This window comes from Ornithodoros turicata, unplaced genomic scaffold (genome assembly GCF_037126465.1).
Source record: "Ornithodoros turicata isolate Travis unplaced genomic scaffold, ASM3712646v1 ctg00001341.1, whole genome shotgun sequence".
In the NCBI taxonomy this organism is placed as follows: domain Eukaryota; kingdom Metazoa; phylum Arthropoda; class Arachnida; order Ixodida; family Argasidae; genus Ornithodoros; species Ornithodoros turicata.
Window position 1 is genome coordinate 1 of NW_026999559.1, and position 66,999 is coordinate 66,999.

Here is a 66,999-nt window from a genome sequence, read left to right on the forward strand (position 1 = left end):
GGAGGACCTTCTCTTGTACATCTGCACCAGTGATGTGGATCAAGACTACTGCTTTCATGCCCTAGAAATCCTTTCTCTCATGCTCCGTGAACAGGTGTGATGGTCAAAATCAGCCAAGGCCCAGTGTAACGTGCTATTTGTCTGTTTCAGTCACCTCAAGTGCTAGCTAGTGCAGGACAAGGTCGAAGCAACACGGAGAAAATGGAGGACGAGCTGTGAGTATATAAATATTTCTGTAACACAATAGGATTGATCGTCCTATGACATTTAGTGCTGTTAACGTAAAGTGACCATGTTCCTCTGACCCCAAGGCAGGACATGCCAGGTAGGGGGTGATTGAAATAAACAAACCATGGTCTTTGTTTTGCCTGCACCCTGTGCCATTATTATTATAGTTTATTGTATTTTTTGCATTTTATGTATTACCTAGTGCACATGTAAGATGGTTTTGACTAGAATGTCCTGAATTCCGAGATTTCCGCGGCGATCTCTGCGGAATCGAACGTCGTGATTCTCTCACATTAAATTGTCATCTGTTGCGTTCGTTGTTCATCACTCTCGTACCAGGAGCTCCTTCTTGTTGACTGCACGATAAGAGTGGCTGTGTTAGCGCGATGCCCTCGTTTCTCACCACCAAATCTTTTAAACCCAGATACCCCGAATGTTTCATTTTCCTGCCCCATTTGTCCTTCTCGCCTTTCATGTGATGGTTGCTTATGTGGTTCTTTGTACTCCTGTCTGCTTTCTTTGTTGACTTGATTCTGGGAACCTGTTTATTGTACCTTTCTTTGGTTTGTTATATGTACCTATATCGTGTTATGACTCAAAGTCAAGTTCCGAGAATTGGCATCGTGGGACGACCTAGTTGAGAAGTCTTTTGGGAGTAGCTACGCCAGGGAAGAAAAGGAACCATCCCGAAAACAGACCGGCGTTCTCCTTCGGACAATACAGCTGGGACGCAGCGAAGAGGTCAAACAAAGCAGGGGATGTATTCCTGGAATGGAGAAAGCGGGACACTCTCGCCTTCGTTGGTTTTAAAAAAATCCGACATCGGGTGCTCATCGCCTTTCTGTACTTTGGACGTATGTCCGTCACCAGTGTGTACAAGTGATGTAAATATATACTGTGTCACCTTTCCCCGTATTCTGCCTTCCAGCGTCTGTCTCCATTTCCCTGCATAGTTTGTTGGAGTCCGTCTTCATGCTACCCAAACGGCGGAGTTACAATAATCGCAAATGTATTGTTTAACCTGAATAAGTGTGTAACTGGTTAGCATTATGTTTCTGATTCCCTCATTGCGGGCTCCATGACGGTGTTCTTTTGTTTGTTTTCCTCTTTTGACGTACCTGAATTCTTTGTTAAACTTGTACCTCCAATTTTGTCATTATTGCGAGCACTGTGCTGATTGATCATTACACCAAGACCACGCTCCAACCAAGGCGACTTGATGAGCCAAACGTGCGCAAGCGAGATTTGCTTTGCTATGGGAATAGCTCATCAGCCAACACATTAAGAATTTCTGTTGGCTAGAACGAGGAAAGGTGGGAGCCGGGACAGGGCCACGTTGGGGCTAGAACAGCTCCACTGTTTAGCCATATCTTTTTTCATTCAGGGTTCATAGCAGGTGAAATGGGAGAAACACTGTCCCATAAGCAGTCTTGTGGGAGAGCGGTACAATGACAAAGAAATCACTAGCTGTCCTGCCTAATTAGGTTGTCTGTGGTCACTTCATGTCAACTATTTGAGGACTTGCTTCATAATGTTTAGTTTTGTGCCTTAATGCCTCAACATTTTTGTTTGCTTGCAGTGAGCTCCTGAAGATGAGGGAAATGGAGTTGAGCCAGAAAAAGAAGCAAATGCAAGCACGTATGGGCAGGTGAGTGTCACCTGTGTTGGTAGCCACGGCTGTGACCGTATATATGAAGGGGGTTTCAGAGTCCAAACCCTGACAGCAACATATGGGATTCATGCAAGAAAAAAGCACTGTAAAAATTACCTAGCATCTTTCTGTGCTTTTTGCACTTCTTCTTTTCCTTTGTGGATTTCCAGCAAAGCTTTCGAAACAGAGGTTGGAGCATTTCCACTCTGAAGTTGGGAAATGATGTGTGCAGCCAATGTGACTTCCACACCCCATCTATCCACAAAGTCACAGCCACAGTTGGTTTGCGCTGCTAAGAAATGATAATATTAAGAATAATACTAGAAAAGACAACAGGCCAACTTATTTTTTACTAATGGCTCTTGCTTCGATGTAAGTTTGTTGCATGGTTTAATAAGACATTTAATATAAAAGGGTCGTTCAAGGTTGCTCAATACTTTTGCTAAAAAAAATCAGTGAGTTAGTGTAATCGAATAAAACGTTTGGAGGGCAAGGTGCTATCCTTCTCAGATCAGCGACACGTGCGGCAGCGGGCAGGGCGGGGAGCAGTGTGTCTGCAGCATAGGTCGGCATTTTGCTAAGAATTCATTCAACATCACATCATGGTCAGTTTTCCGCAAAGCCCATCACATCACATCACCGTCATAAACCATCACATCACGAGCCCGTAACTCAACTTCAACCTCAGAATTCGTCACTTCATAACCCATCATTCAACTTCAAATTCAGAACTCATCACATCATAAGCCATCATTCAACTTCAACTTCAGAACCCATCACATCATAACCCATCATTCAACTTCAGAACCCACCATCAGAATTCAACTTCAGATCCCATCGCGGTTTTGAAGTTGAATTCCTATGATGGGTTCTGAAGTCGATGATGGATTTTGAAGTTGAAGTCTGTGATGGGGTTTTGAAGTTGAATTCCTATGATGGGTTCTGAAGTCGGTGATGGATTTTGAAGTTGAAGTTTGTGATGGGGTTTTGACGTTGAATTCCTATGATGGGTGCTGAAGACGGTGATGGGGTTTTTGAAGTTGAACTCCAAGAAAGGCCTACGTGGGGTGTTGCCCGGCTGCAGGATTACGACGCTAGCGTCCTGCTGGCCTGTGTTTGCGTGGGTTTCCTGGTAGTGGCAGCAAAAGCGTAAGCGAAGGAGGGGTATGCTGCTTGGAGGGTGCGGTCAGCCTGCACTCGGTTGGACTTGGAAGCAGGGTTTACCAATGAAGGAGGAAAGGGAGGGATGCCACGTTTGATCTCCGCTGTCGCATGTGAACTGCGGAAGGTGTATTGATTGCGCGGTAGGGTTGTTGCACAATATTGCGCTCGTTGTTGACAGATAAATGAGCGCATAGCACATTGCGCGTTTATGTGGCTTCGGGTGACCGCTGATGGGGTTTTGAAGTTGAATACCAACGAAGGCCTACGTTGGTGTGCCCGGCTGCTCGCTGCTGGAGGATTACGACGTTGGCGTCTTCCTCGCCCCTGTTAGCGTGGATTTCCTGGTAGTGGCGGCGAAAGCGTAAGCGGAGGAGGGGTATGCTGTTTGGAGGGTGCGGTCGCCTTGCTCTGGGTTGGGCTTGGAAGCAGGGTGCACCAAGAAAGGAGGAAAGGGAGGGATGCAACGTTTGACCTCCGCTGTCGCATGTGAACGGCGGCGGGAGGTATGTTGCTTACACGGTAGGGTTGTTGCACAATGTTGCGCCCGTTGTTGACAGCTAAGTGAGCGCATAGCACATTGCAGGTTCATGTGGCTTCGTACGATATCCTTGCCTGCCAGCACATTGAACGTTCATATGACTTCGTACGATCGCCGTGTCTGCCGGTACATTGCACGATCATGTGGCTTCGTACGTCTGGCTTTTCTGCCATGCCATTTTTCACTCGTGAAGCGGGGGTATTAGCTTCGGCATCGGAATACATCGTGGCCAGCCACTCAGTATTACATGAGTTCTTGTGACATGATGCTTACTGACACTGGAAATAGCCGTCATGAACGAATTCAGCGACCTGTAATCACCTTCGCTGGACATATGTTTTTACTCTAATTCTTTCATGCAATACACCACTGCAGTGGTTCATCTGGAATCCCAAGCAGGGGGTGTGGTCATTATTACCGCTACTTGATAACAGCTTTACACGTATAATTACCGACATGTCATTAGAGCTGAAACGGCAAGCCCCCTTTTTTGCAGGGGGTGTCGCCAAACTTTTTTCTTTGGGATGGGGGGTGTCACAGGGATGTATCATGGTCTGGATAAATCACTGACACCAAAAACTGAGAATCTGTCCTCGGGAAAAGTGTAACCCATTGTATTCTTTTTCCCCCGAGGAGGGTATATACGGACGAACACTAAGTGAATTCTTAACGACCGAGGCGTTTGGACACATGTAATACATACAGAATGTTAGGCGCAAATTGAAGTGAAGACTGCAATTAGCCCGGAAGACCACCAACTTACAGTCCGTGAAACAGTTTCTTTTCCTCTCTCACAATCTCTAAATAAATATGTGTTGACACAGTTTACAACAATTCCCACTCTTAACTATTTTGATTTGATGTTTGAAACAACCTCTCATCATAATCACTTGACTGTATAGTGTTAGTCACTTTTGAAGTAACTTCGCAAAAGTATCATGACCAAAGTTAGAAATTTCTATTTCGCTTCACGTCCAAGCAGGCAGAACGCACAACGCGAGCTCCTTTCTTTTTATTTTGCTGCTGAAAAATCCGACGACAGTGACCCCGCCTCTTGCACGTGCGCGGCGCCAGCAGCCTGTCTGCTCAACTTGTTGCAGCGCGATGTACTGGATGTACGCAAACGCAATTCCGACGTGCTTCTGAGTTAGGCCGCCGCAGAGCGTTCGTTTGGAGTGCGTGGAGTGCATTTTTTTTTACGGGGAAGGTGATAAGGCCACTGGCAAGGTTCTATGAAATGTGCGCGGAAAATTAGAACTCGCAGAACTTGGAATTCCAATTCTCACTTTGTGCGCAATTGACAAGGTATATTCGGAACTCCGCTCCCAACTTAATTTCGGCATGGTAGCAAGAACTTTCATTTCTCACTTAATTTCATTTTGATAACTTGAAGGTTGTAACTTCATTAAATACTTAGCTTAATGATGTAACTCGTAACTAGCAGCTTTTGGGTGGTAATTAACTTCCCCGCCTCTGCTGAAATGTACTTTATTGGCGATGAATATCTAAGAAATAGCAGCTGCGTGCTCTGATGGAACACTTGTGTCCGATGGATGCTACATGCATGCCGAACACATAATTCCCCAAAACATGACCTATGCACCTCAGATAAATAAGAGACCCATAGTGACCTCTGTGTATTACATAAAAGACGTCCACAAAAACAATGCCAGCCCGATCTTGCCCTATTTGGATCCCAATCACACAAAGGAAAAATAAGCAATCTAAGAAGACACAAAATAAGCCTAATAAAGCACACTTCGTCAGCACGACAGCAATCTACTGTCGTCTAGTAAAACGCGCGTACGCAACTGAAGGCGGAGGCTCAAATCCAAACCCATCCAATATACATATATACGTACATTATAGCTGTAGGCGAGCAAATGAGTCAAACTGAACAACCGCAACGTGCAGACCGCGCGACCACAGAACGCCAAATCGCATCTCGATCTAATCTACCGCTCACATTCGCAACATACAGTTGCCTCCGGCTACATGACATTGCCCTCCGCGCCCGACTACGCTAGAGAGTAACGCGTTCCAAACACTTTCCCTCCCTGCGACCTCCGATACACAACAAGGGGGGGGGGGGGGAAGTCCGCCAGGCATCTGCAGTGTCAGGCCCATACGCCCACACCAGACACGAAACGCGAAGCGTTTACGTTCGCTCGGTGCACTCCAATACACATTTGCCATTCACTCCGCACGCGTTCGCACAAGTAATAGTCACGACACGTGAACGTCATACATCGACTAAACATCGTCGGCTTCAAAACCTATTATGATGACTTCGAAACCTATCCGTCATCTTCAAAATCCATCGCGCAGACTTCAGTTTCAAAACCCATCCCGCTGACTTCCCCTTAAAAACCATTGCGCTGACTTCAAAACCCAACACACGGACTTCGACTTCCAAACCCACACACGCTGACTTCAACTTCAAAACCAATCACGCTGACTTCAACTTCAAATCCCACCACACTGACTTCAACTTCAAAACCCATCACGCGGACTTCAACTTCAAATCCCACCACACTGACTTCAACTTCAAAACCCATCACGCGGACTTCAACTTCAAAACCCATCACACAGACTTCAACTTCAAAACCCGACAGAAAATAAATCAGTTCGACCCTGACTCATGAGGTAGTCGTTTTGTGCGCCTCAGACTGCTGTCATGCCAGTGAATATAGCAGGCATTGAGCAGGCCATCCTCAAGAACCGGTGAGTAACAGTTTTTGGACATTGCAGCCAGTGTAATATTAGTGTTGGCTGTGTCGATACAATCATTCACGAGTGTTTACTGTTCGGCAAAGTCTGGGAAAGATTGGTTCCTCGACACCTCACTTGTGTCAAGAAGTGAGCGTGCATGGCAGTCTCTGAGCAGCTGCTGAACCGGTTTCAATCGTAGGGAACGAATTTTTGCAATCACATGTGATGAAACCTGGGGCCCTATTCTCATCAAAGTAATTGACCTTGATTACTTTGCAATCAAGGTAATTTGCAATTTGGTAATTCTTACAAAGTAATCGATTACTTTGAGAAGAATAGGGTCCCTGGATGCATCATTTCACCCGAGAGACGAAAAGAAGCAGCATGCAATGGCGACATAAGGCTTCCCAGGCACTAAAGAAAAGCAAGATGCAGCCGTCTGCTGGGAAGTCCATGGGAACTGTCTTTTGGGACATGTGAGTTGTCGTCCTTGTGGACTTCATGGAGCAAGGGGTCATGAACATGATTAATGCCCAGTACTACTCCACTTTTATAAAGGGAGCTGTGTGAAACACAATTTGCGAGAAAAGGCCTGCGATGTTGTCCAGGAGCAGAAAGAACTGAAGTTCTGAGGCTGGAACAACATAAAAGGGACAAATACATACAAAGCCTCAAATTGCCTAAGAAATTAACGATGAAAGATGAAAGTCACTGAAAAGGTTAGCCAGCTGTAGGGCTCGAACCCACGTCTTCTGGATTGCCGGTCCAGGGCTCTACCAATTGAGCTAAGCTAACACGCCTTCCCAGCGACTTCCGGGGTGCGTCATCTGAAGGGACAAACCAGCCACTCTCTCTCACTCATCCTCCTTTCACTCTTACATTTTTGCTCACGCGCACAAACACACATTCATACGACGGGATCGACGCAGGCGGCAACTGATGAACATGAAAGAACTGAAGCCCTGGTAGAGCCCTGGACCGGCAATCCAGAAGATGTGAGTTCGAGTCCTACAGCTGGCTAACCTTTTCAGTGACTTTCATCTTTCATCGTTTATTTCTTAGGCAAATTGAGGCCTTGTACGTATTTGTCCCTTTTATGTTGTTGCAGCCTCAGAACATCAGTTCTTTCATGTTCATCAGTTGCTGCCTGCATCGATCTCGTCGTATGAATGTGTGTATGAGTAAGCAAAAATGTAAGAGTGAAAGGAGGATGAGTGAGAGAGTGGCTGGTTTGTCCCTTCAGATGACGCACCCTGGAAGTCGCTGGGAAGGCGTGTTAGCTTCGCTCAATTGGTAGAGCCCTGGACCGGCAATCCAGAAGATGTGGGTTCGAGTCCTACAGCTGGCTTACCTTTTCAGTGACTTTAATCTTTCATTGTTCAGGAGGATCATTCTTTATGGCAATACCCGGCCTCACATGGCGAATTTGACAGTAGCAACGCTGGCTGAAATGTGCTGGGAGGTTTTGCCCCATGCCCCGTACAGCCCAGGTTGCCACAGTGATGGCAGCGGTGCCTCGATGCACACAGTGAATATTTTGAAAAACTGACGTAGTTTGGTGCTTTCAGAATTTTTCATTGTATTTAAAGAAATAAAAGTCTCCGTAAACCTTGAACAACCCTTGTAGATATTGCATATCTCCGGATAAATTTGATGCACTTACGTGCAGCACAGTGTGAGAGATGCTGGGCAGAATACAATGATCAACTGAAGTTCGTGCTTGCAGAGCACATTGTTGCGTCGCTTAAGTAACCATTGTTTCTGCATTTATTGTGAAAGTCAATATCCTCCCAGCTATATTGTCATTTTTTTCTAAAGGTGGCTGATCCATTTAGTTGTGCATCACTTGAAGGTTTATTTTTCCATCATGGCATTCAAAACACCCTTCAATATTTTGTGCTCTTCCAGGCATCCTCGGTTTGGTGGAACTTTTACTGTGCAAAATATGCAGGCCATTGGAGACAACAAGCTGATTGCTCACAGTCCTCTGAACAAGCTCTGTGAAATTGACTTTGATCAAACCAAGTCTTTCCATGCTAAACCAAAGAATAAGCGACCTACAGAAGATGGAAAAATAATGCGAAGGTCGACACTAAACATCCGGCTTTTCTTGAAGAGCCTTTGTGAGGACTTCCTAAAGCTTGCTTATAATCCAATGATGAAGACAGTAAAGGTTAGTTCTGCTTTTGTAGCACAGTGGCAGATAGAACAAATAGATGAGGCAGATCCTTTCTTTTGAGTAGTTTTTGTGCAGTGTTATAGAGGGCATTTCACGAAAAATGAGCCAAAGTTTAAAAAAAAAGTTCATTGCACACCAAAAGGGGGGTAGGATCCATTAGAGGTACAGAGTTGCAATCAACAGGTTTTGTGTCGTTGTATCGCCTGCTACAACTTTCTCATTGACATTTTTGCTCTAATCATTATAATTTTAAAAAATTGCAAATCACATGTGTTGAAATGACCAAATTGTCTTCCCATAATAACAGTGAAAACAACTGGTGGCAGTGTCTCATATCATTCATAGCGACCCGGAGAAGTGTTCATACGCTCCCGAAATATAACACATCATTAGGGCCCTTCTTTTTCTGTGCGGGAAGTCCTGAATTCTGCAGCAGGTAACTATGAATTCTGCATTTTTCCACGGTAAAAGGCAAATTGCTCTAATTCAGACAGAAAATACTCTCTATTACCGTAGCTCATAGTGTGAAGGAACACGGTTACAACTCCAAAAACTTTTGCGACTTAGCATAACAAGGAACATTGTACTTACTTCTGAGAGAGAGTGACGTTTTACTGGCTATCAAGTTGTACTTGGTAAGTGACCTCTCTGCATTTACAGAGTTTACTGTCACACAGAGGTACTTGACAGCTATGGACTCCAGAATCCCAATATGTTAGAGGGTTGTTCCAGCACACAGATGGGCCCACATCACTGCCTGGTGGCCTTATCCAGTTGGCGCATCTACGCAACGCATGCCGACCCAATGCGAGCAAAGTCCGTTCATCACGCGCATAAACTGAGTTAAGCGCGCTGTTTCTGCAAAATTCTGCGCAAAACCTCATATTCCGCAGCAGACCCACAATTCCATGAATTTTTGCGGAATCGCGGAATTGCAGAAAAGGAAGGGCCTGTATCATGTATCATAAGTATATTACTATAATTTGCATTTAGAGACTGATCATATGTTTTGCAGTGGATGCATGCAAGAACGTGATTATTCTTTATTCTAGAGGCACTTGCAGCATAACAAAGCACAGTCCAACGATGAAAGCTACTATTTCTGGTCAGTACAGTTTTTTATGGAGTTCTGCCGGCAAAGCCATTCGGATATTTCTCTTGTGAGTGAGACACTCTCCAAAGAGACTTTCCATTACATTCAAACACAAATGGAGCAGTACTATGAAATGATGGTCACAGAGAAGCGAAAGATTAGGCTCTGGGCCAAACGGTGAGTTCACGGCTGGCGATTCTGCCTGATTTTTGTGCTTCTTTTGGTATCATCTTAAGAGGGTGCTTGTAGCTGGAGGGGGGCCTTAGTCTTCCTTCATTGGGGCTGCCCGAGTAATGGTAAGCGTTGCCACATTGAAGTGTTCATATTGACTTTCCTGCCATCAACAGGCTTCACGTAGCACTGAAAGCCTACAGGGAGCTTGTAAAGAGCCTTGCAGCTATGGACAGCAGCCAAGACGAACGAGTTAAGGAAGCTTCAAGAGTTTTGAAAGGTGCGTGTAGCTTGCATATTTTCTCTGTGTGACTAATTCTCTTGCCGATATTATTTGAATGTTCCTCGTTATGTGCTTTTCAGTGCATGGTGTGTAATTATAGCCTGTGAAGGGGTATTACTGTGAAGGAGCTCATTATTTCATTCCCCACATCACAGCAGTGGAGTAGAGTATCGCCCTTGGCGATGAAACTCCCCATTCATCATCTTGAAGTAAAGTAGTAGTTGTTGTTAGCCTTGCATTTTAGAGTTATACTCTGTAACACACGTTATTGTTCCCCATTTGCATTACCGTCACTTCGGGTAAAATCCAGAAAATAACTTCTCAAAGCGCAAAATTCATCCACCAATACGGGCAGTGGAGAACGCTAAGCACTGCACATTCAACACAGCCACTTGTCATGTTATGTCCACCTGAAATATGAGAAACTTCCTTTTTAATTTGTTTGTTTGTTGATTGTTTTACTACATGCATAGCGAGGAAGCTGCAGGCGAAAGGTAACATAGCTACCTGACAGGTAGCTATTTTCCACCAGATATTGCTAAATTTCACCATATTTTACAGCTCCCGAAAATAAGGCCCAGTAGTTCACCTCAAATTTCTAAAAACAAACAGGGGCCTAGACATTAAAGTGACCATATTCCTTGGATCCCAAGGGAGGGACATTCGGGGGAAACGGTGTGGTGTACTGACAGTCAAGAAATCACGATTTTTTTTTTATTTCTCGTACTCTTTATTTATTTATTTATTTATTCAGAGAGCTCTGCAGCGCCATGAGGCAACTCTTTGGAAGGACTCTTTGTACCGTTATCTTTCTTGTTCTGTTTGTGTCTTACGTACTGCCTTATAGGTGGTGCATACCAAATAATTGACTAGACTGTATTTACTTAAGTATGTCTTAATATTTTCTGGATATCAAGCAACACCACTCTCTCTCTCCCTCTCTCTCCACACCTCTCCACAGAACTTGCACCTCGGTTCCGTCATTGTTGTCAGCACCACGATCAGTGATCATTTAAAGCGAGACCACGCTCCCTCCAAAGCAGCTTGATGAACAAAGCGTGCACAAGCGAGCTCACCTTTCAATAAAGTTTGGACTATATATGAATGGCTGATCAGCCAACCATATGTAGTATTATTGTTCTGTCGGCTAGATGAAGGAAAGATGCGATCCAGTAGAGGGCCATGTAAAAGCCGAAAGCGCTTCCGCTTTTTAGCCACATCATTTTACCATTTGGGTTCATGCAGCCAAAGCGGGACAAAATGCTTTCTCACAAGTAGTTTAATGGGACAGGGGGACTACCACCGTAGAAGTGGTACATGCCCCACCTAAATCGGGATTGTTGTATTCCGTTCATGCGGGATTCCAAGGAGCCCGCAGGAAGGCAGACGTGACGCTCATACTGTCGTGCCCAAGGAATGAACCTGAGCCATTTATTTGTCTGGCTCAAAAAGGGCTTCCGGAACAAGATAACAGAGCCTACAGGTTGCCAAAAGACAGGCCGCTATCATGATACAACATTAGGATAGGCTGCTATCACTACGTATATATCACGGATGTGTGCACACAATGCATTTGACAAGTATTTTGTATTTAATGATGAAATCAATCATCTCATATTTTGTATTTGCCTTTCCATTTTCATTAGGTACCATTTTTTATATGCCTGAGTACAGGGAAGTTGTGCTCTACCTGCTGCTGAACTTCAATGACTGTGTCCAGCCTATGTATGTAAAATGTTGTCTTCCACATGCCTTCAGAAAAGTTTTTCAGAAGTGTTTCTGATAATGCAAACTTACAAAATAACTTCTGAAGTCTCTCCTGTAATGCTGAGCTTATGATCCATGTCCTTGCGTTTCAGATCGTATTTGCGAGACCTTGCTGAAACGGTTCATGTCTACCTGAAAATGCTGGAGCAGTTTGCGAAGCAGACCCGTCACGTAATTGTGCAAGAAAAAAAGAAATCGAAAAAGAAGGCAAAGCCAAAAAAATCTCAACGTCCTGGTAAGTACAAGGAATGACCCCATTTGGTGTGGTAATAAACGTCCATATGGCATCTGTCAAACTTCTCCTGCCATCTTGAGCCGCCTTCTTTTACTGAAATGTCCTAGGCTCGCTTGTAAAGGAAAAGCACTGCAAGGATACAAATCTAGACATGTGTGTCTTCTGCATCTTTCTTTGTTTTCCTACAATTGAACTTCTGTATGCAATAAAGGGATAAGTTGACTTACCCCCTTTTTAGTGTTTTTGTTGCAATGACAGCTACATACCAGTATGTACCTGCCAAAGAAAATTTAGGACCGTATTGCAATTTATTGACCCGCAACAGGAGGGTAAGAAATAGGAAATGCATGTGTGTCAATGGGATGGACAATTCGATCCGGCACCTTTTCTACACCCGCGTACAAATGGTGTAGCTTAAGTTTTGCTATGATGCGGAAATGAACTTCAAAACTCAACTCAAAAACGATGCAAACAGGACATGCATAGGGTAGACACATGCATATATGTTACACATTTTGCATTTGTGTTATTCAAGGACACGCAGCTGCAATTACTTTACCAAATATTCACTTGAAGTTTCCTCGGTTTGCAATTTTTCAACTGAGCCCCTTATTGCATAGAGAGCTTCAATTTTGTTTTCTTTGGAGGAAGCGTCTTACCTGCTTTTAGAATCTCTGTACAAGTTGTCTGAATAGGGGAACCACGGGACTTATTCTGTTCGTCGGAAGCGGGGAGCGCATCGTGCCCTCATAGCATTAGTCCATCCAGCATCTAAATCTATCACTCTTCTCTCTGGTTCACTGCATCCCCTTCTATGGTGTTGTCTCATCGTACAGACGGCTTCACTCGAGTGCATTTGAATCTTGCCTTCTAATGTGTCCAGGCAGTGCAAGTCATCAAGATGTTGAGCCTTTTAATGTTTTTTGGATGTGCTTTATATTTATACCTGAAATACTTTTAGAACAAGGCTGTGCCTTCAGTGTCACACCCATATTAATTATCTTAAGGAGATGAACTGCTTGCTTTGTTTATTTGTGTATCCTGCAAAAGGGAATCCATCCCCCATCTAGGCTGTGTGCACTCTGAGGCCTAAGGGTAGTTGAAAGCTAGCTGGTACTCCTGGGGTTTTCTATTTGTTATGATATGTCCATCTGCTCTTCAGGACCAGTAAGTGATAGGGCCTCTTATTTTACAGCCATCCAAAGAGAGGAAGACGAGCAACTGCTCTGGCTTGAGGTTGCCCCTGACCTTTCAAAGACCATACAAAGAAAAGAAGAGCTTCCTAATGATATTGTTGTCTTTGACCCCACACTGGGCACCTCCGAGGAGGAACACATGTGAGCCTCTACTTTGTTGCATGCTCCTAATGTATCAATTGGCCCAGCATCCTTGCAGAATTGATGCCACACACACACACACATACAAGCTGTGCATGTAAACAATACATCAGTTTTGTCCTTCCCTCCCCCCTCTCTTACTGTCACTTAGATGCTAGGTATAGTATTGTACTGCCTACCACCTGTAGATTCATGCATTGCAGTGGCTCATTTCTGATTTCACAGGCTCGATGCAACTCGGCGAATTGAAAGAGCTTTAAAGTCCAAGAAACCAGCAGAAGCCCTCGCTATACTAAGGAGTGCAAGGTAAATCTTTCTGAGCTGTTGTTAATAATGCACAAATCATCTGAACGCTACGTAAATTGCTATGGGTAGTTTCATTTTAAATCGAACAACGTGTGAAAGTCGTATTTTTTAATTCGCCCAGAAAAAATATGTTAGAGGACAGCTCAAACGACCCAAATCACGCCACGTGCGACGCTCGTGCGTGTAGTAGTTTCCGAGCAGGAGAGGGGGAAAGTCTGAGGCTGCTTGAGCACGCTTTCTTCTGGACCGACTTTGACGGGATCTAGCATCGCTAATTTTATGTCTAGAAACTGGAGGTTTTTTGTGATTATAGGCTGCACCATAGACACTGTCGACTGTCACCCACAGAACTCTGAGAGCCACAGATTTTCTGTTAAAAAATGCCAAACTTGGCGTAAACGTTCAAAAAGGCCAAATTTTGTTACCAATTTGCTTCATGACTGAACCTCTGAGAACATCGAGCTTAGTGCCATTCGATAGGACATTGAAAGAGCTTTCGTGCTGTATAGGATTAATTTTTCTCAGCCCAGTTATTTCTGTGTTATTAGCTTGAGAATCACACATAGTAGGCGAAAATTGCCAATGTTGCATCTCAGTTTTCTCAAAAATGCCATCTTCGATTTCCTTGATTATTTTTCAAAAGGTGGCGTCATGTTTCTACTTTAGATGCCAAGTGAGACAACATTTTATTTTTGCCTGAGAGATGCGCAGCGATTTTTTTTATCAGGCAGGGTGCACGAGGCTGCGGCCTTGCGCGCCCCACCCACGAGCACGCGACTTTCAACCACTTCTTTGCTACAGGTGTCCCGCTGACGGATCAATCAATGACCACACTGCGTGAGCTTGTTGTAGTGTCCCCAGAGCATCACTTTACGTTTACCCAGTGGCCTCCCAGTTCCGTCAGGCTCATTCAAACCGTGGGAGAGTACATGAGTTGCCTGTGTGCCCTTGACGAGAAGCCCCAGTTCGACGAACATACCGACAAAGCAGTGAGAAGAAACGAAGCGCTTCGTAGAGATCTTTATCCACTGGTAACATCTTAGCTTTTGTTTCAGGTTGCCACCAGTCCCCCAGGAGGTGTGAAAGTCACATCCTTTTCATTGGTAAAAGAACGAAGAACAGAAGTTTCGAACAACGTGAAATGTGCCCATTGCGAGATCCCTGCAGGTGGTGGCTGCCACCATTGGATTAGCATCATCCGATAGCTTTATACATGTCCTTTCACATGATATAAAGTGAATGGGTTCAAGCGCATGGATGCCAGAAGGACTACTAAAAACCACACCGAGGGTTTAAGGTACCTACGGCTACCGGAAACGAGGGATTTTAGTTGTGCGTTGTTCTGTCGGAAATTTTGATTCCCACGGTGACACTGACACATCTCGGTGAGGGCGAAAGTGTTATACTTGAGAGCAGCAACTGTCATCACAGCGGTCTTACGGGTTTTGTACCACTCGTCGTGGTTCCGAAATAACGCTACGGACCATAAAACTAATTAAAGAGAGCATGCACACCTTCGGAACTATCACTTATTGCGCCCAAGTTAAGAGGCGACTGCAAACACGCGACCACAAATTTGTATTCTCGGGTGTTGTAACTTTCTGTCCCCTGTGGCCGTAGTTCTGCCTTCTTAATATTAACTCGCACGACAGCCTCATAGCGTATGCATATGTGCATTGCCTCAAGCACATGTGCGGGAGAATAGTGAATATGCGCATGTGCGTATACGCACACGTCGTGCGTGCGAGTCCCATGAAAGTGCATAATAACAAGTTCAAGTCTCCCACGAAAGTATTGCCCTGCGTCTCCAAAGGAAAAAATAAACATACGTACCATAAGTGCAAAATAAGTACATAATGCAACATCTGGGCATCAAATTACAAAGGAAAGACTACGAAGCAAAACGCGCTCGTAAACGTACGAAGAGCGCCTTTGTGTGGAAAAATCGCTCCGCGGAAAGGTAGCCCTACGTCTCAATCAAAAAGAGAAAAGGTGCTTTACCAGCAGCGCAAAGTACCGGCATAATTCTGCCCCTGTGGAATAAATCGTGAAAAATATTCCGGCTTTTTAGAAATAATTAAGATCGAACATGCAAAATTTTCGCGTACCACTCGTGGTTTTGCGATACTAGGCGGGCAAAGAATGCGCTTGAATGCAGTCACTTTATATCATGTGAAAGGTCATGTCTAAAGCTATCGGATGAAGCTAATCCAATGGTGGCAGCCACCACCTGCAGGGGTCTCGCAATGGGCACATTTTACGTTCTTCGAAACTTTCGGTTTTCGTTCTTTTACCAATGAAAAGGATGTGCCTTTCACACTGCCTGAGGGACTGGTGGTAACCTGAAACAAAAGCTAAGGTGTTACCAGTGGATAAATATCTCTACGAAGCGCTTCGTTTCTTCTCACTGCTTTGTCGGTATGTTCGTCGAACTGGGGCTTCTCGTCAAGGGCGCACAGGCAACTCATGTACTCTCCCACGGTTTGAATGAGCCTGACGGAACTGAGAGACCATTGGGTAAACGTAAAGTGATGCTCCTGGGACACTACAACAAGCTCACGCAGTGTCCATGACTTGAAAACCCGAGACGAGGTAGGGACGAAAACAGACATACATAAACACAGCTGAGTTTGAGACCGTGTTTGTGTATGTCTGTTTTCGTCCCTACCTCGTCTCGGGTTTTCAAGTCATGGATCGTCACCACCAGCTCGCTTGCTACCTAACTTTCCTTTCGTTATCACGCAGTGTGGTCACTGATTTCTCCGTCAACGGGACACATGTAGCAAAGAAGAGGTTGAAGGTCGCGTGCTCGTGGGTGGGGCGCGCAGGGCCGCAGCCTCGTGCACCCTGCCTGATAAAAAAAATCGTTGCGCGTCTCTCAGGCAAAAATAAAAGATTGTCTCACTTGACGTCTAAAGTAGAGACATGACGCCACCTTTTGAAAAATAATCAAGGAAATCGAAGATGGCGTTTTTGTGAAAATTGAGATGCAACATTGGCAATTTTCGCCTACCATGTGTGATTCTCAAGTTAATAACACAGAAACAACTGGGCTGAGAAAAATGAATCCTATACAGCACGAAAAAGCTCTTTCAACGTCCTATCGAATGGCACTAAGCTTGATGTTCTCAGACGTTCCGTCATGAAGAAAATTGGTAACAAAATTTGGCCTTTTTGAACGTTTACGCCAAGTTTTGCATTTTTTAACAGAAAATCTGTGGCTCTCAGAGTTCTGTGGGTGGCTGTCGACAGTGTCTATGGTGCAGCCTATAATCACAAAAATCCTCCAGTTCCTAGACATAAAGTCAGCGGTGCTAGATCCCGTCAAAGTCGGTCCAGAAGAAAGCGCGCCCAAGCAGCCTCCGACTTTCCCCCTCTCCTACGCGAAAACTACTCCACGCACGAGAGTCGCACGTGGCGCGATTTGCGTTGTTTGAACTGTCCTCTAACATATATTTTTTCTGGGCGAATTAAAAAATACGACTTTCATACGTTGTCCGATTTAAAATGAAACTACCCTATGACATTGCTAAATATGTAAAATTGCTAGAACCTTACATGCGTTTATTGCAAAAGCCTGCTTGAATAGCCCATTGCTTGAAGCTTTCTTGAATAACATAAATGTATGTACATACATGTACATGCATTCCATGAAGCAGTACATAGTACAAATTTAAAGCACTGACCATGGTTCCAACATTACCTTGGTTACATGGTTACAACATTGTTTCTTACACTGTCATTCTCCAGACAACTGTGGCCTGAGAAGCAAGCATTTGGCTCTGATGATATATCACCCGATGATGAATTCATGATGCTACGAGAGATGTTCTTCGCAAAATTGGATAGTGAGTACCATTTACTTTCACCCATTTGAACCGATGAACTGCAAGGTAACAATCCGATTGAAAACATGCTTGAAGTCGTTACGCTGCATTCATGCTGTCATCACACAATGAATTCAATTGGCAGCACTCTCTGGTGGTTTCTTATCATTGTGAATCTTTTTTAATGTATTCGTCATTACTAGGGCCCGGAATTATAGGCACTAAAAAAGTACGAAATAGGCAGGCATCTAGGCCCTAAAAATCACAAAATAGGCAAATATAGGTAAAATAAATTTAAACCGTTTATTTGCACATCTGTTCATTTTTGCTGTACATTTCTGCAGTAACAAGGGACAATAAATGACATCTTTAAATTCTCAAACTTAAAGCTCACCCTGTTCGCCTGCAGGAGTGCCCTGTATCTTGAGAAACTTCGCTCGACGTCACAGGATGTCACAGGCGCGAACTTGAAAGAAGATATTTCCCATGTGCTCAGGTCTTCAGCTTCAAGATCTGCTTCCTCCCCTCTCAGGATCATCCCAACCTGGAACATCACTGAGAGCCCCAAATTCTTTCCAATCAACAATTCCATCTTTGCAGCGGCTGTGGACCCCTTCCCTTCCAGTACGCGAAGCGCCGTTTGCACATGCTGTAGGGTTTTAAATGCTTCGGTTAGGGAAGTCCTATTGTCTCCAACTTCGTCATACTAGCTGTGAGCGAGCTAAAGTGGGCACTAATCTAAGCCAGGTCCATCTCAATTTCTGGGTTGCCGGAGAGTTCTCTCGCTGCACTTACGGATACAGCATCTTCTTGAAGCTCCTGCAGAAGCGCTTTCACAGCGCGAAAGTGCTCAGAATAGTACATGGCTGCACTTAGCCATGTACCCCATCGTATAAGAACCGGTTGCGGTGGCAGTGGAATACTCGGTGCAAACTCTCGGAAAGCTGCAACTCTGGATGGAGCCTTCAAAAAAACCTTCTTCGTGTTGGAAATTAGAGCGTCCACTTCAGGGAAGGAATAGCGAACGACTTCAGGTTGACGAATGACTGCTGGTGCTGCTTTTCCCTTTGGCATGCTCGGTTTGGCGATGGAATTCCGATGACCGCTCATCGTCGCAATGACTATGTCTGGACCACACTACTGTGGACTACCAAAAGACAAGATAGCCTCGCATAGCAGTGAGGTGAACAGTCCAATGGCAGGTCATCTTAGTAGCCTCTCTTTGAGCGACCCGTGCCTTGAGAGAGGCTACCAAAAGGGGGCAATTGTCCTGTACGTGACAATGTAACTGCAGTCCAAAACTAGTAGGTCACTGTTTCGACCTATAAAGGTCGCGTGTTCTGAGTCAGGCGATGAGTCAAGAGGTCACGGAAATCGAGCTAATGCATTCCTTTTGCTTTTGTGATGCGACTGTAGTGTGACTCACGCCTGCAGGTTGCCCACGTGGGCAAAAAAAGGCAGTTACAAAACACAACAAGCGGAAAAAAGGCAGTTATGGGACAAAGCTGGCAAAAAGGCAAGTAAGCCTGAAAATGTCTCATTTAGGCATTTATAGGCGTTTTCAGGCAAATGCCTACAAATCCGGGCCCTAGTCATTACTCTTAATTCTGAGATTAGAATTACTACAGATTTGCACGCAAAAGCTTTTGAGTATGGTATTTTCAAAGTGAAAGAATGCCAGTGGAAGTGGTAGCATTAATACAGTAGTGAGTTCCAAATAGGGACTCGATCGAACTGTTACAAGCTTGTACTTGCAGTACCCTTGATACCACTCCCTACAAAATGTGCACGCAAGCGGCACAGGGGTTTGCATTTCGATTGCGCAACGTTGTGGAACCTCGCAGCTACTTGAATACTCTCGAACACTATGTGTCATGTGATGATTGTGAGCCAATCATAATGCAGAATGCATTTCTTGCGGACACGTGTGCAGTGCCTCCAGCGCGGCTTCTAGACGTTTTGGTTTGGTGTTGGGAGTGTTGTTGGTGTTGGCGGTAGACCCTGCAGATGCAAGTCAGTCTGAGGCTGTGGTACATATCAGATTTAAGCAAAAAGACTGCATAGGGCCGTGGTCGCAAATGGGCTCCTATGGAATGACTCCACAGGCTTCTATGAAGTTGGAGGGGTTTATTTTCTGACGTGCATGGCACAAAGTCTGTTGATCATCGACGAAAATTGTTGATCGTCAAGCACATATCAAGCTTCAAACACTGCATGAACGCAGAAAATGTGAAGCGAAAGCAAGAGGAGCACTCGGGGGTTTTAAAGGCAAATGGCATTGGTGAATTTTAAAAGGGTGTGGTGCCATGCTTTCAAAATTTTGTCCCCCTCTGCCCATCTCTCAAAACACCCATGCTTCTACTGCTATCAAATTGCTAAAGTGTAGGAGCACACTTCACAGCATTCACAGCTCCCCCAATAGCAGTAACATGAAGTCACAAAAACGAGGCAGAGATTCGTGTGAGGTGTGCCGCTTTTCTGGTTGTAACAGTCCCATAAAAGTGACAAATACCAGCATCATGGCCAAGTGGGTTAAGGAGTCCCGCTCGTTGGTGGTAGCCAAGGTTCTGCTGAAGACTGGGAGATGGTGGGTTCGAATCCTACCACCGGCTTTGCTGCCTGAGGTTTTCCCTGGGTTTTCCAAAGACTTTCCAGACGAACGTCGGCGCAGTTCCCCTTGAAGTCTGCCCAGGACGCATAATAACCCCATATCTCCATCTGCCCACATCTGTGTGCTGCTCATAGCAACAGTTGCTTCACGGCGCTAGCACGGAATAATAATAAGTGACAAATGACGGATTTGATAATGCTCCGCTGCGATCGTAGCAAATGTAGTATGACACCTAACGAACAGCACATTCCCCCTTTAAAATGTGCTGTACCAACGTGTGTCCAACTGCTACCAAAGTGTCAAATAGTAGGGGGCACTCTATACAGCATTCACAGCTCCTGCAACAGTGGTAACACAAAATCCGGAAAACGTGGCCCAGGCCTCACCAAGGAGTGCCGTCACAATTGGTCCCATATAGGCGGTGTGCAACGCCTATAGGGGCACTGCTGCTTGTTCCCCTGGCGGAGAAACTGTGCAAATGCTTCAGGAGGCATTCAGCGCTAGCAGACGACGCTGCGCCCATTTGCATTCATGTTTCTTGCAAGCGTTCTCATAGGATTGCTTCATATTAGATATAGTGTGTCCAGTTTTCGAGCAGGCGCTTCTTTGTAAGGGTAAAATGTGTGTAATTTTTACCACATGACTTACATGTTGTAGTTGGCATTTAGGCAAACCGCCTCAGTAGCTTGACAAGCAGTGGGTTGCAGCTCGTCCGATGTTCCTCCATTTGTCGAAACTCCTGAACCCGTGAGAACTTGATTCTTTTTCAACAACAATCCTCTGTTTTCTCGAATATCCTGATTGCTGGGTTCACTTTAATTATTTCCAGGTTGGTGGGCACACTCGCTAAGAGATTCGGTATTATTACAAAAGCTAGAAAGGCTCTTTAGTTTCCCTTCCCATTGATACTGATTGGAAACATTAGTATTAATAAAGTATTTGCGATAACAATACAATTGGATGGTGCTGTTTCGTGGCGCTCGAACTTGATTGGGTCTCTCAGAAAGGAAGATTGCACTTATATCTAGAGGTGGTAGTTTAACTTTTGAGAAAAGTCTCCACCACGCAAGAATGTGAGACCGTTGACTTACAGTCACAAAGCCTTTTTCATATGCTGCGGCAGATTGTGCTAATGTCACGCGTCAAGTGAACTAATGTGATTATCTGAGCTAGAAAAATAGAAAAAAGACACTCTTTTCACAACATGTCACTTTCCTCACTAATTTTTTCCTCACCTCACCACAACTTCTCTTTAGGTTAATTTTTCCTCACCTCATCCTTTTCTGAAAATATTTTCCTCGTCTCACCTCACCTTGACCTCCTTTCCTGGAAATTGTTCCTAACCTCATGCTGTTTTGTAAACATTTTCCTCATCTCACCTCACCGTTTTCTGCAAATGTTTGTCCTCACCTCAACTTTTTCTTCAAATGTTCTCTCTTGCCCTTTTGTTGATCTTAGTCATGTCACACACCTCCACCTTTTTCTAAAATTTTCACCTCAACTTCTCAACCCTTTAAAAGATTTCCTCACCTTGCCCTCGGCTTAAGAAAATTTCTCTCGCCTCATCCTTCTGTTCTTCACGTCTGCCTTCTATAAACATTTCCTCACTTCACCTGACATGTACTGTTTCTCTGAAAGTGTTCCTGCCTAAGAACATATGTTTGCCCCTTTTTTGGGGGGAGAAAAGGGATGTTCTGTCCTAATGGAAGTGGAGGGGAAACAACTCATCCATTCATCATACATGTCGCCGGTGCTGTGTCCTAATGGACATGTCTATCTCGCTAGTTCCGACTTCCGAGTCGTAGCAGAAGGCACAAGTGACCTCTATTAGTACAATGAATGGATACTTGCCACTCAAAGAGGTGACAGAAACTGTGCAGCCCCAGCTGAAAAAAAACAGGAACTGGTTCCACCAACTACGTATAAAAAAAACAACACGACAAATAGTCATGAGATAAGCCGCACCGGGGGATAAGCCACAGAGCGCCTGTGAGAAAAAAAAATTGTGCATAAGCCGCGGCTAATATGCGTGAAATTACGGCATATGCACCCTTCTGGACAGGAACGTTGTCTCTCAGAAACACCACAAAATTTTTGAATAAATGTCAATAAATGACGTAGTGACTTTTTTTTATTCATTTGTTGTTGGAGGAGGGGTCGAGCGATAGGTGGAGCATTTCAGTGGGACGCAACCTGTGTCATGTATACATTTCTCTAAATACCTTGGGGTGGGCAGCGTAACAAAAGTGGTGGTTGCTTAATGGCGCTCACTCCACCCCGACCCGTAAAGAGCGAGTGATGCTCATGATCATCCTCTGCAATGATCCTGCGAAACGACGCCTTTAGAAACCTTGCTCGCAGAGGTCTGACCCACCTGTGTTCATGGTACTAGACCTTATGAGATTTGGAAAATTTCCCCACACGCTGAAGCACCCAACGATTTCTCTTCCTTTACTTTTCATCAGAAGTTGTTGAAGATCGGAGTTGAAACAAATTGAAGCAGAACGTCCTCAGAAGGTTGGATGTCTTGCAGTTGGCTCGCTAAAAGTACAAGCTACCTTGACTTCCAACCTCATACAACAATAGTCCTTCTGGTAGGGCAGAAGAGGCCATGTTGCTGGGAAAAAAAAAAAATTCTTCATTCCCTATTCCACTAACCAAGTTGACAAAAGTAGTTAGCGCTAACCATGGTTTGTATCAGGATGACCTGCAACTGCTGAAACAGAAGGCAATTTGACAGTTCAGTATTCCTTTGGTTGGCATCACCATTCCGCAAGACCTGTCGAGTAGCCCCTTGTGAGACACTGTGGAACCCCTGGGTTCTGCAGAACTCATTTTCATAACCCCTGCGTTAGGACATGTTGTAATACGTAGGTGTGCATGGAAAGCATGTGTCTGGTGTTGTACCATGCAGGATTTTTGCAAAGAATCATCCCACACCCCTACACAGAAGCACCACAGGAAATAGGACTGCGTGAATTTTCAACATTTCGAATAGGAATGGAATATTTTGAGTATTCGTATTTGATCCGACGATTCTATTCGACGATGCTTTTTGAGTCTGACCTGTCACCTTCTTACATCCACCATGGAGCTCAAGATGTTGCGGCTAAGCATTGTGGTACATGACTTAGAGTCAGCTACCTGCGTCAAATACACCGTCTGCCCTTGAGGGACTTCACAATAAGTGGGGTACACCTGAAACTGTAGCAGTGTAAATTATTTTATGAGAGTAGCAACCTTTTCCTCATCCTTTCATAGTTGATGCTTCCCTACACATTTCTGCAATTATCAAAATGTGGTTGCATGCACTGTATGTGCACATTCTAGTAAACAAGGTTGTTTGAAGTGATTAATTGATTCAATATTTGAAGTCAAATATTTTCAATATTGGTATTCAACATTTTTACTATTCACACAGCCCTATCAGGAGCCTGTTAGTTACCATCCCTACTTTTTGTCTCAGGGGTGTCTGGTGTCAATCATCCTCCTGTCTCTCCACCTCACAGAGATAAGTTTTGCTGGGCTTAATGCACATATCAGAGCTTCTTGGTAATACGCTATGACAGTACGTCTCTGCTCATGAGAGAAAGGAAAGGTTGGAGAAAGCACGTGACAATGTGTCTGTCCAGTCAGAAAGCAGCAATAAGGGGGTATTCGCAGATGGGCCACAACACTATGGTGAAAAATATAAAGCACCGTGGACCTCACGTGCAGTTGTAGTGGCACCTTATATGAGAGCGATCCAATGAGACCGTTCTACATGCACGAGGGGAAAGGGAAAAGCTGAGGGACTACGCGAAAGGCTGACCTACTCTCATAGCGTATAGACCTCTCACTGTTCACAAACAAGACGTCAGATGGTACAACAGCGCCTCCAACTTGGTAGACTGGAACTAATAGAGTAAAAAACACAGTATCAAGAAGGACTCAATAAATTACAGCATTTCATATTTTAAGAATTTTGTGTAATCGATAGAAGAATTTTACATATTATTAGTTGGATGGCCTTCGTCTGCTCCAGTCTACCGGTAGCCATATCTTTTCGGATGCTTGTTCTAAAGATTGCTACTGGAACTTCCATGATCATGATCATGAGTTATACATGTGGTGTTTCTCCACAAGGATAGTGCGAACTAGGTCGTGCTCACAAACCACATTCCACACAGAATCACGACAGTGACTTCAGAGATGATGCAACTCTTGGGTGGGAGCAGTGTTTTCTTTCCGTGGTGGGCTAGAAACGTGAAGCGCATGCTCACAAAGACACCAAAGTGACTACAAACATGAACCGATTTGTGTGGACCGTCCACACAAACAAGTGACCCATAATCTATGAGAAGGAATTCGGCTAGTGAGACGGCAATGTTCTCCGTGCGCGTTGTTTCGCTATCACTACGTCTACCAACGTCATGATTGCGTCACAGTGACATTTCTTGGGCGGAGGTCTATTGAACACCCTTTCATAAAGCACTGGATTGTAGTACTCCCACGTGTTCTCACATGTATTGGACTGCATACTGGCTAACTTGTTTGTTTGTTCGTTCGTTCAATACTTGTATTGTCCATTACTTTGACTATCAGCAAAACAATAATTTAGTTAGTGCAAGTGTCAGGAATAATGTGGATATTTTTGAGGATAAAAATATTGTATTTTTTTTCTCTCTTTAACTGGATATTCCTAAGCTGCATCTTTGATACTGTGTTCACTTGCTGGCAACATATACAAATAGAGGTATATTCCAATGGCTGGAGTGCATTGGCTGTGCACATTGCAGTTGCGCAGCTGCAATCTATGAAAGCTCAGTTAGCATCATAGGTACAGTAATGTACCGGAATGGCACACATGCAATCATTCTGTGCACTTGAGAATGAAATTGAACACACGTGCTCCACACTTACTATAACATATAATACCCGTACAAAATGATGTAGTTTTTTAAATTACAGTACAAACATGAATACTCTAAAGATTTCAGCACGTTTTTGGCAGTCATTTTCAAGTGGGAATTCTGGAGATGTTCGGGTGAACAGCTGAGCTAAGTAATTTTTGGTTATAATGCAGGATGCAGTGTTCATGTCCCTGTAGTCCAGCTTGGGACAGAAGTTTACAGAACACCAGGGTATTGCATTTGAGTGAAATTCCATGAGCAAACAGGAGCAGATACACATACTGAGAGATGGATAGAATAGCCGGACACCTGTTTCTTATTCGATCTCTTCCTGATAGCTAGCAGGGGGCTCCGATGAAGTAATACACCAGTGCCGTGTTCTGTGAACTTTTGTCCCAAGCTGTACTTCGCTCAAACGGAGTTGGGGCATACCTTTTGGGTGCGTCAGGATGGCACTTTATTGGTCAAAGTGGTGCATAGTATAATTGCGTTTCTGGTTGGTGTTTGTAGAACAACTTTGCCTTTGACACTATTCATGTACTTTGGAGCAGGAATGACACGTATACTGTTACGTGATGGAGTAGCCTTTATTTCCGTTGTATAAACCCATGAATATATGGAAGCTCAATAAACTGAGTCTGTAATTCTTAAGGTTGGGATTTTTTTTCTCATATAAAAATAATTGTTCTGGCACAAACTGTTCTGTGGCTGTAGTAAGTTTTGTTCACTTGGAAGATCAAAGACAAACCTCTGTGTGATCAGGGCTTGTTTTGTTGATCAGTCGTAAGATTTGCCTGTAACCATTCACCTGAGCAGCGTCACAGTTTCTGTTTTACAACAGCTTAATGATATAGCCAGTCTTATTCAGCGTGATGAATGTGGCCTTTCCCAATCGCAATTTGTTTATGACATGCCACAAGTATTTCCTTTTGTACATGAAGCATTTTTGTCAGTGATGCCTAGCAGACATAAACATTATATGCAGCATGCATGTTAAAGGAGTCGTATGTAAGCATACATTGACCCAGATTCCTTAGAAATCCAGCTACAGAATTGTCCACATTTCTTGTCCATAATTGCCCTGGGGCAGACACTGTACAATGCTGTACACATTTTCATGTTCGTTCACATTGCTCCAGTGCATGCTCAGCTGTATTCAGTTCAGCACTATGCACAGATATAGAAGCAATTCGATGGTCATGTGGTGCATCTTACTCCCTCTTGCACTGTTAATATTAGAGCGTAACATGCGAGATTCACCTTATATTGCCACATGATTACTTCGCCACTGGTTTTCTGTAAGGGGTTGTGGAACAAGTTCTTGAAGGTGTGGTTCAAGCATTGCATCAAGCACGCCATCCCTGTTCTCCATAACATAGTACAGTTTGTTGCCTATTTCTGTATGTGTGCTAGTCCTTACACCAACTGTTCCTTCAGATACAGTGAGGATATTCACCTCGTCCCTCTGAGGTCTGTAAGAAATGCTGCTGCTTCTGCGCATTCGCGAATAATGTTTACGGCACCAGAAACAGCGATGTCGCATCTGAACCGTGATGGTTGCTGCTGCCAGTACACCAATAAGGAGGAAGCAGCAAACTGCTGTAGCGGTTGAAGCCAGTGCTATTGGGCTCACATCAGACACGTGTGCATGTGCTTTGCTGACAAAGAAGCCACTGACCATAGGGACAGCCCCGTTGTTTGTGTGGTTGAATGCCTTTGGGTTTTCGGTCCATAGATGAACAAGAGCTGCACCCTGTCCTGACCAAGTTCGTTGTGTTTCTTCTGTGGTTGCTTGTTCAGTGGTAGACAATGGTGAGGTTGTTGAAGCCATAAGTGGCGCACTGTTCTGTAGTTCTTCTGTTGGTTTCATCTTGCTTACAGATATTGTCTGCACAGATGATGAATGTACTGGATTTTCAGTAGATGAGGAAGCAAAGCTCTCTTGTGGTTTGGTACTCTCAAGTCTTTGTGTTGATGGCAACTGGACTGTCAATGTTGTCATGTCCCCATGTGTCGATGTTTCTTCATGACCAGTCAGTTGGTCAACACCTGCGTTTTCTGAACCAGTTGTGTCACGATCGACAGTGGATGCTGCTGCTATTCTTGCTGTTGTTGCTCTGACTTGAATTGGTTGTGCTGTAGTTTTCACCAAAGATGATGGCTGTGCTTCTTCTGTTGTATTAATTGGGCTCCTGGTACTTGTTTTGGGTTGAGCAGAGGGTGGATGAATAGGAGCAGTTTCTGCTTTGCTGTCACGGAGTGGCTGCGGAATGGGAACCGTAGGAATATTTGCCGCTGCTGTCGCCTCATTCACATTACGTGCAACTTCTGTAGATAAATGAAAGACCACAGTAGGAACGGCGTGTTGAGCTGTAGATGCTTCAGAAAAATCGTTCTCTGTTAATAGCATAACTGGCTTGTATTGCAATGCCGGTGGTGTGGCACAGCGAATGCTGTAACTGCTGTAGAACTGTACACTTGATGTTTGCATCCATCTAGTGAGCCATCGAATCTTTCGGTCGCAGTGAAAACTGTTTCCACTGATCTTAAGAACCTTCAACTTTGGAAGGAAGGAAGGGAAGTCTGACCTCAAATATGACAGCTTGTTATGCACCAGACTCAGCTCTTGTACGTTCCTTAATCCATGCAGTGCCCTGGTCGAATTTACAATTCTTTCAGCGATCACACTACTGTCATACATTTCTAGTATGGTCAAATTCTTCAAGGAGTCGAAAACGAAGTCTTCAAACCGAATTGTTTCGGACAGCCTAGACATCTGCAGTGTGTGCAGCCTTTCAAGGTGGCTGAAGCAGTAGGGCTGTAGAACTTTGATAGGATTTTGAGAGATATCCAACACTTGAAGATTGGTGAGGTTTGTAAACGTTTCATCCTCAATAGACTCTATCAGGTTTGCCTGGAGGTCTAAAGTTCGTAAGTTGATGAGGTCACAGAAGGCACAACTTCCCAAGGTCTTGATCTGATTCCTTTGTAAGAACAGTTGTTCGAGGTGAGTGAGGCCTCGAAAGCTATAGGACGCTATTGCACTTATAGAATTCTCTTCGATATACAAGGCTATTAGTGTTGATGGGAGGTGTAGTGGTATCTTCCGTAGCTTATTTCCATTTAGCCACAAGCGAGCCAAGTACTCCTGCCGTCCCAATGCATCATCCTCAACGTCCTCTATTGCATTGTCATCGAGCACAAGGAGACCAAGATGTGGATAGCTGTCCAAATCTCCGAGGGTAATCTTCGTGATGTTATTACGACTTAGTCGCAGGTCACGAACAAAGCGTGTGAGGCTCTGAGGTACACGTGTTAGCCCTACATGGGAAGCGTCTATGTACTGGAGGCGGGAACCGAAGAAATCGAGTCGTGAAAGCGTTGTAAGCGGATTGTTGCTGAGTATCAGGTGGGCGAGGTTCGTAAGGTCCTGGAAGGCATCCACTTCGATGCTCGATATCAGATTCGAGTCGAGATTGAGGTACTGTGCTCGAAGCAGACCAGTGAAGGTGTAGGTGGACAGTTGAGTGAGGCAGTTCCCACGAAGATTGACCTGTTCTAGGTTTCCTAAGTCCTGGAAGAAGAACAAAATCTGTTAGGAACTAACTTAGTACTAAATGGTTCAAGATAAGGGACATAAGACAGCAACGTTATTGCGAATAGATGTCTAATGGTGACTGATTGATATGCATACAAATAACCTGTGGCGTCACTAGGACGGTGTGAGGGGTACTGTTCGCACCAGGTGACGTGACGGAAGGAGGCTGACGTTTCACACCACTGTCGCCGTTGCCTCCCTCCCTCTGTTGCGCGTTGATGCAAGAACATGAGCCCTCAGCGAGCATGCAATTTTTTATTTCTGCATGTGGTACGATTTGTTATTTATTGTGCCTGGTATACGGAAAGGGACCCATTATTGGAGGGGGGGGGGGGGGGGTGATGCAAAGAGCTCCCAAAATGGGTGATGCATACTCTAGTGACGCCACTGCGAATAATGTGACCTGCGAAGCATGCCCGTGTACCACATGATGGTGCGAGCTAGTTCGGCACGATCCACTGAATTCATGTCGCAATGGGGGGCAAAGGCGACACATACGGTTGTGTTGTATTTGTCGTTCTTGTACCATATCGCGCCATGAATTCTGTGCAGTGATATATCCAGACCTCCGCTACACCCCCCAAATGTTTGATAAAACCCCTCCCAAAATATTCTGGATAAACCACTGATTGCGTGTACCACATTCACTTCTTCTCGAGCTGCTGTGGGAAAAATGGCGATCGGCCAACTGTGTACTCCAACAACACCACAATGTATCCGCTTACGCGCTGCTGATCAGTATCGGCAGCATGCAGATTTGTACAAGTTACCAAAAGAAAGTAACTAAATACCGTTACTCATTACATCGAAAAAATGGAACGAAATACGCTACTCGTTACTGAAATACAAAAAGTAATGCGTTACCGTTACACGTTACTAACGAGTTACTTTTCCATTACATATGAGGTTGCAGAACACCAACTTATCAAATCAACATGCTTTTGTTTTCATTCATACTGAGTTGGCTTTCAGTAGCAGTTGCTGCTCAAAATGCCCATCCGTTATTTTTGTATTTTTCCCTAGAATGCATCAGCGGCAAAACTGAACAGGCGCTCAATGGAAGCACTCGAAGGAACAGGCGTGTCCACCCTCAAAATGTTCACGCACACGAGGGAAGTGGGCCTTTATTGCAGAAAGGGCATAATCCTTCATAATTTGAAGAAATTCCGTCTGCTCCTGGTCATCGCAGACAGCGGTATACTCACGGAGCCCTTGCACGCAAAGGCGAAAAATCTTTGGTGCATGTAGGGTTCACCAATTGTGCTCTGTGCCTGTCCCACTGGTTACATATGAGATCTCCTTTTTCAGCAGGTCTGTCACCTGACGCATGTTTTACAAAGGCATAGAATGTCCCCATAAGCTCATTGTTCTATGTTAGCAGAGGGTCAGGAAGGAAGACCATGAGGTGGTTATTCCAGAAGGCTGTATATCGGTCAGTGAAGTAGATACCAGGAACCTGCTGACTCAACAACCAGGCCAGAGCACCATGTGTGAAGTGGAGGGAGGGCGACCCATTTCAGAATGTCGTCCACACTGAGGCGAAAGGGGGACGGCGGGAAAAAAGTAACGCGTAACTTGAAGTAACGGGTTAACAATTTTTGTAACGAAATATGTTACTAGTTACAGTTTTCTGGAAAGTAACCAAGTCATTACTTCGTTTAAAAAAAAGTAACTCATTATACCAAGTAACGAGTTACAAGTAACGCATTACGTACAACTCCCGCAACATGACCATCGTCTCTTTTCCCCTTAATTCATCAGACTTTTGCTCCCTACGACCTTTTCTTCTTTTCCCGAAATTAAGCATAAAGATAACACATTTCAAATCACATGCTCACACTGATTGAGTAGTCTCGTACTTCACTCACCGAAAATGCTCCGTCTATGTGGACGAGCTGGTTGGATGACAAATCGAGGTACTTCATCTGCTGCAGACCCCTGAATGTGCCAGATGTCAAGTTCTCCAGTAGGTTCTGACTGAGGTCTAATCTCTGTAGCATAGCGAGGCCCATCAGAGCACCGTCGTCGATACTACGGGTTTGACTCTGTTGAAGTTTGAGCTCGCGCAGTGCCACCAGTCCATTGAAGATATCCTTCGTGAGTGTATCCACCGCAAAGTTTCGTAGTTCCAGTCTTTCGCTGGGAGCTGGCAATGTCTGAGGAACCTTCCACGTGCTGTCTCCGACACAACTAACATACTGGCTGTCTGTGTCACAAAAACAGGCACTCGGGCACTCGGATGCACTGCACCAGGAGTTCCAAGAACTGCAGCACGCCAGGAGGAACATCACCCAGCTGGTCCGCGTGGCGACGAGTCCTTCGCGACAACGGCTTGAGTTGTATGCCATCGCATGCACCGTGGTAGTGTTCCGGGTCCGCACTAAGTCATGCCTCAAGTTTTGTTGGGGCAGTTCTCGTATCCGCAGTTATTTTGTTTGATCCTGAAGAGGTCTGTTCTTCAGCAACACTGGCTTGGTCTTGCGCAGACCATTACTGTATAGTGATGATGCGGAGTACATATTTGGGTCAAGTGCAACATGGCGGGTTTTGTGCCTTCACAAGAAGGCGCTAGTAGTAGAGGCTGGATGCTGTTGGTGGTCACCGTTGTGCTCGAGATCTTACGGTGTACATTGAGGAGTCCCAGAGTTCTTTCATTGCTTGCGTGGGATACATCGTTGCCTCGTGTGCTTTATTAACGGTTACCTTCACAGATGTAGACACTAGGCAGATGCTCCCGCTGTTGTCTTTGAGCTGTTGACACCACTGCTACAGGTCCTTCCCAAGTGAAAACCTGCAAAAGAAAAATTAATTTCTTTAGAATTATGTCATCCAGGGCCCCGTTGAATATCTGTACTCTGTACCGAATCAAATACTAATGCAAAATGCACCTGCAACGAAAGCAAACCCTTTCGAGCCATCCTCGTTTTCATTCCGGTCGCTCTTTCGGCTCAGGGACATTAAAAAGGAGATTAGTGGATTTATAGGATCCCGTTGCCTTCGTCTGATCGACGCTGAAAAGTTATCTTATTTTCATTCTCTCTTATTTCATTTCTCTGCATTAACGATTGTCAGGCCTTGTTAAAGCTTCCTGTTGCTAGTTTATGCATTCTCCACTGCACACAACATCTTCAGCTGCTAATATTCCTGTTCGACACTCTGATTTTGGTTACCGGTTCAGTGACGCTTGTGTAGAATGACTGAAGTAGTTCTTTACCTCGGAGCAAATATTTCACAAACATTCAAACATTTAAAAAGCGCCTGTTTGATGCACCTCTCCCTTGTTTGCCACGGCGTCTGCTTCAGCCAATTGGCTCAAACAATTTGAAACATGGAAGTCCTGTGACAGCGAATGGCTGCTAATGCAGCTGACGGCGGCTTGTCTAACCACAGGTGGCTTCGGTCAAGCTTGTGTAGAGGTCCTGGTACTTAGAGCCCTTTTTTGTACATTTCAGTTGTGCGTAGTTTCTGTATCATTTTTCTCTTTGTCCCTCTGTTTTTTGGCGGCTTTTATGCAAAGCGAACGTGTAGCAACACGCTACTAAGGGTGAAGTCCTGCACCGCCGGGCGAAATATAAAAGCGCATATATTCTTTGAAAAAGAATGTACATCCATGATCTTTGCTCAGTCTGGGTCTGGTGACCCTGGTCACATCCATTCCAGTCCTCCCAAGTGGGTATCAAAAATCCCACGCGAAATAGTGGCGTAGTTTGACTGTTATTAGACCGACGGAATGCATGGCAAGAGCAGACGCTGAATGGTGAGAGTATTTCGGAATTCCCTCTCTGGAAAAACGAGAAAACGCCACTCCCTGAGAACCAATGAGGGCGCGACCTTGAGAAAAGGAATGCTGCGGCTGTCTCGCAGAGTTACGAGGCGTCTGGACGGTGCCTTTCCTCCTCTGAGCGCTGCGCTCCACTCCTCCGTTTAGGGAGTGACGTGTGCCGCCAGTCGTTCTGCAGAAGCAGTGCTGATCTTCAAAATTCGTTTATTTAATACCTAAGCACTTTTTGGACAGAAAAAAATTGCCGAGTAGATTGTCGGCCAATGCCGAACGAAGTGGTATCGGTGACCCTTTAGTACGTATTGTTCCACAATTCCGACAGTCTATATACGCTATCTGTTCCAGCGAAGCTACAGGCATGTCCCTTTACTCTCATGCCCCTCGTCGAGGTTGTCGTTGGACGAAGTTGTAATCATGCGCCTCTGCTCCGCGTTTTGGAATTTCATCAGCGACACGCGTCCTTCGCAAACCGTGCGGAATGACACTTTCTGTCGGAAGAACTATTGCTTTAAAGGGAACGGATGACTTTTCGTTGTTCCTTCATCTCCTCCCTTTTGACATTATCCGCTGCTGTCATTACGATCCTATTGCCGGATATCTCGTGGTTCCGAAAGACTGCTCCAGAGATGCAGACCATTTCCTGAGGTAAGGCACATGCACGTACCGATCTGAAAACATATGCGTGCTTGTCGATCACTGGGACTTCCTTCGAGATTCCCCAAGCCCGACAGTCAACCACACAAGCCTTTTTTGTCCTCACAATATATAGAAACCGCTGTGTACTTGTGTCTAGTAACCAGTCTTTATTAACTCAGTTACTTTTTATAGTAGTTCAAGCAGCTACAGTTTTTCCAGCCCATTTTAATCGAGTGCCATCAAATTTAATCCAGGTGCCATCTGAAATAATCGAAGTACAATTCAATTGAATTTGGGTGCCATCCGAATTAATCCATCGTGTAGCTCGTACCTCCCCTCGTGCCGGTGGCAGTGCCCTACTTTACCCCTCGTCTTTCTCAACATCCCCCCCAGGCCGCCAATCACACGATGTCTGCTTCTAGGCTGTGCACAGGTTGTACTGGCTATCCCTAGCTCGCAGGCACGTGTTACGCTGTCGCCTCCTAGGGTCAGAGCATCCGGGGTACCCGCCTCTCGTTGAACACGATAACGTCATCCAGCTTCAGCTGTGTCTAAGGTATTTTGTTCTGGGCAAGATGAGCGTTTCGAAGCTGCCGAATCCTTTGCACCATCTTGACCAGAACCGTACGCGCATCTGCTCCAGCCCTCTGAAGTACAGCTAAAGTTCCAGCGCGTTGTGTGGTGCAGTGACCTTCGACTGGTTCGGAAGAATTGATCTTCTCCCGATGCGAGGGTGTCAGAGGGTCGAGATTGCACACTTCTGGAGAGAGGTACGTTAATGGCCGACAATTGATGATGGATTCGACCTGACAGAGTGTGCGGCTGTAAAATCATCGAAGTTCAAACACAATCTTCCGTGGTATCTTCTCAAAGCTTCCTAAAAAAGAAAAAGAGAGAACGATTTATGCCCTCTACATAGTGGGTCCAGCACTTGATACGTATAGAGGTCCTTCGAAATCGACTCCGACCACATCAAAGGGGGGTGTTCGCGTGATCCTTTCTCTTGGGGGGGGGGGGGGGGGCAACAGGCGCTGTTTCTGGCGAAAGCTGAGTACGTCGGCATTGCAGGCATGTATGCAACACGCGACAAACACATTGGCGACCTGTGGGCACCCAGTATCTTTGCCGTAGCTTGCTGAGGGAGTCTGAGATTCCCGCGTGGTGCAAACGTTGGTGCAAGCTGAGCAGATCTGTGAAGCGATGCTTAGATGGTAAAAGGACGGGATGTTTAATATCATCGCAGTCATCCATTTGCTGTAGTTGTCCTCCCACTCGCAGAAGGAAGTTGTGGTCCAAGAATGGCCGGAATGCCAGTATCGACGATGTACGAGACACGGGAACCGAGGTCTTGACTTCTGTCACTTCCTTATGGAACGCTCCGCTTTGCGTGTGACGCACGCATAAACGTTCCGTTGACGTGAGCTCTTCCACGATGAGCGGCCGTGTGTATTTCGCTTGCTGGTGGAGCAGGTTATGGCTTAAGCAAGCTGTAGTCTCCCAGCTGAAGTAGTGGGTAGTAGCAGTCTGTATTGACTACACAGCAAGCCTTCTCTACGTCGAGTATCGCGTTGTCGGCAGTCTGAGCAGTTGATGTGCTCTGTTCTGCCATGTTCAGCCGTGGTGGACCTCTCCACCACAGATCGTTGTCGATGAGGCCCTCTGCGGACACTCCTCGCGTGAGCAGATCCGCGGAGTTGACCTTGTCATTGCAGTGGTTCCATTGCTGTGGGCTTGTAAAGGATCTAATTTCTCGTGCTCCGCGATTAACTGGCCATTTGCGGGACTCGCTCTGCCCCCAGTGTAGGACGATCTTATGGCGAATTCCGCTGGTCGTTTTAGTGTAGCATGATGTAGCGTGCTGGTGTCGGCTCAGTGTAACAAAATCTTGTCTGTGCAGCTTACACAGGTTCGTCCAGCTGAATATGATAGAAGGTGTGAGTGTCGACAGTTTATCGTCGAACACCTGCAGAGACTCGAACGATTCCGCAGTAGCCATCTTTGTCGACCGCTCGGAATGTCAGTGAAAGGATGGTGGCCGGTGCAACACCACCTAGAACAAAACCTGCTTACTCGTCGAGGTGACGTAACAACTAAGAGTCAGCCAACCGGAATCGTGTTTTCAACGGCAGTAGCCAATCATGAACGAGCTTTCAGCGGTCGTGGCCATGGAGACTAACCACTGTCGTCTGCGAGCTGTGATTGAACGTCCATACTAAATGGGAAAAGTTTAAAATGAAGTGCAAACGGTCCCATATCTTTCTCAAGACTGATTTTCGGGAAAGCGTGTCACACTTTTTGTCTACAGATTCCAAGTTAGCTGCAATCATTTGCGAGTTATTTAATTCACAGAACGGCGACACGCAGTAGCAGACGAGTACTGACTATATGTGTCCACGTAGCCAAGGAAGGAGAGGAGGCAGTAAGCAGACCTTCTGTATCTAGGTGGCGTTGGCCGGTGGCGGAGGAGGAGGAGGAGGGAGGCGGAAGTGAGCGCCGTGTTCCAGTCCACACTGCCGATATCCACGGTGTGGCGAAAGCTGCACTGCTGTTACAATCGTCAGTGTGGGTCACACTGGGACGACCAACGAAACACGGCGCACATTGCACTTGGACGACCAGTGAAACATTGCACGCTCGCATCAGTGCAATTTTTTCTGCACTAAAGCGACCAGCGGGGTTCGGCTGTAACGCGTAGGGATTTGCGGATGCGATGAGAAATGCGTGGCGGCCAGTAGGCATCCCAAAAGCTCAAGACGCGGAAGGGTGACTGGTTTCAGCGGAACAATGCGACCCTTGGCGATTAGCAGGCATGACCTCTTGCGATGATTGCTGGTCCGCGTGCGTACACAGCGACGCCATATGCATGTGGGCTGTCATCCGCAAAGAAGGGAAGGTCTAGGAATTTGTCTCGTGGTCCGATTGCCAACCTTGGTAGATGTATCTGTGAGAGAATGGGTAAGCCATTTACCCATTTGTTCTAAGAATCTTGCATGTGTGGCTCCATAGGAGCGTTCCAAGATTGGTTCTGCCTCTACAGTGTCTGGAACAGCAGTCACTGTGACGGGAAGAATGATGTCAAACGGGTCATAGAGCTGCGCAAAGGCTTGTAGCATTACACGTCTGGCGTGTGGAGAGACCTTGGAATGGATCGACTCGGCGGGTATCGATATGTCGTCCAACTGTCTGTTCCATGGCACGTTTAGAATCCGCAATACACTTCCCGCTTTTTGCCCCGTTTTGTCCCGTGTGTATGCAGTTTTGTCGTGGGATACATGGTCTTGAAGGACCGGTAATTTTGAGGCCCATTTTCGGATTTCCGTTCCCGCCTCTTGAAGTATGTCTTTGGTGTCGTCGTCGGTTTTTGCTCCTGTGGTGTCTTTACACCCTATTACCAGGTCGTCCACGTAAAAGCTTGAGCGCAGCCGTGCTGCGGAGGACGCGTAGGTGTGGCTTATAGCGTTGAAGTGGTGCAGCAAGGTTGCTGCAAGGAGGAACGGGCAAGAGGATGACTCAAACGGAACACGGGTCATGCGCCATTCCTTTAGTTGTGGGTACGGGTTTTCCGCAGACGGTAGGTCGGAAATCCACAGAAAGGGGAGCGCGTCGCGGTCTTCAGGACGAATGGAGATTTGATAGGCCTTGCGAATGTCCGCAGTGTGAATTATTGGGTGGAAACATAACGTAAGTATAACGGACACATATTCTTTGAGTACGAGGAACTTGGGAAGTACTTGGAACACTATGGATTAATTCGGATGGCGTCCTGATTAAATCGAATGGCACTTGGATTATTTCAGATGGTGCCTGGATTAAGTTAGATGGTAGGATAATTAATTTGTATGGCACATGAACTAAAATGGACGGGAAAACCTGTAGTTACTTTTCTACAACATTAACTAACTGTAACTAGTCACCGCTTTTGGTTAAAGTAACTGAAAATGTTAGTGTAACAAAAGTTACTCACGTATTGCAATATTTTCTGCACCTCAATTACTTAGCGTCGCTCTGTCTTCAAATACCCTGTCGTTTTTCCCAACCATGACGTTCCACGACATTTGCCATCTCATACACATAGACAGGACGGCCTTAAACCAACTCCCGCCGTGGTGCCAGGGCACATGGGAAATCCTGTTTATAGCACGGTATAGCTATGCTTGGACAGTGCAAGACCTAAAACAAAGTTACCTTTATTCGACTTTTTTTTTCTTAAAAGGTACCTGAAAAGTAACTAATTTACCTTAACGTGGTAATTGTAGCTGTAACTACTACATTTTGAAAAGAGTAACTGTACCTCAGTGACCATTTTTGCTGATTAACTCTATCTGTAAACTTGATTACCTCTTTCAGCAACTTGCCCATAAGTGTTATGAAGCCTAGAACGGTATACGCATGAACGAAAGCTGTACCTGGTACATGTACCTGTACATGACGGTAACGGTATCATAAGCTTACACTCTAGCCGAAATATTGACAATGCCTAGTCAGTGCCCCGAACATTCTACATACAAGATTGCATACAAACATTTGTATGCAGAACGAATAGAAGAAGAGAAAAACAAGGACGATAGGTAAAATATTGCTAATTTTCTCCCCTTTTGGACGCACTCCTAATCAGAGGGCGGACCTTAAAAGAATCCTTTCGTGACAGGAACCACTTTGTGCCACAATACATTCTTCAGCCATCGACCAGTCTCGTTCCCAACATTCCTCTCTTTTTCTCCCCCACCTGTTCCCGCAGTGCCAGCTCATTTAGTTAAGTAGCATTCCTCCATTCTTTCTTCCAATTCATGTCCACACTATAGCGAAGGCGTGAAAAAAAAAAGAAAAGAGAAACCTTCCTTCCGAATCGAACCATCTAGAAATTCTCATCTTGCCTCCACCATTTGTAGGATGTCTCTTACTGAAAAGGGTGATGTGGGGTCAAACTAAGGATCCGTCGTCCAGCAACCTCAGTCTTGAGGGGGGGGAGACCGTGTTTGCGATTACCTCCTAGCTGCACTGTTTTAATTATTTTCCCCCGCCTAGCTGTCGTGACGCGTGTCCGTGTGTTGTGTCGAAATGACGCCAGGATGTGGAGAAAACGAAACACTGGGAAAAGAAGGGCGAGCCACTTGTTAGCGGAATAAAGCAAGGAGCCCAGTTGATTGGACGTTGACTGGTCCCGTTGGCCTCCCGCTTCTTTCTGCACAGCCCACGTCGGATTGCAAATGGGAAGAAGTTCTAAGCGGATCACGTCCGCGCCGAGCTTTTGTTGCCTCGGCGCGCGAGAAAAATAAAGTGAAGGAAGGAAAGACAAGGCGGCTGGATCGTCAATTTTTTAGTTTGCCGGGCTGTTTGCGAGAGGGTTTGATGTTTGGCTGACTCCGAGCCGTTTCGATCAAAATGGAGGTATCGCGTTTGATGAGGCTTTGGCCGTAGCGATCGGTGCTCTGCGGCGGAGGAAAATCCGTTGCGGAGGAATATGGGGGTAGAAAAAAAAATAAATAAATAAAAGAGCTCGAGGAGGGATTTAATGTGCATTGGATATGGGTGGCTGGCTGAAGGTAAACGACACTGGAAAATGGCCGTTGCTGTAATGCATGCACTATATATAGGGTTCCGAGTTTTCGGAGTTTTTCATTTTCGAAAATTCGGAGGGTGTTTATCGGAGTTTTCAACTTTTCGGAAATTCGGAGTTTCTCGGTGGATTAAAAAGTCTGAAAAATGAACGGCGCCGATTTCGGAGTGTTGCGGATCAGTCATCGCAGAGACAATGCAAGGAAAGATGTGCAAAAGTGACTGGGACCACACGATGTAACGCACGAATGTTTTAATACCCAGAACTATTGAAGTACAAACAAGCGTATTTGCACAAATTGTGAATGGTGCCCAGACTCAAAATGAGTAGCAGCTGTAACGAACACGTAAGTGATCTGTGCCAAACTAGCCCAGTACCCGTGGTCAAGTAAAGTCACTAGGGTCGAGGATACATAGAACAGATGGGACAAGTGTGTGTAGTATCCTCCTTTTGGGCCATTCATGCGTCCAGCGACCCTAAAGGAGGCTACCAGTCCTGAAGTTGTGAATCAGTTTGAAGTCGAAAACTAGGTGTGGAAGAAGACAAAGGAAGAGGGAAACGGGAAAAACCTTAAGGCCGCCCCGTGGGCGTTGAAAAAAAAACCTGGGTTTATCGGATAATTCAGATGTTTTGCAAAAAAAAAAAAAAAAAAAAAACATCGGAGGAAGTTTATCGGAGTCTATCGGATAAATCCGAAAAGTCGGAAGCCTAATATATGGTATGCATGGCTTGTGGTGCTCTGGTTTTCTTTCTACGACGATGATACACGATAGGACGTTGGATCACGTTGTGGTTTTCTGGAAAGGAAGGAAGAGACACTAGTGAGTTTTAGCGCATCGTACGCTATCGCCTTTGTGAACTTAACGGATAGCGTAGATGGTTCTGCGCACTGTGCGAAGCTCTTTATTTTTTGCGCGTGCGCAGAACCACCAACGGTATCCGTTACGTACGCAAAGGTGATAGCGTACGATGCACTAAAACTCACTATTGAAGTGGGTTCGTCTGTACCGTTAAATTTCTCTCTTTTTGTCTGTACCTCGAGCAGTCGTGTGCCTGCGGGTCCAGTGTGGCGGTGGCGCTCTCTCACACGGGGCACCGACGAGGGTTTATTCTAGCGTTAAGAACTTCCTTTTTGGGGGGTTGGGGCCATGTGACTTTTCGATGTCTTCTGATGCTCTTGTGATGCGTTCTGATGCTCTTGATGCATAATCGGTCCTCCTACTTTCGCACTAGGTAATATGCTAAGACTTCCAACGATGGCTATGGTCACAGTTGCTTCATAGCCGTATGACATAGTTATTTATTTCGAGGAGTGCGGATGATGTGCTGGTAGATTTGGATGGTATAGCTGACGAAGGAGCTACTACCTGCACTCTCTTTCCACTCTGGCCTATAAGCGCGAATTCGGCAAGCCATGGCTGCCGTTTACTACACTGCGTGTAGCGCTCTATACCGTTAACCAAGCCGAAAGCATGGTCCATGCAGTGCAGGCTCCACATCAAATATCGAAGTCAATTCTATGCGAAAGAAGGTGACTGCAAAGCAGGCAAAAAAGTAGGCACAGCATGCTGCAGTGCAGCCAATGTGGAGATCCGGGCTACGAGCTGCAAGGCTGTGGTTACAAGGAGAGTCGGTGAATCTCCCCATCACGAATAAAAAAAAACTAATAAAAATAAATGAAAGACACACAGCCAGCTAAAAGGCATGCGAAAACAAAGTCAACGCCCATGTTGCAGAAAAGGGTGTAGATCCACAACATGAACTTTATTGGCCTACATCTAGTCGCAAGGCATAGTAAGCACCGAACTACCGAGTATCATTGTGTTACCTGGAAAGTTGCTGCTGTCGTGACGGCATCACACGACAAACACCACGCTAGAAAAGTGAACGCAAAGGTCGCGTCTATTGCGAAACTTCGATGCTACTTGACGGGGACTCACATGAGCGTGACCGCTCCGTAACCGAATGCCCTCTGGTATAAACCAGGGTGTCTGCCAACCTGGAAAACCAGGAAAACAGGGAATTATCAGGGAATTTTGACGTGACTGGAAAAGTCAGGGCAGCTTAGTAGACACCCTGTACAAACTGACTCTGTCCACAGGGCCGAAGCGGGTCTTAAACTGCTGGATAGGGTATATGCCCGTATATAAGCTGATTATTATTTAGGTCACACACACACACACATGGGAAACTGGTGAGGCTGGCCCTTCCGCCGTCTGTGCATACGCAAAAATCTTGCGCAGGCGTGGTTTTCCTGTACTTTCATCGTTACTAATAAACCAATATTTTAGTTCTTGTTTGCTTTCACATGGTACCTTTCTGTAGTATTCCACGCGTAGCGAAATAGAAATAATTATCAAGTATTCAATTAGGTTATCGAATTTTTTCAGTACGCGTGGACTGCAAATGCATACGCGGCCCGAGGCCCGAGCAAGCGTAATATGGAAGGATAATTGTTTGCTCGACAATGCAAATGCAATTGTAGCTTAATGGAACATGTCCACACAAGTAGTGGTTCATGCTTGCCAAAGGTGCGCGTTTGGTCTGTGTAGGCGTTGATACAGTAAGCGAATCGCTGCATTGACCGGCTGATCTTTCACAATACGTGGTGGCTGCTGTATAGGCACGGCGGTATAGAAAGAACGAGGGAGAGAGAGAGAGAGAGAGAGAAAAAAAGGAGATGTAATTTGCCAGCCCTTCGAAGCGCATAATGACGACAACACGGAAGATGGAACGAAATTTTGATTGTCTTTTTGTTTCATCAGTGTCGCTTCTTTTCATTATCGGTGCTTTGCTTGGCCGTGGGTGTCTTTCAGATGAATCTTGTCAGGAGAGTGAAATTGGCAGTGGCGCTATGGAGCCCTACGATTCATTCTCTGATTCTGCTGCGCGACACTGATAGCTGTAATAATGCCTCTTTGTACTTATTTAGCTGTCAGATAGGGGAAAATTTCCTAGGGAATTAACCGGCCTACTGTAATGTGGCCGGAGGAAGAACGTTAGTGGATAGTGCGATTTGCGAAGCATCGAAGCGGATGGAGTGACATTCGCGTTGTATATGCGAAATCATTGGGGCAACACGTTACATGCACGAGCCACGTTGAGCCGGACGGTGGCATTATGGTTCGTAAATTGTCTTTGGTGCTCAGATGGTTGTTGGTAGAGCCTAGGTGGGCGTGCAACGCTACGAGTGATGGAGGTCCAGAAAGTGAGAGAGGTGGAAGGAGGTAGAGCGTGGAGAAATAAAGCAGAGGGGAAGAGGTGCGTGACTAGGAAGCAGCGGAGGAGCGGGTATTTGCGATGGTGAATGAAGGAACAGTTCAACAGGATACACCTTGTAGTAATATTATAGGGACATTCGGGGGAGAATGGGTCTTGCGTCGCCTGATGGTGGACTATGCGGGTTGTGCGTGCCGAGTTCGTTCGTATGTTGTGGAGCATGCAGTGTGACTGTAGTCTTGGAGTAACTTCTAGATTGAAGTGGAGGGCTGCCTTATATTAAATCGTGTTTTTTTTTAGTTGATGGTACAATTTCCTAGAACTTGAGGATGACGGGAGTACAGCGGTGCGCGGAAAAGTTGACAGGACAGTGGTCCCCAGATCAAGGAACTGCTACCGTCAACTTCCTTACACTCAGCTCACTTGCATTTTGTTCGACGGGTGTTTGAGTCGATGACTGGTGTTAGGCTTTCGGCTATACTTCTTTCGTGCAGAGGGTGCCTTGTGTTTTCGAGTAGATCAAGGGCGATTCTGATTCCTGCACGATGTAGTCGTTTCGGAGTCTGCCAACTATCCGTTCAAGTTTCCATGACTGGAACCACGGTATATTATAGTGAACCACGGTTTGTTGCTATCACACGGCACTTTGCGACATGCTAGCAGTGACCACGTGATAGCGACACAAGCGCCAGGTATATTCTGATTACGCTGTATGTCATGAAAAGAAAAGGGCATAATGGTACTTAAAAAGCTTAACGATCATTAAATATACGGTACGCACATGATTATTTGCGGGAAATGTCGCACGGCTGCGCTAAGCGCGGTTAAGGCAACCGTCCATATATTCTCGGTTGCCTCGCGAAACCGAGGTAGCCACGCTCGGTTTCCCATAACCGCGGTTAGTGGCGTAACTTCCGTTTGGTCGGCCGTGTTACTGAGGCAAACCGCGATTACGTGTAACCGCGGTTGTCTTAATCGTGGTTAGCGCTGATCGTGTGACATGGGTATTAGGGTGAGGTCCTTATACAGGGAGATCGTATGCCCCAGGTAGTTCCCCTGGTTTTACCGCCAACATATCGGCGTCTGTCTCGAAGGAGAGAGTACTTGTGGATCAAGCTTGGGGTGGCTATTGAACAGGGGTGGGCAGTAATAGTAATACTTTGTATTATAATACTATTACTGTAATACTTTTGAGTATTTGTATTATGTATTACAATACTCATTTTTGAAATGTATTTGTATCTATTATAATACACAAAATCGAAGTATTAGATGTATTATAATACTTTTGAGGGTGTAATACCTTCCCAGAGGTCGTAGGTACGACCTCCTAGGTGTCACTGGTGCACTTTATCAGTAATTTTTCGTGTCCCACAAATATTTGGACACCAACACGGCCCCTATTATTCCTGTGCCCCAAATTATCCCAAAGGAGTGACCTCGGGGCCAGTGGTTAGTGGAGGCTTCCTCGCATTCCTTCCATTTCAGATTCCGTAAAGGAAAGAGTGCGTCCAGTCCAGGCACCCCTGTACGGGTTGCACAGTTACACACGTTTCAACGGCCCACATTTTATCATCCAGACTGGACGAAATCAAGACTCTGCCACACTGAGAGCAAGCTGTTCACTGTGATCGAATTGATCAGCGCTATCTTATCATATTCGGAAAAGCCACGCCCATAGAGGACTACCGCTTTGCGTATATGCTAAACATGTAAGCATCTGAGACAAAACGTCATTGGAGAATGACTGTCTTGATAAGTAGTGCGCAAATTATATCGATTTCTGATTTTATTTTCCTTTCTTTCGCCCCAAGTTACGTAGCGATGTATTACTAGTATTACTCGTGTAATACACAGTAGTATTAGTATTATGTATTATAATACCTCAGAATCAAAGTATTACGTATTAGTATTATAATACCGATTCCTAGGAAGTATTATGTATTTGTATTATAATACAAAATATGAGTATTACTGCCCACCCCTGCTATTGAATTGTGCCACTCTGGCACGAAATCCTGCCTTTAATATTGCACAGAGAAGCCGCCAGAAAAGTGAAGAAGGAAAACCCCTCGACTGTTACGATATGAGAAAAGCCTATGTCGAAGAGGAGAGAGAGAGAGAGAACAAAAAAACTGCAATAGGTTACATTTCGTTCACGGTCCTGTGGGTGGTGGTAGGGTTTTCTACGGTCGAATCCTTCGATAACGCTCTCTCAAGAATATTGCTCGGGCGATTCTAATCGGCCCTCGATTTCTCATTACTGACGCCGGGGATGACGGAATTATGGCAAATAATCTGTACGTCTCGTGGTAAAGATACAGGGGCGGTTCCAGACCCTCACTTTGGGGGGAGGGGGCGGTTTCGTTGTCAAAGCGGGGAAGGGAGGTGGGAGCTGTTCAACCTGATGATTTGTACCCCCCCCCCTCCTCCCTGGATCCGCCACTGACTCCAAATATAATGGAGCTCCTTCGTTTGCTTTTAGGTACCATACAAGGACGAAAGAAGAGCATGTTTCACCATTTTGTTCCTCTCCTACAGGAGCGTGCCCTATTTCGAACTTGATGTAATTTTTGCTACAAAAGAGCTGACCCACTCTAAAACGCGATCCACGATACGTTGGACGTGTGCCCGCTTTCTGCGAAAGAAACTTTGCTCTTTCATTCCTAATCGTTCGGTTCTCCTTCCGCTTGCAGCCATTGAAAAGCCACGCTGCAAGCTTTCTTGATTTGTGCATCATCTTCCTTCCGCTGTAGGGGAATAACTGGTGCGAAAAGAAGCAGAGAAAGAATAAAATGTTGATGGTGGTTTTTGATACTGGCCTCTAATCTTCCGCTTCTGGGTGTGTCTGTGTGGAGTGCGGGGGGAGAGGAGGAGTATTGGGGGAAGGAACACAAACCGCCAACAAATACACGACGCTAAAAGCTTTCTGTTTGGCCATCGTCACTTACGCGCTTCCAAGTTGTGCTGGAACGCGGATTTGTTTTCTGGATCTCATTGTACGCGAATTTGTGAGGATGGATTACTCTGTAGCGACTCAAAGAGAAGTCTAAGGTCACGCGTGTCGTAGAGGAAAAATGTTATCCGGCGAGAATCTTGCGTAACGTGCTTAAAGGGGCACTAAAGTGCAGAACTTTCTCCTCGCACAATGAAACACGCCATTACCTCGATAGCAACACGAAAGGGACGGGATTAATCCGTTTCGCCGTTCTTGATTTCAGCGCTGAAGGAAGCAGCATTTTACGTTTTCCTTCTCTCTCTCTTTTTCGAGACAATGCGGAGCGGCATCCCATTGGTCTCCGCAAACTATTTCCCGCCATGATTGGGTACCCTATCAGCACCTCTTGAAAGGGAGAGAAGGAAAGAGGTTCCTTCGCGAGCGACGCCACGGATAAATCCCGTTCCTTTTATATGAATGTCGAGGTAACGGCGCCTCTCATCCCGCGAAGAGATACTTTAGTGTCCCTTTAACCCGAGTTTTCTTCACACGTTCACGGGCGTGTGAAAGAAAAAAGACCGAACTTTTGCCACGAAGCCTTATGGCTGGTTTTGCATCAGCTTAAGTTGCCTTAAAGATCCCCCCCCCCCCCCCCACCGGCAATATGTCGTTCCCAGCATTTCTTCCATTGCTGAAATGCTCCTTACAATGTACTCTTTGCCGCAGCGCGCAGTTCACCTGTCTCATTTGCCTCTACGGTCAGGACTCACCTCTATGGTCTATGGTCAGGAAACGACGTCCTTTAAACGTGGTCTTCAGTTTGGGAACAGGAACGAGTCTGCAGGGGTTAACATCGGATAATAGACTCTGTGTGTGTGTCGGGGGGGGGGGCACAGAGGATGTGTGATGAGTATATCGACGCGTGAGCCGGGGCGATGCAACAGCCATTTGCGACGAATTTTCTCGGACGAAACTTGATGGCAGGATTCCATGCTGATTGCCACTTCATCCGTGGGATTTCCGCGAATCACTGCACTCATTCTTTCCACATGATCATCGTCTGTTGATGTGGAGAGTCGTCCAGGCCTCGGATCTTCACCGACCACAGTCCTCGAAAGGCTTAAGCCACTCAGGAAGAACGATACGAACAGCTTTCACTTCCACCAGCATAGTTTAATTACAAGCAACTAGGATATAGTATACCCAAGGTCATGAGTGCATCCGTCCACGCGCCGAATCTATTGCCCTTCTTATACGCCCCTTGTTCTTCGAATTACTTTGCCATTTTCTCACTAATAACAGCTTGCACGCGCGTTGAGTTCACCGTCAGTAATTTCACAACTGTTGACCGTTAGAAAACCGAAAGGCAGTTTATTGTCGAAACATTGAAACAGGAACAAAGAGAAAAACAAGCGAGAGATGTGGACGAGACAGAGCGCCACTAGCAGCTGCAAGTTTATCCAGTACAAGAGTACAGTTCAGTATACAGCCTCTCGCTCGTTTTTGTCTTTGTTGTGCCCGTCCCCCCAACATGTATTGTCGAGACATAGACATGCTGACTTCTCTGATCCGAATATCGCGCTTTCTGAAAAGTTCGGTCTCTTCTTGAACACCCCTTCTACATTGTCACAAGTATCACTTATGCATGATGTGCATTTACATATGTATGCTCTCTACAGGAGCATGGTTATACTAGTTCCCAGCAAGTGCGAGTCTTTCCGGCTTCCACCATGTAGCTGTTGACGACATCAGGAAAGAGCGACTATACGCGCATGGTTGTTCTGTTCGCTTCGCTGAACGTTATATCCTGCGTAATTTAGGAGCCTAGTTTACGATCAGCCTACGTAATGGCCATCCGCCGTAAATGAGAAGACGTTGGAAAAGCGGCGTCTTGCCGTCGTCCCCGCGTCAGCGCGACAGGACGATTTGTCGCCGCTTTGGAGGCCATCCATTTGGAGAGAGCACGGCTTGATGCATGGAAATGCTCTTATACGTTCGAAAGAGCAGTACATTTGCGTGTATTGAACATAAATGGTGCCAACGTTTATGCAAACGTCGTGGGTGTTTTCTACTTGATTTCCGAAGTGGCGCGTGTCTGCTCGCATGGCTCATTAGTCGTAAAGCGATTATCTAACGAACTCGTGATTAGGCCTCATTAATGAATGGTAGCCCCAGAGCTTGCGGGGAGAGAACGTCGACTTATTTTTTTTTTATCAAAGCCTCGAAAAAGTGACCAATTTGTAGTTTTTATCTCCTTATGAGGCCGAGCTGTTTCATATTTAATTTCCATAAATTGCCGTGAATCTTTTATTTTTATTTTTTTGCTAATTCATAACATTGAGTGTCTACTATACATTTGGCAAGTGTGGAAAGTCTCGCAAGTTGGTCGGAGTCTATGTTAAAGGGGCACTCAAATGCAAAAATAACTTGCTCTCAAATGAAAGTCCGTGTTTCAATCCGTATATTTCAAACTAAATTCCTTCACACAATGCTAGAGTTTAGAAGAAAAACGCAAAAGGAAGCAGAGCCGTCTTTGGCGGCAACGAATGGGATCCCCAGAAGGCAAAGATTGGCGGCATCCAATGAGCCAGCAGGAGAAGAGCGCGCATATACCTATCGTGGCTGTGTGGATTTGGAACGGGTCCGATCGTAGATTTGCGTATATGCGCGGCCTGCTGCATTTTTCAATACCGATTCACTGAATTATAGCCCACAACAGTTCACGCGAATGCTCCACTGACAGCATTTATCTTCACGTCCTTGGGACAGCTACGCCGGTCCGCTTCGTAACGCGCACTATGTTTTTCGCCGGGACTGCTCCATGGCGTGGCACGCGCGTACACGTGCAGCATGGACTAAGAACACCGATGCACGAGCTGAAGCGTCGTTCACTGCTTAATGCCGAAGCAAGAAAGAGTCCGGTATAATTTTGATTGAAGCTTCGTAACGGAATCGAAGTCTTGAATTATGATAACAAGTATACAAAATCAACATAGTGTGTAACGTAATTTGAAGTAAACTTGTTTTTGTATTTTAGTGCCTCTTTAAAAAACGAGCGCGGAAACGAAGACTGACAAACACACAGGCTCAAACTGGCGTCATTTGGCGTCGCTACCTTATTTCCTTGCCTATACTTCGCGTCTTGCTCCTGTCTTATGGATGCGGGTGACTAGACGCCTGTGGTGTCAATGTGCTTAGGTGTTTATGTATGTCGTGGCTGACGAGGTGCAACTTTGTTTGCGGAAATGTACTGTTTAAAAGCAACAATTAAAATTCTGAACATTGCCGTACGAAAACTCCTAGATACCATTTTTTTGTGGAATAGCAAGCCGACATACCGTTTAAATGACCTTTCCTCCTTATTTTCTTCCTTTCTTCTGATATATACATATATATGCCCCCCCCCCCCCCCCCCCGGAGCTGATTGACGGTTTTCATTGTCGTATTTGTATTCAGCATTAAGAGATGGCATATTTCGCGTTCCTGAAGCACAAGTCCGTATACAAGTTTTAAAAATTTGCGAACCTGTGCCACTTGTGGCGAAGTTAAGGATGTGGATAAACTACGTGCAACGAAGGCACTTTATCGATCCACGGCCCGACGAGGGCAAGCACGAAGCCCGACGCTGCGCGATTTCATATGCGTGTAAGGGAACGTTGCTGTGTACACCAGTATCGTGCATTGTTTTAGCAGAACGTGCGTATACGTATTGGCAAACCAACTCTCGTCATGGATTCTTCCCTGTTGTGCTTAGCCCCCATTTCCAAGAGAAATGAAATAAAATAAGATACAAACACAAAATGCCCGAGAGATAGAAGTCGTGATGGAAATCGCATATTACAAATACCTGTCCACTTGTGATAAGTGGTTATAATAACATGACTAGCGGAGGTAAGAAGTGTTCCACACGCGATTTTCGAACGGTCGATTCGCACGATGCAGATCGCCCCATGAGCGATTCTTCTCGCAACTTTCAGGCGCAACCTGTCTATTACTTGGCTCCTCCTCCGAAGACATCCAACCGCAATGGCTGGCTTCCCAGACGTAAGTAACGCAGCCCAACCGGCGCGAGTTTCGAAAGTGATGCTAGCAACATGAAATCTTCCCCGGCGGTTCATGTAGAATAGTTCACGAGAATGTATTTTCAGTTGTGGCTCTGGTGCGACTGAACGAACGTGGTGAGGATGACATTTTCTCTCGCCGTCTCACGAGTCCGTTCAACACCAAAAATGCGAGATGCTCACCGTGTGAAAGGAGCCTACTCTGCAGCTTGAATTGCGTGCAACCGCTCCCGGAACGAAGTTTCAACAAAAGTTGCATAAGGCAAACGACGGACGGCGCCGGATGTACGGGTAGCTCCGAACTGGTTTCGGTTTTCTATTTTAGGTCAATACTCGGCACTGCATATAGCATGCAAGGCTGGGTGTACAGATGTGATCTGCTGTGGCATAATTCTTATATACACTGAACCTATATACCGACGCACTACACTGCACGAAAACGACCAGCGGAATTCGCCACAAGCTTCGCGTGTTTCCTCGCTGCATAGCTCGTTTTTATCAGTGGCTGGCTAGCACGGAATATTTTTGCAAGAAAAACTGCAAAATATCCTGTGTCCGTGGGTACCCATATGTATAGTTATGGTCGCTCCTCGCTCTTGGACGGAGATGTAGCGAGGCAAGGGAAGTGTGTGTGTGTGTGTGTGTGTGTGTGTGTGTGTGTGTATGTAAATGAGCTGCATATATGGACAGCAAAAATCGGAAAATCAGCAAACAAAGGAACATTTTGAACTTGAAAAGTTATATTAGGGATGCCATTCAAAGTGCTCCGCCTCTACAAGTTACTCCAGTTTTGAGACTTACTGCCACATTCAATTTTCGAACGGACTTAAAAACGTATTTGGCGCCTAACTATTTTGACGGCGATGCCAGAAGTGAGAATGGAAGCCGCCCCAGGGTCGGCTTTTTACCTTTCGTTTTTACACGTCCCCACATTGTCCTTTACTCTCCCCCGCCGAGTGCCGCGTTCCCTTACCACAGTCTTCAACCGCATGAGACTTAATGTTTTTACAGACTTTCAAACACCTCCTCGGTGTCTGCGCGTCCAGCCTCTGTTCCACGTGTGGTATGCGCGGTGACCTCCATCACATCCTCCTGGGCAGGGTGTCGGAGCGAACCGAAAACCAGAACCGAAAACTGAAAAAAAAAAAAAAACGCTATTTTGGAGCGAACCGGAATGGAATCGAAAACGTATACGTTTTTCGCTCAGGAGGGAAACCGAAAAAATTACGTAACGGTTTTCGGTCCAAGCAAAAACTTCGCCGGTTTGGACTACGAGTAGGCGAATTAAACTGACGTCGTGCGTTCTGAAGTCATGTCATGGATACTTTACGAGCGTTACGGTTACGGTGCAATGTATGTCGGTATACTATGGCCCTTAGGCTCCCTTTGTAACGTTTTATCGTTCGCGCACATATACTTACAGGTACATGTGACCGGTTGTGGCTCTCCACCAAAGTGCCGTAGTGTTCGTTTTAATTTCATCTGCCCAAACTCTCCTCAACTAAACAGCGACCCAAGGGGGTACGTAACGGCTTCTCTATCGGTAATGTCGCGCAACGCGTCTCTTGTTTGAGAGCAGCGAAGTTGAATACATTTACGTATTCGCAGGGGCAAGCGCGTGCGAAGTGGTGCCTCTTTTGTGGACAGGACACGAAGAAAAGAAAACGGAGCCGTCGAGCGTGTTTGTGAGTCAAGATGTTCCTCGATTTGCGTCGTACTCGTGCGGTAGTGCTTGCTGGCTAGGAAGCAGCAACAGACATTGGGATGCGATCGCACCAATCCAGCAAGACAGAACTTTACGTATGACATCACAACAAACAAGTTCGTCTGTATCATGCGCTTCAAGAAAGGAGAAAGCCTATTTGAAGAGACATGTTTGTAAGTCAAACGTCGCCATGCCAGTACTGGACAGCTGTTTCGGCCTTCTTGGGCCTCATCAGCAGTACTCAGGCAGGCAACGTTTGAGCGGATAGCGTCAGAAGGTCACGTAACACGTGATTCCTCCCGTCAGGGAGTGAGCTCACCCAGTGAATAGACGAGTTCCGAAAATCCCAGTGCTCTTTGCGCACGCATTGCATCCTGGGCGCTTGCTGAGCGGGGGAACGAAGAATAATCCTTCACATTTCGCTTTCACTGACCTTGACACGTCGTGGACAATGGACCGGTAGGGGAGAAATCGGAACAGTTTGGAGGCCACCCGTTTCTTTCGTATTAGTAAACTCCCACAGTTCAAAGCGACGCTAAGCACTCTGGGATTTTCTGAACTCATCTATTAGCTCACCCTGACGGGAGGAATCACGTGTTACGTGACCTTTTGACGCTATCCGCTCAAACGTTGCCTGCCTGCGTACTGCTGATGAGGCCCAAGAAGGCCGAAACAGCTGTCCAGTACTGGCATGGCGACGTTTGACTTACAAACATATTCTATACGTGCAGCCAAAGAGCTCCGGCTATTTTATTCCCTAGTATTTGAAGAGACAGTCACCTACAGGAACCAGGGGCTACCAATTTCACAGCTGCCTATTAATATCGAATACCATGTATGCGGAATAAACGGGTTTACATTTTGCAACATCGATTTTTTTTTCTGGGAATCAATATGCCCACCAGAAGCGGAACCGGTTAAAACCGGTATGAACCGTTATTTTTTTTTGCTCCGGATCAGAACCGGTACCGGACCGTTTATGGTAAAACCGGAACGAAAAACGTTTCGGTTCGACACCCTGCTCCTGGAGCAGTACGATCGCGAGCGTGCCTTAATGGAAACTGCTCTGGACGCGTCGATCAACGCCAGTTCGACTTAGTCAAAATTCTGGGGCCATGATCGGACCCCTCACATCAGCTGCAAGGCCTACGAGTTGTTGCTGAGTTCCTCTCCAGCACTGGACTAATGGACGAACTCTAATAGGACACCTTTCCATCATCATCACTTTCTCATCCCTTCCACAAGAGCAATGGGGCAGTGTACCGCCATAACGGCGGGGAATGACCCACCACATCATCATCCCACTTATGTGTGTGTCTGTGTGTGTGTGTGTGCACGTCCTTCTTTTGTCTCGACCGGAAGTGCGCATATAAATGACAAATTTGGCATAGATTACCATTCATCGTACTCTTTTATCTCTCTCCCTTTCTCATTTGTCCTCTTCCACGACTTGGTTCACAAGACCGGCACCGTAGCAGCTCTGTACACAAGAAGTACTATGCGCTCAGAATGAAGACATCTGATATGGGTTTACTTATGCTTAGTACTGGGAATTGAATTGCGGTCGTTATAAGACTCTTGCCAGTCACACTTATTCGCTGGAACACTTTATCATGTCGTGCGGGGACGATTCAGGAAGGTCGTACCCGCATCGATTGAAAATACCCGATTGCGAGGCTAATAACTGGGAATGATAACAATGTCGTCGAGCGATATAATAGAGTTTCTCAGCGACTATGTCACTGTCGATAAACTTAGCCGCCGCACTTCGCCGGCTTCCATTATTTCGATTAGTTGATCCGGGCGAGTGATTGGCAAAGCCGGAAGCGCCGTGAATGGGAAAGAGAAGCATTGTCGTTCATCATTGTCACAAAGTTTATTGCAGGCTTGTCGTTGTTTGGAGACGTCCCAAAGCTATTAATTTGTAACGCATGCGGGACGTTGTTTTGGTCTGCTGAAAGCAGGGAGCTTAATTAACGATTGGGTGATTAATTGTAGCTCCCTCATGCGGTGTTAACCATCCTGCCGCCATAACTCATTTTGTCTCATGAGACCTTCAGGGGCGTCGGGTCACAGCTTATCAAGCCGTGCACCTCGTATGCGTGTGGATTCGGTCCAGCGCTGTTATGCAGAACTCCGAGGGTGGAGCTCCAGAAAACTGATTACAGCGAGAGATTTGAAAGCATGTGTCACACCGCCCATATCTGTTGCCTGCATACATGCGGGAAAGGTACTTTTTTTTTCCTGGATGAACGGAAAGGCGCCGTAGAAAGAAGACTGCTCGTTTTCCGTAAAAACACTGTCCCGGTTTTTTTCCCTTGGAGCGTACCGCAGACATACTTATACAAGACACTATAAAAAGCCACTTGAAATACGTTGCTAAATACTGAAGAGAGAACGTATACTTAAGATAGAGTACAAATACTTGCATAGAAAATCGAGTAATTAGTGTCGAATAGTCAATACGTCACAAAGTATTTAAGATGCTTGAGTATTAGTCACTAAAGTAAATACTTGTTTTTTTAACTCAGCATAGACATTATTGGCTCGTTGCATAACAGATGCAGTCGTGACGCTGCACACATGAGTGATGCCAATAACGGCAAGTAGATCTTGTCACTAGAGCACGGCACGGGCCTAAATTTATCGGCCCGGTCCGGCCCGTACCCGTGGCCACAAAGGGGCACCCGACCCGAGCCCGTCCGAGTAGTTAAAGGTTGAGCCCGGCCCGACCTGTACCCCAGGCCCGCTGTTACCCCGCGTAAGCCCGACGTACTTCAGGAAGCGTGCTCTGTTTTATAAGGTTGGCTATATCGGCGATGTTTCTTGACAGTGTGGTTGGGGATGGTTGAACATCGCGTGCATCTATTTCACTATAGCGGGCCCCAACCCAAATCAGCGCATTTGCAACTTCCATGAAACAAACTTCATTAACCACGTCAAAGGGCCGAATGTCTCTTGCACAGAAGTGCACACAAGCTAGTGTCAGGCTTTCCTTAACCGAAGTGGAGATTGCATTTTGTTGTTGAGCTGTACGCCAAGAAAGCTTTGCATAAACCGCTCTGCGCATGTCCGTTCGGTTCGTTGGTGTCGCTATCAACTATGAGGAAGGAACTCTCCCACAGCACACTTTTTTTTTTTCTGTTCTCCTCCACAAGCTTCAGCAGTCCAGCATCAAGTTTTTCAGGCATATTCTTATCTGCGCCGCTACTTGCCACGTTTCGGCCGAATAAAGAGCACTTATTTCTCGCGTCAACTTGCACCGACGGTCCGACGCATCGGCGCCATTTCCACGCGCTTGTCTGCGCGTGCAGTGAAGGGCACGGAAGTGAGCTTCTGCGTTCTGACTTCTCCGCAGTTTAGAAGGGACGTGTAGGGGTGCGCCGGCACTCAATTTCTTTTCAAAAGAGCAACTTACTGAACCTCGAGCCCGACCCAACCCGAAAAATTTTGGAGAAAGCCCGGCCCATGCCTGTGGTCAAAGCTTTGCCGGCCCTTTGCAGTGCTCCACTTGTCACCACCACCATCACCACCACGCTTCCACGGCTTCCACGTTGGTGGTGCCAATTTTCTCAATTCTTTTCTTTTTCACTCACTCACTCACTCACTCACTGAGTGAGTGAGTGGTGGGTGGTTGAGTGAGATAGTGATGGGCGATAGTCATCAAAACTCTATCAATAGTACTATCGATGGTTGAGATGACTACTCCTTTAAGTATCAATATTTTTGTTCAAAACACTCGATAGTTTCACCTATCGATAGTAAGCTAGACACAGACCAAACCCGCTTGCTGCAAAAATGTAGAAGTCACTGCTCCGAGTTGTTTATCAATCTAATCAAGTACCTTTATTTATAGTTGCACGGTAGATATCTTTCAAATAGTTTCGCATTGTTAGCATGAAAAAAAAAATAACGATGGCATAAAACACAGGAGCCGAAAAACGGACGGGAACTTCTGTTCTGCTTAAGCCAACAAAGCAGAAAAAGAGATTCGTGGATTGTTGTGCGCTCTGCGCATGGTTTATATTATTCAGAGCAGCCGTATACGCTGTCAAACTAATTAGTTTATGTCACTGTCACAGTAATATGGGTTTGTGGCACTTAAGGGCCACTAATTCCTCCGCAGAAATGCAAACTTTATAGCAGTGGGTAGATGTATAGTCCGATTGGTCATATTTCATGAACTTTGTGTTTTATTTCTATGGTCATGCTTCTTTTTTTTTTTTTTCCCGAGAGGTAACTATCAATCACGAGCGAAACGCGATCGTCGAACCGCATGCGAAAATCGAGAATTCAGAAGCTTTTGTATCCGATGGAAATATGTTCACTTTCAAATTGCGAGTGACTAAAGGATAGTTTACATGAGTGAAACGCGAACTCTGCGTTTGTTTAAAGAAACATCAGTACATTTTTAAATTCGTAGTCAACAAACTATTGAGAGTTTCCAGGAGCAAAAGCGAGTTCAGAAGGTTTCCTTCTCAAAAGAAACCGCTCAAATTTTAAATTAGGAATACATAAACTAATGGATAATTTCCAGGAGCGAAACGCAAATTCAGAAAGTTTCGTTGCCTGCTCAAATTTTAAACAAGAAGTAAAGAAACTGTTGATAGTTTGCTAGAGCAAAACTAAAATATAACTTCGGATTGAGCAAACTACTGATAGTTTGCAGGAGCGAAACGCTAATTCAGAAGGTTTCGTTTTCGAAAGGGACAAGCTAATACTTTAAATTCGGAGTGAATAAAGTATGGATAATTTGCAGGCAGGAGCGAAGTGCTGGATTGGCTTGGCTTAAGCGACGTGAAGCTCGGTGAAGCGTACCACCGACGCACCAAGTGCACCAGTCACGATACTATGGATAGTCCGAAAAACTATCGCGATACTATCGATATTCCGGTTCACTCGATAGTTGGACAATCGATAGTATCGAACGTTTCGATAGTATCGACCATCACTACTCATCACCACAGTTTTCGTCTGTCAATCTTCCTCTCTTTCTCTGAAAAATAATCTACTTGACGAATAAGTTGTTGTCCTTCTCTGCAATGTATTAGAAACAAGAAAGACAATGGAAGCGTGGGGCGCCACAGTGGTGAGCTATGGTACCTTGTTGTGAAACTGAACGTGATGTGAAGACAAACAGATAAAGAAAACTGAAAAAGTATTTGACACAGTGTACAAATACATTTAGGAAAACATAATAAGATAATAAAACGCTAACCAAAGTATCTAAAATACTGCATCTTGAGTACTGTACTCAACATACGTTACGAGAAGCTGGTTTGAGAGAGAGAGAGAGAGAATGCGGGAGGGCTGCGGTATCCTGTAATGTAGTGAATTTATCTCTCTATAACTTCGCAAATCGATTTCATTGTTTTATACAGGGCAAATAATATATGTATAGAATGCGTCTGGTCTAGCTGTGTTTTACTTCGGTATTTCAATAGCTACTCATAGCCAGAGTTCTTCGCTTCGCTAACACGGAATAAAGAAAAAGTATTTCAATAATGCAACAACGTGTAGTATAATGCAATCGCAAAGAGTGGACATCCTTCGTGAGTATACACACAATGTCCACATTACTCTACTCATATCTTTGCGCGTCCCAGTGCACACTAATCATGTGAACATGCGTCCGAATTAACACGGTGTACCTGTCATACGTGTAGTTTTGTACTACAAAATTGAAAGGACAAGAGTAAACACTGTGAATTTCTTCCTTCCTTGTTTTTTTTTTTTTTGATCCTCCGGCGTGAAATTACTTGCCTTTAATACATTCACCCGCCCAAAATTGGAATATGCTTCAGTCATATGGGATCCCTGGGGGAAGTCTCTCGTTCAGAAATTAGAATCCGCGCAAACAGTCTGTGGGCTTTATTTTCAATATATATGATCGGGATTGTAGCATAACTAAATTTTCAAAAGACTGTGGAATTGCCCTGTTAGAAGCAAGACGTAAGATACAGGGATTGCAATTAATGCCCAAACTTTATTCGCCACACAGTCGTTACCTGCGTGCACCTTATTACGTCTCTGAACCCTCCCATCACCCCAACATGTTATATGTTCCTTTAAATCATAATGAATATTTTAGAAATTCTCCTTTATCAACATGTATTAATGATTGGAACTCGTTGCCAGCTGATTTTGTTTTTTTTCTCCGATAACCTAAATTCTTTTAAAGAAATGTATAATGAACTGTACCTATTCTAGTTTTGTTGTTCGTGTTGTATTTCGGTTTCGGTTTGTATTTCACGTAGTCATTTGAGTTATTTTGTGTTATCTGCTTTTGCCTGTACTTCACGTAGTTATTTGTACTATTCTGTGTTCGCGTTATGTTCACGTTGAATCGCTTATATTTCACTTTTCTGTTTTTGCTTTTACTTCACGTAGTTATTTGTACTATTTTATGTCATCCACACATGAATTTCCTAACAATAATTGTCTCAGTACAGCAGTCGACATTCTCACGAAATAATCTCTCGACGCGTCTCTCACTACTGTTTCTCATATGACTGAACATCCTTACAGCTGTGTATAGTACCAGCGACGTCCCGGCGAAATGAACAGGTCCCTGAACGGCGCTGGTATATAGCAACGCTGCGGGAGCACCTAATGAATATACGACCGTAATTTGGAAAGGAATCTTCATAATGTCTCTATAAAGCTATCCCGCGCCCTCCGCTGCCCTGGCTCGTAAAAGGAGGCAGGTTGGCGAAAGTGCCTTCTTTGCATAAGACGACCTCCTCAGGAGCATCTTCGTGGTAATGAATTGTGTAGCCCCCGTACTTTCGCGCTCACATCCTTGCGTAGCCTTAACTGCTGTCAAGGGGGTGTCCATACGTCGTCATAAATACGGTGCCTCTAATAGCGCTGGGCTTTCTTGCGCGTGCGCGTTGCCCCGCTCCGCAATAAAATTACGCGCAGTTTGCACGTTGTTGACGCAGCGCGCGCAAAGCATGTGTCAGATCAGCGGTTGTTGAACTGAGGCGTGTGAAGGTGGTCGGTTGTGTAGAGCATGTTGAGAGATTGTGGTGTCATAGGTCTCCCTGTGATTCGTTTGAATCAATGAAAGAAAAAGGGGGTCCCCCACGAGGTTGATGCCGGGCGGAATCTGACAATATGAGTTCATAAAAATGGCTGTAGAAGTCCAGCTCACAGGTGTAAAATATCCGAGAAATTTTTTTTTTCGTATTCGAAAGATATATGCATGTGTGTGAGCTGTGCTTGGAGGAAAGCACGGAGTCACAAGGCAGTAAAGGAAACAGGAAGGAAAACATATGTAATGGAATTTGAAATCAACTTATACGATGCTGCGTCAGCTCGTCGTAACGTTCGCTCCACTCTGACTTTTCCCGCGTACCGTTGTCTCATACTTAGCCCGTAATGACCGGGTGTTATACTTTGACTTTGCCCGAAATCCCCGTTTTGCATCACGCACTCCAGTGTAATCCTCTTACCTCCTTTTATTTGGGTCTTTCTCGAGAACGAACCACTTCCCCCTCCGTATTCATTTGACGTCCTCCGAAAATGGTGGTACACATAGTAAAGTTGAAGACCCTCCAGGTTTCTTCATTAGGCATGCAGCTCTTTGGGCGCAACATAAATTGCAGGGTTTGTGGACGGGGAGGACTTTTACAAGCGCCCCCGGCTTAAGAACTGGGCCTCTCTCCCCGAGAAAACTCCCGTAAAGAGGGAAATCTTATGGCAGCCCCGTAATTAACGTGCTTGGACGTCACTTTCTTTCTTCTGTTTGATTGCCTCTATTTGCATGTAAATGAAGGAAACACTTGTTCCGGGGGCAGCTTCTGTTCGAGACCCATCGCGAGAGAGAGCCGCATGCAAGCCGCTGGCTCGCTTCGTTTCCTTTGTACTTGCGCGTGTTTTGTGGTACATGCTTTATCGAGCTTGTTAACTGGTGTTGAAGCTGCTTGAACTTAATTCTCAGCTTCGCCTTTCGAACTGCGCTTTATCCCCAAGGGGCGTATCTTGTAGTGTGCAAGGAGGAGCTTCCTTGTCCGACGAGGGTTCTCAAGATACGTATGTGATATTGAAGCGCTGGTCGACAAAGTGTCGCAGTCTGTTTTAAATTTATCAAGTAAGCGCTGTGAGCGAGTGACTTTGCTGTGTTGTGTTGAAAGTTTTGAAGGAAGGCCGGCGCACTCAAGGTACAGTGTGTTCGGCAAGAAAAGAGATGGAGGCACCCGCAAAGCTATAAATTAGAGATGGGACGAATCCAGGATTTCTCGACTCCGAATCCAATTAAGGTTCTGCGAATCCACGAATCTTACGAATCCTTTCTTTGAAAAGAGTTGAAAAAGCCAAGGAAAAACTCTTCTACTGAAAAGTGTTTTGAAGCAGAATTTGATATATTTGTTTAATAATAATAATAATAATAAAAAAAACAAATTTCGGGAGAAGACATTCCCATCATATACTTCTCTCCAGAGTGTAACTTGTTCAACATGTTGTTCATCGACTACAAGAAATACATAAACTCGGCAGTCTGAATTCCCTCCATAAAACTAAGAAACAATCAAAGCAAAACCGTGTTACTTTTAAACTTCTAATATCGGATCTTTATGTTGTGGTCTCGGGGGGGCCGCCGGCCAAGCAGGCTTGGAGGTTCCGATTTTAAAGAGAAACAAACAAACGGGGTTGGTGGATTCGAAAGATTCGATTCGCTGTTTTGTGCAGTGGGATTCGGATTCGCGAATTCCGAATCCCTGCCTAGCATTCGAGGATTGGCGGATTCGGTTCGCACATCCCTAAATAATCGATTGTGAAATAGGCGGATGCACACGCACGCGTAACTTAGCTGCATGAATACTGTAAAAATTATAAGCCTCATTCACCCTGCACAGTGATGGGGAGTACCCAAGCTCAAGCATATACGTTTCTGAGTACTTTACCCCAACTCCCCAAGTATACTTCAAATTGTGTACTTCCCCGAAAATCGGGAAATGGAAGAAATATTCGTGTCTTGAAAGGGGCAATTTTACAGAAACTTCATTGTTGAGAGGCTGGAAATGTTGCAAGTTATTAGCAACGACACTTTCATGTTGTTCTACAGTTCGAAGTTGGGAATATAGACAGACACACTAATTTGAGATTGCGATAGTTAGCAAGATGACTTTGGCTTGTCTCTTCGTTGCTTCGTGGCTTGGCAAGACGTGATTATTGATTTATTATTTATTGATTGATAGATTTATGCCTTGTACCATTTTAAATGGTCACATGGAGTACCTTTCTGCAGGCAACAGCGCCACATAGCAAATGATTTTTTTTTCATGCATTTGCATAAAAACTATATGGGCAATGTACTTGAGTACACTAAAATACAGGGTGTTGCGCCTAACGTGATAAAAAATTCTAACTAGCGACGTACTCGCCGGAGGATTGTGGAACTTTCGGCAATTACGTTCTATGAACTTTTTCCACCGTTGAGGAAGGCTTTGGACAATTTTTAATTGCGGGAAATTAATTTTTTTAATTGAACTTTGAAAATTGCCAAGCGAACATCACTTTTTTTTTTTCAGAAATATGAACTCCTCCACGGATAACCACAGACCCAACAAAAACTATGCACAGTATCGCAACTGAAATAGTCGAAAAAAATTAGTAAAAATTACGGTTTAGCCCCGACTGCTCGATTGTCACAAAGAGGTGCGCACTGAAGATGCGTGGAGAGGAGGAAGTGTTCCCGCCTCTTGTTTTACCTTTCTTTCCCCCGCTTCGACCTGGATGCTGGGAACAACCGTTTTATCACAAAGAAAACCAAACAGTCGTCTTATCACAAAGAAGGCAAAACAAATGAAGGCGGGGACACTTCCTCCTCTAGACGCACATTTCGAGCGCGCTTCTTTGCGAAAATCACACAGGCGGGGCTAAAGTGTGATTTTTACGAATTTTTTTTCTACTATTTCTGTTGCAATACTGTGCATAGTTTTTGTTGGGACTACGGTTATCCGTGGAGGACTTCATATTTCTGTAAAAAAAAAGTGAGGTTCGCTTTCAAGGTTCCATTGACAAAAATAAATTTCCCGCAATTAAAAATTGTCCAAAGCCCTCCTCAATGATGGCAGAAGTTCCCAGAAAGTAATTGCCGAAAGTCCCACAGTCCTTCGGCGAGCACGTCGCGAATTATAATTTTTTATCACTTTAGGTGAATCACCCTGTACTTTGCCTCGCACCTACTTGAAGTACATTTGAAATGTATTATTTTGTACCGTACATAAAGTACCAATCATGCAGCGTACTTTACTTTAAGTAGATAACTTTGCAAATTACTGACACTGCACTTGCCAGTCACCAAGTATTCTTACCAGTTATCATCAAATCTTAGTATGTCTTGTGGATCAGGCGATTAGACATAGAAAGGACAAACACAACACAAGCCTGACTACGTCCAGTTGCGTACTTAATTGGTTACTTATTACCTAGTGCAACGTTTATAATTTCGCAGAGTCGCTATCCTTGCGTGCAGAAAGACACGTGCAAACAATGCTTTTCGTCAAAGTGCATCAGCCTGTAATGTTTGTACCACCTAACCACCTCAAAACCACCTAAATGAGATGGAGCTGCAGGCGCCCTTAGGGCAGCCACCCTGCTCCAAGTCTTTCCTCCTTTTTTTTCTTTTTTTAGCAGTTAATTAATACTACTACTTTGTATAATGTTATTTTATGCCTCTTGCTGGAGGTACGTTCATAAACTGCACGACTGTTTCATCCAATTCAGTGTACATTGCGTTCTGTTGGTAGTATTGGGACTTCGACCCACCACCTACTAGATTATAACGACCATGTCAAAATCGGCAACCCCTATGAGGAGCCCGTCCGCACGATCCGCTAGGGGCGCTACTCATCGGCCCGCGAGATCTAAATCATGATTGGACAATGAACGCGCAGAAGCGGACGTACGGCTACCGCGGTAGCAGACGAGAGTGCTACAGCTCATATGAAAACGCGTAGAACGATGATGATAATCAACTTTAGAATGAAACATCTTCCGTGGGACATTCAGCGCTTGTACAAAAATATTAAGGTAAGCTGAAGTACAAAGTATTGCAAAAATTGAGGAAGCAATAACTGGGCCGATGAGTAGCGCCACCGCTAGCTTCCAAACGCGGCGCTGGGAAGGGGTGCCTATGACATGGTCGTTATAATCTCGTAGGTCCTGCTTTGACCACCTTGGCTGGTATTGATGAAAGCGATCATTCCCCACGGACAGGAAGCCAAATGTAATGTGGAGCCGATTTTCAGTCAGTGGCAGTTAAACGGCAGGATGAACACGATTCTCGGACTCGTAACGGGAGGGTCTTATTTTGGGCGACTCATCTGTTCCACTGCAAGGACTCCGCCATCAATTTGAATTAAGCGGTTCACTTGTAATCCGAACAGTAACTCAGTGTTAGCGTTCGTCATTATGCACTGTCCATCTCCCGGAAGAGCAATAAAGAGGGCCGAGGTCTATTTCCACGGCCTGTTCTCTTTAGAGCAATTTTCGGGATCTGGGAATGACGCTATTTTTCTCGGTGCAGCCGTTCCGTTTTCTGTTAACTTTCAGCTTCGCCTTTTACTTCCGCTTTTCGACGCGAAAAATAACGATAGGTTCTGTAAACCCTGAAATATTGGCACGATTCGCCGCTTTTTCATTGTTACTGTTTGGCCGATTTGTGTCATGTATCTTCACCTTTAGAGTGTCGTAGGATCCCATTCTAAAATGAAGCTCCTCTCCTAATGTGTGGATGAAATGTATGGATGACCCTACAGTCTGGGGTTCTGGTTTACATTATTCCTAAAACAAGATTGTGCAGCGTATATACGTGCAGGTATAAATGGACAGAATGACAGACACTGGGACAGAAGTGTCGGGTTAACTGGAACTAACGTAAGGCAAGGGAGGGTCATAGCCACAGTTGCTTCGCGGCGCTAACACGCAATCAAAAAAAAAAAAAAGGCAAGGGTATTTGTTATGCAATCCTAGGGACACCGAAAATAGAAGATTCAAGGAAGACGTTTTGGTAGAAGGTTTTATGGTTTTATTTGGTTTGTGGGAGTAAGATTTGATGAGGAAAACGACGTGAGCTTATTCGTCTTTCTGTGCGCTTGCTTACTGTTCAGATTTCGTTCTTTTTTTTCGATGTTCGAGTGCATTAAAGCTGGTCTTCAGACCAGTGCTGCCAGTCATTCTTTTTCTGAGTGGAAGCTTAGGTTTTCACAACAGAAGGAAGAGGAAGGTATCGCCGAAACGCAGTTTTTTTTTTGTTATTATTAGCGAAAAGTATTTGAGCCCATGTGATTCACACAACAGACTGTGTTCTTCCAAAATATTGTTTCTCTCTGCAAAGCGGAAGCACCAAAATATTAATTTTTAAGTTTGAGAAGTATGACGTCATACGGTGGCGTCTACAATGCGTCTGGCAACCTTGCTCCCCGAAGGTTGATTTCTGGCTCCTGCATCCTCACCACAGCTGCTGCCAAATTTACATTGTTGAATGAAGATGGGAGAAACACGCGCTGTTGCTGAGAGAGAGACTGTGTGTTCGTACGAGCGGCATCCTCACGGAAGATTCTAGCGGAAGAAAAAGCAAAAAAAAAAAAAAAAAGAAAGAAAGGGAAAAAACTACTCAAGGAGCTGAAGTTCCTCCGCGTGTTATGCTGACCATCCACGCGTTGCTTCACTTCACACGCTGCACCTCTCGCGCTCACCTGACAGCAGAAAGCTATGACGTTTTTCGCATCCTCCGCTGGAGTATTCTGGGGAATGTCGCGGCTGTGAATACACGGAGAGACGGTTACTCTCGATGACGTTACCTGCTCGTGGAGAATCCGAATCAATGGAGCTTTGCGGCTTGCTTCGAAAATACGTGGAAGCGCATAATGTTCACTGGTGACATTTAGATATATGGCGCACGGAGTCTCTGAGCGAGGTAATACGAAATAAAATAAATATAGACTTAAGTCTGTGGCGGAACTTTAAGCCTCACAACGTCGTTTTGCGCGTACGTGTCTACGAATATTAGTTTATTTTTTTAATTTATTCATATCACTTTCCGTATCGTTAGGACGGTGCAGCTAACAACCCTCTTATCTTAGAATAAAGTACAAATGCCCCAGTTTACTGCGGATTGCTTCCCAAGTTTCGCTTGTCGAATGATCCGACTGTCTTCGTCGCGTTTTTGAATTTTTAGATTTAATTAAAGGAACCTAAGAAACTTGTGCGAAGTGTAACGTTTTAGCGTTACGCTTTAGTGTATGGGGCTACATTAATTACATTAGCGTATAAATCTAATTAACAATTTAACTAGTAAAGTAAGATTATTAATAAAATTCAATTAAAAGTGGCCAAAGTAAATTCTACGCCCAAAGCCTCGTGAACCTTTCCAACGGCAAGAGCCCCCTAAATTACGTTTTTAATGTCCCGTGTTACTTTTCATATTATTTATACTGTATGTTTTTATTTATCCTTTTAAATTTGAATCTTAAGGCATTACTACTATCGTTTTCTTCCCTGTTGTTCCTTGCTATATCAAAGTCATAGCACGTATATTTATCAATTTTCAATCGTGTAATACGTTGCGGTTAAAATAGCATACAAGCACGCGAACTGATGGACGAAATTCATCGAAAGAAAACTCTGAGCTTGGGCGACACGGAGGGCAATACTCAGGCTTTTTCTGTGGTAAATAGGTTACTTCCTTACCTTGAGTCCACGCTAGTACTTGCGCATGGCCTCACACCTTTCGCGGTGCCACAAACGAATGTATGTTTATGTATGTACCAGTTGGAGGATGGGAGGAAGACATGCGACTGCCGCGTTGGCTATTGATTTTTGAGCCGGGGTATGATGATCCAACTCTATTGGCTGATGTAATGTCCGTTATTCAGTCATTGTCCCTGACAGGAAGACCCTTCCACTTCATCGTTGTGATCTCGATCAGATCTAAGCTGTTGATATCCACTGTTGCCGGAAGAATGAGCTTAAAAAGTACTTCGTTCGAAAAAGCCTATATACGAAGCGATGCTACGAGGAACGAGCCTCTGAGTACAAATGTTTACCTTGTCTGCCTCGACAGGCAATGCAGATGCGTCTTCAAAATGCTGACTAGACGTCTTCGAATAACCCGTTGCATTACTTAGACGTACAAAAAGCGAAAAAAAGAAAAAAGAACGAACAAAAGGACAAACGCAGGCTTTATGGATTTGTTGGCACCTCCCGCGCGATTTGCGCCGTCCGAAGTGTCGGAAATATTTTTTCTAATAACATTTCGCCGGCGAGAAATTGAATTTTCGCGCACTTCCTCTAGTTGCTTATGTAAATAGACGACGAGCACGCACGGAAAGATGCGTACAAATCTCGTTGCCGAGGACTCATCTAAAATAAGGAGAATTAAATTTTCAGTCGGGGATCTGTGTATAAGATGAAATTACTCACGCACACAGCTGGTTGCAGCACGACGAGCAAGAGCGAAGCTTCCGTGTCCTTTCTAGGATAAAAAGGAAAAGAGAGAGAAAAAAAAAGAAAGCGGTGAGATAAGCCTAAGGGGGCTCGAGAGGAAAACGGCATTCTCCTTTTTTTCCCCAGTTCTTTCATTTTCCTTTTTTTTCTACATTGTGGTAGTAACACAAGGTAACCCGTGTTTAAGGGCTTCCCTGCGTTCGGAAGTAGAACGTTCTTTATAAATGCGCGTGCACTCTTTCTCCGCTGCTGCTTCCTCGTTTTCGCTGGAAAATGCACTATCACGAATATTTATGATCCTGGCTGTCAACAGCGTTACGCGAACCTAATTTCGAGACATGTGCAGCCAGCTATGCAAGATAGGTGAGCAACGTGTAGGGGAGCAACGTGCATCTGTTGTGCCAGGCGTAAACAAGGACGTATGCATCGTTTTTTATAGTTACGAATAAGTGACAAGAAGACGTAAATTTCGTGTTTCTTTCCGGGCGTGTTTGATATCGCCGAGGGCGGCTAACGGGAATTAGTTACCACCGGCTTTTTTGTGTTCGTTCGAAGTGCTAATGGGGGTATTCTTTGCGTACATGCGTGGTTTCTGTGATTCCATGGCAGTGTTACGGCGATGGAAATTTGAACGACAAGTCTTGTGTCCATCGTTGAGCGATCTGTGCACTGTATAAAGTGACACGGAACACAGCGGAAATTGGAAAATAAATACATTGGATGGTGGGGGGGGGGGGGGGAATGTCGCTGGTGCGGTGCGGGTGCGTTAATCGCACAGGAGGCGTAACCGGTTAAAGCGATCCCGCTTTTTGCGTGTAGGGGTTGCAATTGCCATGTCTGTGAGCTACGCCTGTCTTTCGATACATCGAAGCCAGAAACCAATTGTGTGCACCTTTTCTTGCGTACCTTGTGGTTCGTTACCGCAATTTATAGTCAGTGACAACATATGTCATACACTTGACCCCGCCTCCACACAAGAACCGCTCCGCGCGCGCGAATGTAGTGCGGCGCGCGGCCGAGTGGGGACTGGTGGGAGAGAGAGAGCCAGCACTACATCGCGAAGCGGGGACGTCGTGCAAAGGCTGGTAGCCAATCGCAGGAGCCTTCCACGGATGAGTGGGCGGTCCCAGTTGTAGGACTTAAGTTGTCACTGACTATAGGCAGCTCAATTTTGTGCACGTGATGCCAATCACGTCAAGCCAGAACAGGTTTATTATTTGGCATCATTCCAGCAATGATGTCCTCCACGTGGACCGAACTGGCCGGTATAGATTCGATCAGCAATCGTTACACGTAGATATTACGCTTGTGTGCAGGTCTGTTACACATTTATTAGTGCTGTTTCCTCATCAATGTAACAGTGTTCTCTAACCGCGATAATCGTTAGTCATTCATGGCCAATCACAGCATCAGCAAGAGGTAAAGAAAGGAATCACAAATTGGATTTGCGCAATCAAGCGTTGGATATCGACGGCCTGCCTCCTTTTCAGTGTCTTCCTTTTGTGTGGCTCCCATAATCAGGACAAGGAGGGCTACTCTGTATTCTCGCTGCACAGAATTCCCGGCTTGTTGACTTCATTTATAGTTTCCTCGTCTCCGAGTTTCCACGACACGCTGTTTTAGGTCCCCGCCTTCCGAATGGTTGCTCTTCTATCGTGCTGTGTTTTGGAGAAGCGCCGTCTGCCCTTTGTTGTTGCTGTCTGTACGTGTGACAGCCACTGGTTGAGTGATCATTTGTAGTGGGCGTATGCTTCTGAAAGAAGCTAATGGATGCGTTTGCTGCCCTCATCAATCAATTCACATGGATCAGCAAGCGAGAACTCACGAGGAAAGTAGAATTGCGTAGTTGAGCAACGTTATAGTCCTTGTCGTCGTGTAGGAGTGATCATTGCGCGCGTATGTCCTGCATATCCGCATTTTCCACATTTCTTCAGTTTCTGCGTGGAAAGTCCTTCGATAATGAGCACTAACCCTCTGCTATTTGCGCACCTGGGAGGCAGAGCAACAGAAGGCCTGCATATTGCCTCCTCTCCCTCCTTCGTTACGTCGACAT

At 45.3% G+C, this 66,999-nt stretch overlaps 2 protein-coding genes and 1 non-coding gene across 3 annotated transcripts; 1 reads left to right on the top strand and 2 right to left on the bottom strand.

Annotated features, from left to right (window-relative positions):
* Nucleotides 1-6: 6 nt before the first annotated feature.
* LOC135376841 (protein timeless homolog) lies at nucleotides 7-44,600 on the top strand. Its single transcript, XM_064609292.1, has 12 exons — nucleotides 7-94; nucleotides 151-215; nucleotides 1,808-1,876; nucleotides 8,202-8,466; nucleotides 9,525-9,742; nucleotides 9,913-10,016; nucleotides 11,666-11,744; nucleotides 11,879-12,021; nucleotides 13,217-13,358; nucleotides 13,584-13,664; nucleotides 17,415-17,512; nucleotides 44,482-44,600. Exons 1-12 carry the CDS (start codon nucleotides 80-82, stop codon nucleotides 44,511-44,513), a joined length of 1,311 nt encoding a protein of 436 aa, XP_064465362.1. The 5' UTR covers nucleotides 7-79; the 3' UTR covers nucleotides 44,514-44,600.
* On the bottom strand, nucleotides 7,016-7,088 carry Trnaa-ggc (transfer RNA alanine (anticodon GGC)). The gene has a single exon. It is a non-coding gene; the product is annotated as a tRNA-Ala (tRNA).
* On the bottom strand, nucleotides 25,563-31,375 carry LOC135376840 (insulin-like growth factor-binding protein complex acid labile subunit). The gene is made up of 2 exons (XM_064609291.1): nucleotides 30,461-31,375; nucleotides 25,563-28,568 (listed from the first exon to the last, which is right to left on the bottom strand). The coding sequence occupies exons 1-2, from the start codon at nucleotides 30,938-30,940 to the stop codon at nucleotides 26,256-26,258; spliced, it is 2,793 nt and encodes a 930-aa protein (XP_064465361.1). The 5' UTR covers nucleotides 30,941-31,375; the 3' UTR covers nucleotides 25,563-26,255.
* Nucleotides 44,601-66,999: the final 22,399 nt, after the last annotated feature.

Excerpts from the sequence above, each read along its gene's own strand:
- LOC135376841 (XM_064609292.1), top strand. Across the intron at positions 8,467-9,524 it reads CAATGATGAAGACAGTAAAG|AGGCACTTGCAGCATAACAA; the intron begins GTTAGTTCTGCT and ends TCTTTATTCTAG. Across the intron at positions 11,745-11,878 it reads AATGACTGTGTCCAGCCTAT|ATCGTATTTGCGAGACCTTG; the intron begins GTATGTAAAATG and ends CTTGCGTTTCAG.
- LOC135376840 (XM_064609291.1), bottom strand. The coding sequence starts at position 30,940 with ATGGCATACAACTCAAGCCGTTGTCGCGAAGGACTCGTCGCCACGCGG. Across the intron at positions 28,569-30,460 it reads ACATAGACGGAGCATTTTCG|GACTTAGGAAACCTAGAACA; the intron begins GTGAGTGAAGTA and ends TTCTTCTTCCAG.